This window comes from Cyclopterus lumpus, chromosome 1 (genome assembly GCF_009769545.1).
Source record: "Cyclopterus lumpus isolate fCycLum1 chromosome 1, fCycLum1.pri, whole genome shotgun sequence".
Lineage (NCBI taxonomy): Eukaryota > Metazoa > Chordata > Actinopteri > Perciformes > Cyclopteridae > Cyclopterus > Cyclopterus lumpus.
The window spans coordinates 25,387,239-25,458,631 of NC_046966.1; the positions used below are offsets into that span (position 1 = coordinate 25,387,239).

A 71,393-nucleotide genomic window follows, 5' to 3' on the forward strand; every position below is an offset into this window, starting at 1 on the left:
TTTCATGTGTAACTTTTCATGTGTAACTTTTCATTAGTAACTTTTCATTAGTAACTTTTCATTTGTAACTTTTCATTAGTAACTTTCCATTAGTAACTTTTCATTAGTAACTTTTCATTTGTAACTTTTCATTTGTAACTTTTCATTAGTAACTTTCCATTAGTAACTTTTCATTAGTAACTTTTCATTAGTAACTTTTCATTTGTAACTTTTCATTTGTAACTTTTCATGTGTAACTTTTCATGTGTAACTTTTCATTAGTAACTTTTCATTAGTAACTTTTCATGTGTAACTTTTCATTAGTAACTTTTCATGTGTAACTTTTCATTAGTAACTTTTCATTAGTAACTTTCCATTAGTAACTTCTCATTAGTAACTTTTCATTAGTAACTTTCCATTAGTAACTTTCCATTAGTAACTTTTCATTAGTAACTTTTCATTTGTAACTTTCCATTAGTAACTTTTCATTAGTAACTTTTCATTTGTAACTTTTCATTAGTAACTTTCCATTAGTAACTTTTCATTAGTAACTTTTCATGTGTAACTTTTCATGTGTAACTTTTCATTAGTAACTTTTCATTAGTAACTTTTCATTAGTAACTTTCCATTAGTAACTTTTCATTTGTAACTTTTCATGTGTAACTTTTCATGTGTAACTTTCCATTAGTAACTTTTCATGTGTAACTTTTCATTAGTAACTTTTCATTAGTAACTTTTCATTAGTAACTTTCCATTAGTAACTTTTCATTTGTAACTTTTCATGTGTAACTTTTCATGTGTAACTTTCCATTAGTAACTTTTCATTTGTAACTTTTCATTAGTAACTTTCCATTAGTAACTTTTCATTTGTAACTTTTCATGTGTAACTTTTCATCTGTAACTTTTCATTAGTAACTTTTCATTTGTAACTTTTCATGTGTAACTTTTCATGTGTAACTTTTCATCTGTAACTTTTCATTAGTAACTTTTCATTTGTAACTTTTCATGTGTAACTTTTCATCTGTAACTTTTCATTAGTAACTTTTCATTTGTAACTTTTCATGTGTAACTTTTCATGTGTAACTTTCCATTAGTAACTTTTCATTAGTAACTTTTCATTAGTAACTTTCCATTAGTAACTTTTCATTAGTAACTTTTCATTAGTAACTTTTCATTAGTAACTTTTCATTTGTAACTTTTCATTAGTAACTTCTCATTAGTAACTTTTCATTAGTAACTATTCATTAGTAACTTTCCATTAGTAACTTTCCATTAGTAACTTTTCATTAGTAACTATTCATTAGTAACTTTCCATTAGTAACTTTTCATTAGTAACTTTTCATTAGTAACTTTTCATGTGTAACTTTTCATTAGTAACTTTCCATTAGTAACTTTTCATTAGTAACTTTTCATTTGTAACTTTTCATTAGTAACTTTTCATTAGTAACTTTTCATTTGTAACTTTTCATTAGTAACTTTTCATTAGTAACTTTTCATTTGTAACTTTTCATTTGTAACTTTTCATTAGTAACTTTCCATTAGTAACTTTTCATTTGTAACTTTTCATTAGTAACTTTTCATTAGTAACTTTCCATTTGTAACTTTTCATTAGTAACTTTCCATTAGTAACTTTTCATGTGTAACTTTCCATTAGTAACTTTTCATTTGTAACTTTTCATTTGTAACTTTCCATTAGTAACTTTCCATTAGTAACTTTTCATTAGTAACTTTTCATTTGTAACTTTTCATTTGTAACTTTCCATTAGTAACTTTCCATTAGTAACTTTTCATTAGTAACTTTCCATTAGTAACTTTTCATTAGTAACTTTCCATTAGTAACTTTTCATTAGTAACTTTCCATTAGTAACTTTCCATTAGTAACTTTCCATTAGTAAAATGTCTCTACAGACGGAAACTCAATTAAAATAATATCTGTCATATGGAGTGTGGAGACGAGTCCTTTATAACTAATTGGATTCATTCTGGTACAAAAAGCTCACGTCAAAATAAAGATGAGCTCTTCTGTTCATGCGCTAAGAACAATTTAATGGCCTTAGTTTCCCATTAACTCCCCACAATTACTGACATTTAACGTGAGTAAATTAGACACATGGCTTTGTGTACTTATTCAGTGATGTCGTATTGATGGAGTTCTTGTTATTAACTATAAGATCTCTATCTGCCATTCCCAGTGTCTTTATTAATGCACATTAATTCATTATTTAAATTCTTTTAGAGGATATGAATGTCTTTGTCTGAACTTTTACTGCTATTCTCTCTAAACTGAGAGACAGCGTTGGACAAATCCATTTATATAAATATATTTATAATAAAATAAATTTCTAGTAAAGTCATAAAAAGTCCTAGTATAGCACGTTGAACATGTCATATATAAAAGTAAATGTATTTAATAGTTCCAGCCCGACTCAAAGGCTGCAACATAAAAGGAAGACCAGACGAGTGTAACGTTTCTATTGAAGACTTTTATTCATAGCACACCAATAAATATATGTGTGGAAATGTGTTGCGCAATCAAAGCTGAACAGCTGATCCGAAGAGTGGAAAGGAGGGATCGTAACAACAATGTACAAAAAGGCATAAATAGTCATACTGTATATATAGTATGTTGAACAAAATTATTGTGTACTATGATTTATTTTCAAAAATAATACCATATCGTAAAAAAGTAGAAATTCCAAGTATAGCAATCGTCATGAGAACGTCATAGTTCAGTAATAGTTAAAAATAGTAAAATAGTAATAGTTTAATTTAAAAAGGTCTGTGTAGGAAATGTCATTTAAAAAAGTAAATGTCATTAAAATGTGCAGGAGAGTATGTTATTAAAAAGGCATGGTGTGCATATATATATATATATATATATATATATATATATATATATATATTTATTCCATACTATAATTGGAGTATGGTGTGGAATAAAAATGTCACACTAAGCCATAAAAATATAGTATAGTGTTCCATAAAAGTTGATAGGAAGCATTGTGAGGCCAACAGGTCATTAAACATATCATATATGTTGCATCCCGTCACGTCATCACGCTGGAGGAGGAGACGATGACTCCACATTTCTGTGTTCACCTCCACCCTGAACAGAATGCCGTGCCCGGGGCGTTCGTTTTGTTTGACTAAACCTTCACCAACCGTTAAAGAGTGCAACCGTTAAGCGGCGTTCATCAAGTCGTTCACGGAGATTCACAGAGAGGAGATCAGCTGGTACAGACCGCCGGAGCCAAAGGGGGTCTGGGGACCATTACGACCGGACGGGAGCCTCTTTCTGAACTGTGGACCGGGTTTGATCCAAAGAGCCTCGGCGGAGCCAACGTGAGGCGGAGCACGTCGAGGCCGGTTAGTACAACCTGGTGTTTGGTTTAACGAGGTAGACCACACATGAAGCATAGACTTCTATACAACCAGAGGAGTCGCCCCCTGGTGGTCAGGAGAGAGAATGCAGCTTTAACACATGAAGCATAGACTTCTATACAACCAGAGGAGTCGCCCCCTGGTGGTCAGGAGAGAGAATGCAGCTTTAACACGTGAAGCATAGACTTCTATACAACCAGAGGAGTCACCCCCTGGTGGTCAGGAGAGAGAATGCAGCTTTAACACATGAAGCATAGACTTCTATACAACCAGAGGAGTCGCCCCCTGGTGGTCAGGAGAGAGAATGCAGCTTTAACACATGAAGCATAGACTTCTATACAACCAGAGGAGTCGCCCCCTGGTGGTCAGGAGAGAGAATGCAGCTTTAACACATGAAGCATAGACTTCTATACAACCAGAGGAGTCGCCCCCTGGTGGTCAGGAGAGAGAATGCAGCTTTAACACATGAAGCATAGACTTCTATACAACCAGAGGAGTCGCCCCCTGGTGGTCAGGAGAGAGAATGCAGCTTTAACACATGAAGCATAGACTTCTATACAACCAGAGGAGTCGCCCCCTGGTGGTCAGGAGAGAGAATGCAGCTTTAAACACGTGAAGCATAGACTTCTATACAACCAGAGGAGTCACCCCCTGGTGGTCAGGAGAGAGAATGCAGCTTTAACACATGAAGCATAGACTTCTATACAACCAGAGGAGTCGCCCCCTGGTGGTCAGGAGAGAGAATGCAGCTTTAACACCTGAAGCATAGACTTCTATACAACCAGAGGAGTCGCCCCCTGGTGGTCAGGAGAGAGAATGCAGCTTTAACACATGAAGCATAGACTTCTATACAACCAGAGGAGTCGCCCCCTGGTGGTCAGGAGAGAGAATGCAGCTTTAACACATGAAGCATAGACTTCTATACAACCAGAGGAGTCGCCCCCTGGTGGTCAGGAGAGAGAATGCAGCTTTAACACGTGAAGCATAGACTTCTATACAACCAGAGGAGTCACCCCCTGGTGGTCAGGAGAGAGAATGCAGCTTTAACACATGAAGCATAGACTTCTATACAACCAGAGGAGTCGCCCCCTGGTGGTCAGGAGAGAGAATGCAGCTTTAACACATGAAGCATAGACTTCTATACAACCAGAGGAGTCGCCCCCTGGTGGTCAGGAGAGAGAATGCAGCTTTAACACACGAAGCATAGACTTCTATACAACCAGAGGAGTCGCCCCCTGGTGGTCAGGATGAGAGAATGCAGCTTTAACACATGAAGCATAGACTTCTATACAACCAGAGGAGTCGCCCCCTGGTGGTCAGGAGAGAGAATGCAGCTTTAACACACGAAGCATAGACTTCTATACAACCAGAGGAGTCGCCCCCTGGTGGTCAGGCGAGAGAATGCAGTTTAACAGAACCGGAGGTTTTAATTTAATTGATTTTGTTTGTGGGTTTTTTACACTGCCTTCTTGCTGTTTTTATCATTTGTTTTATGTGCTGTCTGTAAAGAACGTTGAGATGTCTGGATATGAAATGTGAATAAATCTTAAACAACCAGCAATATAATAAAGGGGGTCAAACGGCATCGACAAGCTCATGTAGAATGCTAGACGGGTAATGACGCAATGATCTGATCTGCAAAATAAATCTCAATTTCACAAACAGCCTTCTTTCAGCTCAAACCTGTTATTTTGCTAATAATATATATATATACATTTCATGAAACAAAAACTACAATCAACGTGTCACTTTTCTATAACATCTTTATTTAAAAGGATTTACAACACAAACTGGCACCACTTAAATTTAAATGGCATATTATTCTCATTATCATCAGTTCCTCTGCACAACGTTGTATTTTTGAACATACAAACAAAACGTGTCTCTTCTAATAATCTGGCAGTTGGTTTGTGATCTTTATAAAATGGGTAATTCAGAACGGCATGAAGTCAAAGGTTGTGCATGAGAGTGAACTTTGGGGCTTTGGAAGAAGAAAACATTCATGAATCCCAACAACACTATTCAGTTACCTTCCAACAATTGGATAACACCCGAAGGAAGACGGAAAACAAAAGGTCGGAACGTGGCGACTCGTTAACTTTGAGTTCAGTGTCAATGCGGTCAACGGTTTGTTAGCTTATTAGAGTCCATGTGAGTTTAGACCATCGGAATAACAGGAGAACGGGCAGCGAGGAGTCGACGGACCGGCCAGCTGCTCGGTCTCATCTCCTAGTGAGCCAGCTGTACGCTAGCTCACCAGCCAGCTGTAAGAGCTAGCTCGCTAGCCAGCTGTAAGAGCTAGCCCGCTAGCCAGCTGTAAGAGCTAGCCCGCTAGCCAGCTGTACGCTAGCCCGCTAGCCAGCTGTAAGCTAGCCCGCTGTAAGAGCTAGCTCGCTAGCCAACTGTACACTAGCTCGCTAGCCAGCTGTAAGAGCTAGCCCGCTGTAAGAGCTAGCCCGCTAGCCAGCTGTACGCTAGCCCGCTAGCCAGCTGTACGCTAGCCAGCTGTAAGAGCTAGCTCGCTAGCCAACTGTACACTAGCTCGCCAGCCAGCTGTAAGAGCTAGCTCGCTAGCCAGCTGTACGCTAGCTCACCAGCCAGCTGTAAGAGCTAGCTCGCTAGCCAGCTGTACGCTAGCTCGCTAGCCAGCTGTACGCTAGCTCGCTAGCCAGCTGTACGCTAGCTCGCTAGCCAGCTGTACGCTAGCTCGCTAGCCAGCTGTACGCTAACTCCCTAGCCAGCTGTACGCTAACTCCCTAGCCAGCTGTACGCTAGCTCACTAGCCAGCTGTATGCTAGCTCAAGTTGGTAACGCCGCCGCGCTGCAACGCTACACCGGTAACAGAAAGTGAGCCGCAGAAAGCTTTGTAACATTCACAAACCTGCAAAACCTCACGTTGGTTTCGTTTATACGACAGTTAGCTCGCTACAACGGTCACAAAGGCAACGGGGGCACATTAAAAAAATGGCCGCCGCTGTGACGTCCTGCTCCAATGATCGTCCCTCTACGGTTTAGCCCCTTGTGGTTTATCTGGCTGAAGGGCGACTGGATCGACTACAAGCATCAAGTTATTGATACGGTTTGTATCCAACTTCCTGTGTCTGCCCCCTTCACAGACACATTCTGATTCATATCGTGCACTCGAGTGACGGCTGCACACATTTCTTTTATTATTATTATTATTATAATGAAATAAATATGTTCTCACTTGGCTTTTTGACATTTAAAGTGTGCAACGCCACTGAGCACGAGATTGTCAGCGTCTGGACTTTCAGTGGTCAGACCGGGTTGAAATATTTCCTGGCAAACGAAGGAGGCGTCTGAGAAAAAAATATTAAACAAAAAAAAAGCGAGCGCAGGTTGTGCTTCTCTCTTGGCTGCATGATTATTGGCTACAAAAGGAAGATGACCTTTCTATGGCAGGAGGATTAAAGGTCGGAGGCCGCTCTGCTCTGCATCCACGACGAGATGTTTCAAGAACGCATTTTTAGCTCAAAACTTCAAAACTACAAAATCTAACGAGCGTCGAACAAACGGGCGTCATAATCTTTTAGTTGACGGACACGAACGCCTCCCATGAGCATCGATTACCTTTCAGTTAACTCCACGAATGGATTCTAACGTCCGGTCTCAACGCCGGAGAGCTTTTTGGAACAGGGAACGTTTTCTACTGAACAGAACGTCTTCGTGAAACTCTACAACGGCCGACCGGGGGAAAAAAAAAAAGGTGCAATGAAGAAAGTCAGGTGAAGAATGAGGAAAAGAAAATGAGCAAAAACAAAAAAAAATGGAGAAAAAAAGTTCTATTATTTCTAAAGTTTAGGCGGGGCAAGTGAGCAATGCCTCCGCTGGCTGGGGAACAGTTTAATGCTATAAAAGAAGTTCTGATGAACACCCCCCACCCACACGCACCAAAAAACGCTTGTATTAAAATAGAAAAAAGGTTGTGTGATGTAATCTACGCATTTCAGATAACTGCAAAAAAAACTCCACAAATAAAAGTTATAAATTAACTCAAAAAAAGGGGGAAAATCAAATCACTTTCCGGGAGAAAATTGCTGAATTATAATTTTTTTATATCAAAGACATGGGCGTTAAGTCTTTGCACACGGCCACTGGAGTGCAGCCCCCCCCCCCCCCCCCCCCCCCCCCCCCCCCGTGAAAGAAGGCGTGTTCTTTAGGCGGTGCCCGCTGCTCCTGCAGGCAGCGCTGTGGAGATGGTTGCCGCGTTCAGACCTTTCCCTCGATGCCGCTGACCGCCTCGCCGCCGGCCTCCGCCTCCCGACTTGAGCTGCACACAGACAGGAACGTCAGTGAGACAGGAAGGTCACAGTGAGACAGGAAGGAACGTCAGTGAGACAGGCAGGGACCGAAGGACAAGGGGGTAAAACCCGGTCGGCCCACAACAGACACAGGGGAGGAAGTTCTCACTCGTGCTTTGATGTTGAAAGGTAGAGAGGGTGAGACCTGGTAGAGAGGGTGAGACCCGGTTAAAAGGTAGAGAGGGTGAGATCTGGTTAAAGGAGAGAGGGTGAGACCTGGTAGAGAGGGTGAGACCCGGTTAAAGGTAGAGAGGGTGAGACCTGGTAGAGAGGGTGAGACCTGGTAGAGAGGGTGAGACCCGGTTAAAGGTAGAGAGGGTGAGATCTGGTTAAAGGAGAGAGGGTGAGACCTGGTAGAGAGGGTGAGATCTGGTTAAAGGTAGAGAGGGTGAGACCTGGTAGAGAGGGTGAGACCCGGTTAAAGGTAGAGAGGGTGAGACCTGGTAGAGAGGGTGAGACCCGGTTAAAGGTAGAGAGGGTGAGACCTGGTAGAGAGGGTGAGACCCGGTTAAAAGGTAGAGAGGGTGAGATCTGGTTAAAGGAGAGAGGGTGAGACCTGGTAGAGAGGGTGAGACCCGGTTAAAGGTAGAGAGGGTGAGACCTGGTAGAGAGGGTGAGACCTGGTAGAGAGGGTGAGACCCGGTTAAAGGTAGAGAGGGTGAGATCTGGTTAAAGGAGAGAGGGTGAGACCTGGTAGAGAGGGTGAGATCTGGTTAAAGGTAGAGAGGGTGAGACCTGGTAGAGAGGGTGAGACCCGGTTAAAGGTAGAGAGGGTGAGACCTGGTAGAGAGGGTGAGACCCGGTTAAAGGTAGAGAGGGTGAGACCTGGTAGAGAGGGTGAGACCCGGTTAAAGGTAGAGAGGGTGAGACCTGGTAGAGTGGGTGAGACCCGGTTAAAGGTAGAGAGGGTGAGACCTGGTAGAGAGGGTGAGATCTGGTTAAAGGTAGAGAGGGTGAGACCTGATAGAGAGGGTGAGACCTGGTTAAAGGTAGAGAGGGTGAGACCTGATAGAGAGGGTGAGACCTGGTTAAAGGTAGAGAGGGTGAGACCTGGTAGAGAGGGTGAGACCTGGTTAAAGGTAGAGAGGGTGAGACCTGATAGAGAGGGTGAGACCTGGTTAAAGGTAGAGAGGGTGAGACCTGGTAGAGAGGGTGAGACCTGGTTAAAGGTAGAGAGGGTGAGACCTGGTAGAGAGGGTGAGACCTGGTTAAAGGTAGAGAGGGTGAGACCTGGTAGAGAGGGTGAGACCTGGTTAAAGGTAGAGAGGGTGAGACCAAGGGTGTGTGTTTCATTGTGTGTTTCCTTGTGTGTTTCCTTGTGTGTTTCATTGTGTTTCATTGTGCGTTTCATTGTGTGTTTCCTTGTGTGTTTCCTTGTGTGTTTCCTTGTGTGTTTCATTGTGTTTCCTTGTGTGTTTCATTGTGTGTTTCCTTGTGTGTTTCCTTGTGTGTTTCCTTGTGTGTTTCATTGTGTGTTTCCTTGTGCGTTTCATTGTGCGTTTCCTTGTGCGTTTCCTTGTGTGTTTCCTTGTGTGTTTCCTTGTGTGTTTCATTGTGCGTTTCCTTGTGTGTTTCCTTGTGTGTTTCCTTGTGTGTTTCATTGTGTGTTTCCTTGTGTGTTTCCTTGTGTGTTTCCTTGTGTGTTTCATTGTGCGTTTCCTTGTGCGTTTCCTTGTGTGTTTCCTTGTGTGTTTCATTGTGCGTTTCCTTGTGTGTTTCCTTGTGTGTTTCCTTGTGTGTTTCATTGTGTGTTTCCTTGTGCGTTTCATTGTGCGTTTCCTTGTGCGTTTCCTTGTGTGTTTCCTTGTGTGTTTCATTGTGCGTTTCCTTGTGCGTTTCCTTGTGTGTTTCCTTGTGTGTTTCCTTGTGCGTTTCATTGTGCGTTTCATTGTGTGTTTCCTTGTGTGTTTCCTTGTGTGTTTCATTGTGTTTCATTGTGCGTTTCATTGTGTGTTTCCTTGTGTGTTTCCTTGTGCGTTTCATTGTGCGTTTCATTGTGTGTTTCCTTGTGTGTTTCCTTGTGTGTTTCATTGTGTTTCATTGTGCGTTTCATTGTGTGTTTCATTGTGTGTTTCCTTGTGTGTTTCCTTGTGTGTTTCATTGTGTTTCCTTGTGTGTTTCATTGTGTGTTTCCTTGTGTGTTTCCTTGTGTGTTTCCTTGTGTGTTTCATTGTGCGTTTCCTTGTGCGTTTCCTTGTGTGTTTCCTTGTGTGTTTCATTGTGCGTTTCCTTGTGCGTTTCCTTGTGTGTTTCCTTGTGTGTTTCCTTGTGCGTTTCATTGTGCGTTTCATTGTGTGTTTCCTTGTGTGTTTCCTTGTGTGTTTCATTGTGTTTCATTGTGCGTTTCATTGTGTGTTTCCTTGTGTGTTTCCTTGTGCGTTTCATTGTGCGTTTCATTGTGTGTTTCCTTGTGTGTTTCCTTGTGCGTTTCATTGTGCGTTTCATTGTGTGTTTCCTTGTGTTTCCTTGTGTGTTTCATTGTGTTTCATTGTGCGTTTCATTGTGTGTTTCATTGTGTGTTTCCTTGTGTGTTTCATTGTGTTTCCTTGTGTGTTTCCTTGTGTGTTTCCTTGTGTGTTTCCTTGATTAATGGAAGGCCCCTGCAGCTCCGTCTTTACCTTGTTCTCCTTGTTGCCATCTTTACACAGAGCCTCCTCCTCCGCCGCCGTCTGACGCAGCGTGACGGCAGACAGGCAGAAGACAAAGAGTTAACAGGCTGGAGGCAAGGAAGCAGGAGAGGAAACGAGGAGAGGAAACGAGGAGAGGAAACGACAGACAAGGTGCAACGGGGAGACGGAAGCTGGATGTGATGGGCGGAGTCAGGAGAGAAATTAACGGGCACATTTAAAGATGGATTATTAAGCAGGAAGGAAAGGAAACGGGGGGTTGGGGGGGGTCTACTCACCGGGAGCTGCCCCGCGTTGGGACTCCCCGGCCGCGCCGTGGATCCGGCCTCCTCATTGGCCGCCGCGCCCTCCTTGAAGGTCTTCTTGCTGGCCAGCAGCTTGGCCTGCTGGGCCTTCGCCGCCTGCGTGTTCACCGCCTGGAGGAGCTGCGGAGGAAACCACGAGCGAGCTGCGTTAACCAACCGTTCTCCTCCATTTAAACGTACGCGGACGTGGATCCGATGAGCTGGGCGACCTTGGTGATGGTGCCCACGGCCTTGGTGCGTCCTTCCCTGAACACCAGCTTGTGGTCGCAGTGCAGGTACTCGGGGGTCTTGATGAAGCGGAAGTGGACCGCGGCCTTGTCGCCCGTCCGCAGGCAGTCTTTGTTCATGGTCAGGATGGTGGCCGTCTGCCTGATGCTGCCACAGTGGACTGGTGTGACGGGGGGGAGAGAGAGAGAGAGAGAGAGAGTCACTCTCGGGTGTCACGACGGGGCGACGCCAACCGGCGCGCGGCGGCGTGCACGCTCACCCATGGCCTGGTATCTCGGGGATATCGTGGTGGGGTGGTGCAGCACCAGGATCTCGGCCTCGAACTCCCAGGTGGCCTGTGGCATCAGCTTCGGGGAGACCATCACCATCCCCTTCCTGATGGACGAGCGCTTGATCTGGAGGCGGGGAGAGAGGCAACATTTAAAGAGACAGTACACGTCTTTTGCACGCATTATGAAAACACATTTTTAAAAAGAGAGGAGACTAATGGACGTGCATGCTGCACCCAAAGGTTACAGAACAAATACCCCTCTTATGGGGATTACTTTGTGCCCCCCCCCCCCCCAAACAAACCTTTTTGAGGGCAAAGGACGCCGTCTGGCCCCCGCGGACCTCTTTGACGGGCATCCTCTTGCGGTGGATGGATTTGACCGTGATGGGGATGAAGGTGCCCAGCGGGTCGGGGCCCAGCAGCAGCGTGTCGTTCAGACGGATCATCCCGCGTAACGTGGTCCCCGAGACCACCGTGCCCACCCCCTGTGGAGAGAGAGAGGGAGAGAGAGAGGTTCAATCGCACACGCTTCAGAGTGAACACTTCTCTACTAACTGAGAGACGTCACGCCGCGTCACAAAGTAGTTCTCTGTGCACGTCTCAAACACATTTGTGGATTCTGTACAGTTTGTTTTAAGTCCAACTTGTTTTATTTGTGTTTTTATCATTCTTTGTGGAAGAGATTCAGAACTAACTAAAGGATCATCTGCTCTGAAGAACCAGAGCACCGACCCCCCCAGACCCCCCCAGCTGTGTGTCTCGTACCGGCACCGAGTACGTGTCGTCGATCTGGAACTCGGCCGGCTCGTCGTTGTTGAAGTTGGTCCGGGACGAGAGGAGGTTGAGGAACATCTTCAGCAGCTCCATGTTCTCCCCCGTCACGTTGGAGATCTGGAAGATGGGACACATCCTGGAGGAAGAGGGGGAGGAGTCAAAGGAGGAGCAACAGAACCCGCATGGCGACCAAAACAAACATCACGGTATTCTTTTATCCTCAGAAATGCCGTTTACTTCATTTATTTATACGTATTTATGCAAATGTGGGTGAAAATTACAGGAAAAACTATCCTCATATTTTTTTATTGTGTGGACACATTTCTAAAACTCTGATCCTCACAAATCATTTGACTGCGTGATTTCAAAAAGACATTTTTTATCTCCTCAGCTCGACCCCGTCATCGTCACGACGTTCCTTTTTTTCATATTTCCCGACCTCACCTCTCGGAGCTGAAGTTGGAGGCCGTGACGATGACGTCGTCCGTGTTCTGGACCAGCACGGGGATCTTCCTGCAGCCCGGCGACTTCAGGAGCCTCTGCAGCAGCTTCAGCGTCTCTGCAGACACAAAGAAGAACCCGCGGGTCACTCACCGCACGACTCGTTCTACAAAGATTACAAATAAACGGCCGTCGCAGCAAAGAGCCCCACGAGGAGACGGACGACATATTTTAGTAAGGAGGTCTGAACTGCTCCCGTCTAGAAACAATTCGGCAAAACTTCACCGTTTATCAGCAATAAACTGTAAATAAAAACGCCTCGATCGTCAGATTCCCATCTACCCCACGGTCCCTGAACACATCACGTGACCCGCGTGTCTCTTCGCTACCTTGCAGGATGTTGGCCGGACACATGTCGATCTTAGTGACCACCACGAACACGGGCACGTTCAGGGCCAGAGCCAGACCCAGGTGCTCTTTGGTCATGCCCACGATGCCGGCGTTACTGCCCACCTGGGGGGGGGGGGGGGGGGGGAGAGGAGAGGAGAGGAGAGAGAGAGAGAGAGAGAGAGAGAGAGAGAGAGAGAGAGAGAGAGAGAGAGAGAGAGAGAGAGAGAGGGAGAGTTGAATAAATACATAAAGTAGTTTGTGAGTTCCCGAGGATCAGTGGAAGTTGTTTATTAGTTACATTTTGTTTGTTCGATCTCTGGCGCGTCAGAGAAGAATGAAGAAGATCAATAGAACACACACACACACACACACTCACACTCACACTCACACACTCACACACTCACACTCACTCACACTCACACTCACTCCCCCTCCCCCCCCCACCTCCCCCTCCTCCTCACCATGAGCATGCAGAAGTCGGGCAGGTGTCCCGTCATGCCGAACACGGTGGTCTTGAGGTACTTCTCGTGGCCGGCGAGGTCGATGAAGGTGATGACCTTGGAGGACTTCTCACAGATCTTGGTCCAGTCCAGGCCGCCGCCGTGGCTGTCGGGCTTGTTCACCACCTGAGGGCGAGCGAGAAGGGGGAGGAGAGGCGGGCGGCACGTGAGAGAAAAGAAACCCGGAGCACAAGAAACTAAACACTCACGACGCTGAAATAATAATGTTTATTTTAAAGTTAAATTCACATTAAAACTTGTATCAAATCTGAATGGAAAGTGATGCCCCGCCCACATCTACGCTTCGGTCTAACGCTGCACCGTCGGCCTCTATGACATCACATCTTTACAACAGTTATTCAGTAGAAATGACAGTGTTTTCATGACGTTAATTGGTAATTAATCCAAAACGAAGCGCCCGTCTCCGCTCGGCACTCGCCATCGGCCGCCCGCGGCTCATGCTGTAAAGTCCTGAGCGCTGGCAGAAGCTCACCTGTCCCTCCTGGTCAAAACCCAGGATATCATTGCCCACACTGCTGGTCCTGCCACTCTCCATTTCATGTTTGTGTCTAAAGAGCTTCTGGCGAGCAAAGCCTCTGCCATTGTCCAGCTCACCGTGGGTCAAGACCCCCAGCAGCGTGCTCTTCCCCGCGTCCACGTTGCCTACCACCGCCACTCTGGAGAGGAGAGGGAGGAGGATGTGAGGAGGGCTGCAGTTCATCACAGTGACGTAATGGCGTCCATGCATTTCACATCCTGAAAGCCTTAAAAAAGGAGCAAGCGTAGTGCCACCTAGTGGCGAGTCGACATATTGCAACCGACTGAATGACCCCTCTGCTCGCTCCACCAGTGTGTCGGAGAACTACCACTTCTCAAAAAAGTCCAATTCTACATCGAAATATTCAACAACATCAAAATAAATAAAAAAATTTAAAAAAATGGGTCGTCCAGTCGAGCTGCTGAATCCCAAACTAACTTCTACCTGACTTCCAGGAAATCCTGCTCGCCCACACGCCGCCGGATGAGGTAGTCGCGAATCCTCCCGCCGGCGTCCATCCTCTCGCGCAGCAGAATCAGGTCGGCCTCGATCTGCTCGCACAGCGACCGCACCGTGGCCACCGACGCCTCCATGTCCTTGGCGTCCAGACCGTAGTCACCCCCGTCTACAACGAGGGGATGGAGGAGGGGATGGAGGAGGAGAAGGAGGAGGGGATGGAGGAGGAGAAGGAGAAGGAGATGGAGAAGGGGATGGAGGAGGAGATGGAGGAGGAGAAGGAGGAGGGGATGGAGGAGGAGAAGGAGGAGGAGAAGGAGATGGAGAAGGAGATGGAGAAGGGGATGGAGGAGGGGATGGAGGAGGAGAAGGAGGAGGAGAAGGAGATGGAGAAGGAGATGGAGAAGGGGATGGAGGAGGGGATGGAGGAGGAGAAGGAGGAGGGGATGGAGGAGGAGAAGGAGGAGGGGATGGAGGAGGAGAAGGAGAAGGAGATGGAGAAGGGGATGGAGGAGGAGATGGAGGAGGAGAAGGAGGAGGGGATGGAGGAGGAGAAGGAGGAGGAGAAGGAGATGGAGAAGGAGATGGAGAAGGGGATGGAGGAGGGGATGGAGGAGGAGAAGGAGGAGGAGAAGGAGATGGAGAAGGAGATGGAGAAGGGGATGGAGGAGGGGATGGAGGAGGAGAAGGAGGAGGGGATGGAGGAGGAGAAGGAGGAGGGGATGGAGGAGGAGATGGAGGAGGGGATGGAGGAGGAGATGGAGGAGGAGAAGGAGGAGGGGATGGAGGAGGAGAAGGAGGAGGAGAAGGAGGAGGGGAAGGAGGAGGAGATGGAGATGGAGAAGGAGATGGAGAAGGGGATGGAGGAGGGGATGGAGGAGGAGAAGGAGGAGGGGATGGAGGAGGGGATGGAGGAGGAGATGGAGGAGGAGATGGAGGAGGGGATGGAGGAGGGGATGGAGAAGGGGATGGAGGAGGAGATGGAGGAGGAGATGGAGAAGGGGATGGAGGAGGGGATGGAGGAGGAGATGGAGGAGGGGATGGAGAAGGGGATGGAGGAGGGGATGGAGAAGGGGATGGAGGAGGGGAAGGAGGAGGAGATGGAGGAGGAGATGGAGGAGGGGATGGAGAAGGGGATGGAGGAGGGGATGGAGGAGGAGATGGAGAAGGGGATGGAGGAGGGCATGGAGGAGGGGATGGAGAAGGGGATGGAGGAGGGGATGGAGGAGGAGATGGAGAAGGGGATGGAGGAGGGGATGGAGGAGGGGATGGAGGAGGAGATGGAGGAGGAGATGGAGAAGGAGATGGAGGAGGGGATGGAGAAGGGGATGGAGAAGGGGATGGAGGAGGGGATGGAGAAGGGGATGGAGGAGGGGATGGAGAAGGGGATGGAGGAGGGGAAGGAGGAGGAGATGGAGGAGGGGATGGAGAAGGGGATGGAGGAGGGGATGGAGAAGGGGATGGAGGAGGAGATGGAGAAGGGGATGGAGGAGGGGATGGAGAAGGGGATGGAGGAGGGGATGGAGAAGGAGATGGAGGAGGGGATGGAGAAGGGGATGGAGGAGGGGATGGAGAAGGGGATGGAGGAGGGGAAGGAGGAGGAGATGGAGGAGGGGATGGAGAAGGGGATGGAGGAGGGGATGGAGAAGGGGATGGAGGAGGGGATGGAGAAGGGGATGGAGGAGGAGATGGAGAAGGGGATGGAGGAGGGGATGGAGGAGGAGATGGAGGAGGGGATGGAGGAGGAGATGGAGGAGGAGAAGGAGGAGGAGATGGAGGAGGAGAAGGAGGAAGACACGAGAGTCACTCGGGTGCAGGAGAGAGAACGAGCTTCAATGCAAAGCCTCAGCCTGGGAATGTTCGTAAAGGTCTAATATGAAAAGGGGCGGCGACCAGGACGACAAACACGCCGCCGGAGGAAAACGTAGGCGGAGAAAAGAGTAAATAAAACAGGCGGTTTGTAGGTGAGCTGAGGAAACCACAACGCCCGACAACGTATAACAGTGAGCCCGGGACGACAGAGAAGTGTGTGTGTGTGTGTGTGTGTGTGTGTGTATATATATATATATATCTCTCTGTTAGTAAAACTACAGAAAGCTTCCAACGGGCTGGTTATCTGAGGCAGACGGGCATCGAGCAGGTGAACTGTTGACCTTCCCTCTGCTGACGCGGGGGAACCAAAACCCTTTTGATGTGAGCACTAAAACGGGGTCACGCGTGTTGCTGCAGAGGGCAGAAAATAACTCATGGGGGGGGGGGGGAGGGGGGGGGGGGGGGGGAATTAAAAGCAAACCACTAACAGCAGCGAGGGCACACAGGTGTTTATTTTTTATTTAATATACACCCCCTCCCCCCCAAAGTCAGTCAACTTTTCAGCTCATCTTTTTTTTCCCCAATAAAAATAGAGATGGTTTATACCAGCATTATTTTTATACTTAATTATTTGTATTAAATATTTATTGACACCATTTTCATTCATGAAAATTAACACTGCGGCCCAACTTATAATAATAATAATAATTGTCTGTGACGCCAGAAGCAACGGCCACAGAATACGTTTCTGAAAGCTTCACTTTATCTTCTGAATCTACCGGCGGAAGCTTTTATACGACCGCTTCACATCTCCAGACAAACGGAACCTTCTGAACCTCGACGCTCTTTCGAAGTGAGACTCACGGGTTTAATTTGACAACCTCTCATTTGAATATGCCGTCACGTCCTTTGACAGGTGCAGGTGACGAATGAAGAAACGCTGGTGGGCCCTCACCTGAACCCATCCCCACCACGTAGATGGTCTCTCCGCAGCCCTCGTCCACCTGCTGCCTCAGATGCCGGAGCAACGAATCGTACTGTTGCCCCGTCGGACTCACGAGGACCAGCTGAGTGGGGAGAGACAACAAGTAAAGCACATTAAAAACAAAGACCGGCTTGTGTGTCATTGACTGGATCCCAAAGAGCTGACACCTTAAAACAGACACTAGGACGCACGTTATCACAGCCAACCGCATACTGTATGCATCCATAACTTCTTCAAAGAAAGCTCAGGAGTCTCCTAATGCATGGAGTTCATCTTTAAGTGTTTATTAAATGTTATATTGTTACCTGGACACGTGGTAAATAACTGTTTGTTCTCGGGGTTGAAGGTATTGTGATGGTTCTGTGTGCTGCACGTGTTCTTGTGATTTTTTTAAAAATCAAGAGAAGGCTTAATTTCACCTTGAGAACCATGACGTCATGGTCCTGTGCACGCACAGGAGCTGGGACCCGTCCAGCGGGACGCACGCGCGTACGTGTCACCTTCCTTCTCGTGGTGGCTTTGCACAGCCATAAATAAATTAAAATGTGCAGCTTTCATGTAATGTCGCTTTTTTTTTTAATGCATCCCTCCGCGTTACTATGTGCATTGTTGTTGTTGTTGTTGTTGTTGTTGTTGTTGTTGTGCAGCAGAGGCCCACCTTGCTGCTCAAGTCGAGATGATCCGCGGACTCTCCGTTCGTGTCCTCCCCGTCTTCGGAGCCCTCCACGCCGGACGCGTCGTCGGTGCAGCCCCGGTCCGGAGCGAACATGCAGGCGGGCACGATGGACTCCACCGCTGCTTCTGCCGCCGCTAACGACGCCATGTCTGGAGAGGGGAGCGAAAACAAACAACAACAACTAAATAAACAACACGTATTATTGCTCTGGCTACACTAGCTCGCTAATGCTAATCAAACATCAAAAGCAGTCCTCTGAGAACGAGGAACATATAAAAACACACTTTATCACCGTAGCCGTCAAGTCTATGTGCGACACATTAATGAAGAAGAAGTCCTTATTTAATCCTTTGTGGAATAAAGACGTACCATAAGTTGCTAACTAGCTGAGAAGCTAACTTAGTTTCCTATCTGGTTAGCTTCGGGGGCTCTTCTAGCCGCTGACGGTGTGACCACGCCCACCGCGGAACGGAGACAGGCGATTGGCTACGCTGCTACACGAAGTAACGCCCATTCCCGTGATGACGTAGTCCGTGAAATCCTGACCTACTTTCAGACACTGTAACCCCCTCCCACGTGCTACAATTAGGATTTCACACAAATAAAAATAAACAATTAATTAATAATTAATTAGTCATCTCTGCCAAGAGAGAGTCAACCTGTACTGACATGAATACACGTGCCAGTTAAATAGAAATAGATTTTCTAAGTGTCATTTAAATGCACATACAGCAAGTGTAACATATTATTATTATTATTATGTGGTAATTCTACAACAATAAAACAATTCATCTTTCCTTGTTCCAGTTTGTATATAGAGTATTTGTGTATTGTATATTAGGTATCTGCTATTCGAATATCAATACAGCAGTCTTTTTATTTTCTTCCATATTGGCTGACACATTCTCATAAAAACAGATTGTATCTATAATTTGTTTGATTTCATTTCCTTATGCATTTGTATTCATTTATCTATTTTTTTGTATTGTGTTTATTCTCACAAGCTATATGCTTTTACAGTGCATTCAGTTTCCAAATAGGGATATAATAAAGTGACTTCTATGTGAACCTAAAAAACAAATGCAAACTACACAAGAGTCACTTCTCTCTTAAAACGGCATAGAATATATTCAATATTAGAAACAGGCACAAAAATCGAACGTCTCATGATTAAATAAGCCAGTTTTTTTGGATCATTCTGAGGACACAATTGTAAATACTCTTAAAAACGTCGCTCACTGGCATGAAGCTGAACAACGATCGTCAAAGTCGCCGTTTCTCCTTTTTCTTCTTCTTCCTCTTTACAATTTAAAGTTTACAATCTGTACACATGCGCCATCCCTGACCTTTGACCTCCCCAGAGGAGGATCCCTCCCCCCCGGTCGCGTCACCAGCGTTATATAAACCTCTCACCTGCTCACGGAGCTCCGTCACCGGAGCCTCAGCCCACTGAAGACAGCACCATGGTAAGCTCTGCACTCACCTGGGTCAGGAGCTCAGGACCAGGAGATTTATACAACTTTAATATTCATATTCTGTGATCTCCCTTTAATGCTTAATGTGCTGCATGATATGTCTAAATACACACTTAGGGGGGTCTTGAGCTTCCTTTAAGGTGGAAGTCAAGTTTAAAGATCCCTTTTGTTCTTTAACTCCCGTTCACCAGATTTTGTGACGGCGCTTTTTTCTCAGTTTAGTTATTCTTTTCAATTCATAGAGGGTTTTTTTTTTACTAATAAGCTTGTCAATCATTAACATAGAGACGTGTGTGGAGGCGCTTAAAAATAAATCTAAATGCGTGGCCCGCGGGTTAACTCACAGGAGAAGGTCCTGAGCCTCTTTCATCCTTAATCATTAATAAAGATTATGCATTTATTGCGAGGTATAATATGTAATTTGTTCGGGGTGTTTTGCAAACTGCTCCTAGTTAGGATGACTGAAGGTCCCACAGGCATTATTAATGCTTCTCCATAACCGACCTGTAATGATCAACTGGTATTGAACTGATCAGTGATGAGAGCAGACTGGACGTATTGTGAGGTGTCTACAGGTGTGGTGCAGGTGTATAGTTCACGTGTGACTCATATCAGGTGATGTCCGGCTCATCAATAGGAGGGACAGTAGTGATTTATGGCGTTATTGATTAGGCGTACGCGTTGACGCCCTGCTAGGACATGAGGATACTCATTGTCTTCTACGGGAGTTCAAACTTTGACAATCAAAGACAGGTGTGTTTTATCGGGTTTGCTAAGCCACGCCCACACAAGCACCTGTCTCGTGTTTGCAGGTGTACTGCAGCAGAAGGTTGATGCTTCTTTTATGGTTTTATGGTTACGACGGCCGCATGTTGAGGAACAAACCGTTTCTCTAGTTTTACAGCCGGGGGGGCACTGGTCCACGCGGGTTGATCATCAACAGCTCAAATGAACACATGATCATCAGTTTGTCTCTGAAGTTAATTCATTATATGTCAAAGACCGGCTTGTTCTCAAATTAAATAAAATCTACTGACTAAATAATAAGAATAGTCTGTTTGTAATGCAGAAGGATGAACACGAGGAACAATAGTTCATAGTTCATCTCCTCCCCCCCCAGATTGTTGGTCTGGGGGGGGAGGACTAATCCTTTAGTTAATCAAAATAAAATAAAGTTGTAAGTTTGCTCGTCTCAGTAATAGTGAACATTGTGAAGGGAAGTATAACTCATAATTCTAGTAATGACGCATCCATCCGTCGTTTCCCTTTGCAGAAAGTCAAGAACATGACCTTCAAGGAGGGCCAGGAGTTCAAGGTCCGCATCAAGCCCGACGGCGACAGCGACTCGTGAGTTCCCCTCATAACGTCGCCGATGAGTCGGTTGCTTATATCAGACAGGAAGTGGACCTCGGTTAATGTGTCATCCACCTCTTCCCTTTTTGACCTCCGTGTTCCTCCGCAGCTTCGCCATCAACATCGGTCACGACCCCGAAAACATCGCCATGCACTTCAACCCTCGCTTCGACTGCAACGGCGAAACCAACACCATCGTGTTCAACTCGCTGTCCGGGGGACACTGGGGAGACGAGCACCGCGAGGGGAACTTCCCCTTTGTGCGCGGGGAGGAGTGCAAGGTGTGTTGGGTGAGGGGTGAGGGGTGAGGGGTGAGGAGTGAGAGGTGAGGGGTGAGAGGTGAGGAGTGAGAGGTGAGGGGTGAGGAGTGAGAGGTGAGGAGTGAGAGGTGAGGGGTGAGGGGTGAGGAGTGAGGGGTGAGGAGTGAGGGGTGAGGAGTGAGGGGTGAGGGGTGAGAGGTGAGGAGTGAGAGGTGAGGGGTGAGGAGTGAGGGGTGAGGAGTGAGGAGTGAGGAGTGAGGAGTGAGGGGTGAGGGGTGAGGAGTGAGGAGTGAGGGGTGAGGGGTGAGGAGTGAGGGGTGAGGGGTGAGAGGTGAGGGGTGAGGAGTGAGAGGTGAGGAGTGAGGGGTGAGGGGTGAGGAGTGAGAGGTGAGGAGTGAGGAGTGAGGAGTGAGGAGTGAGGGGTGAGGGGTGAGGAGTGAGGAGTGAGGGGTGAGGGGTGAGGAGTGAGGGGTGAGGGGTGAGAGGTGAGGAGTGAGAGGTGAGGGGTGAGGGGTGAGAGGTGAGGAGTGAGAGGTGAGGGGTGAGGAGTGAGAGGTGAGGAGTGAGAGGTGAGGGGTGAGGAGTGAGGGGTGAGGGGTGAGAGGTGAGGAGTGAGAGGTGAGGGGTGAGGAGTGAGAGGTGAGGAGTGAGGGGTGAGGGGTGAGGAGTGAGAGGTGAGGAGTGAGGGGTGAGGGGTGAGGAGTGAGGGGTGAGGGGTGAGGAGTGAGGAGTGAGGGGTGAGGGGTGAGGAGTGAGGAGTGAGAGGTGAGGAGTGAGGAGTGAGGGGTGAGGGGTGAGGGGTGAGGAGTGAGGGGTGAGGAGTGAGGAGTGAGGAGTGAGGAGTGAGAGGTGAGGAGTGAGGGGTGAGGGGTGAGGGGTGAGGGGTGAGGAGTGAGGGGTGAGGAGTGAGGGGTGAGGGGTGAGGAGTGAGGGGTGAGGGGTGAGAGGTGAGGAGTGAGAGGTGAGGAGTGAGGGGTGAGGGGTGAGGAGTGAGGGGTGAGGAGTGAGGGGTGAGGAGTGAGGGGTGAGGAGTGAGGGGTGAGGGGTGAGGAGTGAGGGGTGAGGGGTGAGAGGTGAGGGGTGAGGAGTGAGAGGTGAGGAGTGAGGAGTGAGGGGTGAGGGGTGAGGGGTGAGGGGTGAGGGGCGAGGGGTGAGGAGTGAGGAGTGAGGAGTGAGGGGTGAGGGGTGAGAGGTGAGGGGTGAGGGGTGAGGGGTGAGGGGTGAGAGGTGAGGGGTGAGGAGTGAGGGGTGAGGGGTGAGGGGTGAGGGGTGAGGGGCGAGGGGTGAGAGGTGAGGGGTGAGGAGTGAGGAGTGAGGGGTGAGGGGCGAGGGGTGAGGAGTGAGGAGTGAGGGGTGAGAGGTGAGGGGTGAGGAGTGAGGGGTTAGGGGGCCGATGGTTGGCCCCCAAGAACCCAGTTGACGTAAACATGGTTTTACATCGTACGTTTCTGCAGACCATAAATAATTTGAGTGTCCAATGAGAATCGCTCGCTTGGCGCATTTCCAGCTTCCAGGTTTACTTTCGCGGCGTGCTGAATAAGAGCAGCTGTGTTTGCTCACAGACTTCACAATGTGTTATTTTAAATCACTTGTCTCAGCTCAAGGAAAGTTGTACAGTATAAAATGTCCGTGGATCAAAAATTCATAACAAAGAGTCATAATTGACTATTTGATGTTTCAAGTTTTATAGACATCTCTTTTACAATGGTGGTCTAACAAAACAACGTAACATAACAACGTAACAAAACAACATAACATAACAACATAACAAAACAACGTAACATAACAACGTAACAAAACAACATAACATAACAACATAACAAAACAACATAACAAAACAACATAACAAAACAACATAACATAACAACATAACATAACAACGTAACAAAACAACGTAACAAAACAACGTAACAAAACAACGTAACATAACAACGTAACAAAACAACATAACATAACAACATAACAAAACAACGTAACATAACAACGTAACAAAACAATGTAACATAACAACGTAACAAAACAACGTAACAAAACAACGTAACAAAACAACGTAACAAAACAACATAACAAAACAACATAACATAACAACGTAACAAAACAACATAACATAACAACGTAACAAAACAACGTAACAAAACAACGTAACAAAACAACGTAACATAACAACGTAACAAAACAACATAACAAAACAACATAACATAACAACGTAACAAAACAACATAACACAACAACGTAACATAACAACGTAAAATAACAACGCAACAAAACAACGTAACATAACAACGTAACAAAACAACGTAATATAACACAACAACGTAACAAAATAACGTAACAAAACAACGTAACATAACACAACAACGTAACACAACAACGTAAAATAACAACGCAACAAAACAACGTAACATAACAACGTAAAATAACAACGCAACGCAACAACGTAACAAAACAACGTAACAAAACAACGTAACAAAACAACGTAACATAACAACATAACATAACAACGTAACAAAACAACGTAACAAAACAACGTAACAAAACAATGTAACATAACAACGCAACAAAACAACGTAACAAAACAACGTAACAAAACAATGTAACATAACAACGCAACAAAACAACGTAACAAAACAACGTAACAAAACAATGTAACAAAATAACGTAACATAACAACGTAACATAACAACGCAACAAAACAATGTAACAAAACAACGTAACATAACACAACAACATAACAAAACAACGTAACAAAACAATGTAACATAACGCAACAAAACAACGCAACAAAACAATGTAACATAACAACGCAACAAAACAACGTAACATAACAACGTAAAATAACAACGCAACAAAACAACGTAACAAAACAACGTAACAAAACAACGTAACATAACAACGTAACAAAACAACGTAAAAAAACAACGTAACAAATCAACGTAACAAATCAACGTAACGTTACAATATAACAATGTAGCATAACAACGTAACATTACAAGGTAACTTGTAAACCCCAGGTGTTGGTCACACGTAGGACACGAACAGCTCTCTCTTTGGTGAAAGTCCTAAACTTGTTTGACAAACGGTCATATCAGTAAAAGCTGTCCTATGTTTTTATTGAGGCAGGGTGTGTTTTATTGCTCATTGTTTCCCCTTTTCATTTGTCACTTCTGTTTAATTCAAAGGTAAAAGTTCCCACAATCATGTCTCCAATAAAAAAAGGTTGACAGATGTGGAACTGCCTTTAAATGTACTTTTAATCTCTTGAATCTATTAATATCAAATTATGCAGCACATCAATAGGTAATATCTAAAGCCAGAAGCTTCTGGTTTTATCATTAGTGAAACAACAAAGCCTTAAAGCCGCTTTTGGAAGACCATCGGCACTCTGGTTGTATTTATTGGAGTCATTTGGCTGGAGCTCAAACTCCATGATGCCTCTGGCCCTCCGGAGGTTGTTATCTCTGGGCTCGGTGTCTGTGCTGCGACGCCGTTAAGTCAACAGACGCTTTATGGGCTCGTAAAACGTCCGCCGATGAAGAGATATCATCTGTGCTCTGCCGGAGCTTTTACATCCTCTTATCTTTTTATTTTAAATGTATGAAATGAATCACAAGCTCTCTCTCCGTCCTCCAGTTTCACATCAACTTCAACAACGAGCAGTTTTACATCAAGCTCCCCGACGGCTCCATGATGAACTTCCCCAACCGCCTGGGAGACGTCAAGTACAAGTACTTTAACGTCAGCGGGGCCGCGAGGATCGTCGGCATCAAGATCAAGTAGAAGTCCTCGACCTTTGACCTGTCCACCTTGTGTGTGTGTGTGTGTGTGTTGCTTTAATAGTCTGTTGCACATTACTGAACCCAGGCCTGCTCGTTCATCTTTTCTCCCGCTGAGCAGCATGAAAACATACCACCAGAGATTTGAGCCGACGAGTGGTAATGAGATGAAATGACCTGCAGGGGGAGCCGCAGCACACCTCCCCTCCTGTGCATGCTCCACGTGTCGTCAGTCACTGGGTTGTTAATAAAAGCTGTGGAGGAAAGCGTGTCTGTCTCTCTGGCTCTCTAACACTCACCAGTAACTCCACATTCACGAAACAGACGTTATGTTAGAAATCGCTTCAAAATATCATTATTTTACTGAAAGAGTTTCTTTCCTGACTTTGACCTTCACACACGGTTCTGACATCATTCACACGTCGACTATCTGACCTCAGACTGAGCGGTCGGGTCAATATTCAGGGTCAGAGGTCAGTGGGCGGAGCTTTGAGACAGGTGTGTTCATAGAGTTTAAGACCACGTCGCAACTAAAAAATAAATGTTGTCAACACACATTTAAAGTGAGCAAGCAAAAACATTGTTGTTTCGTGCAGTTTATTTTGCTCTATTTTGCTTCCATAACTTGTTTTTTCAGACTAGAAAACATGCAAAATACACATTTAGGAGTTTAATTTACTACTTCCTCTGTTGGCTATATATATATATATATATATTAATCCTATTCTAACTATATATATATGTATATATATATGTATATATATATATTAATGAATATAATAAATTCATTATTACTAATATATATATATATTAATAAATAATTAATAATAATTAATTAAATGTCTTCTTTTAATGGAATTAAAAAATATTAAAACCAGACAAGAGCCCCTGAATCTGCATGACGACCGTTTCATCAATTCTATTATTGAATTATTCTGCAAAACATTCTGGACGTCTTTTCATTTTTAAATGCAAGTTTGTAATTAGTATGAGACGAGAAGATGGGAACAAATACAACATTTAAAAAAAGGGGAACAATTGGAACTGAGATGTACACTGATCCTGTATGTGGATATTACTTTATTATTATTATTATTATTATTATATCCTCTGTAATACAATACTGCAGCATGCAAAGAGGTCAAACGGACGGCGCTTGAGGAGCGACCTCATATACGACGGAGGTGGAGAACTTTCTGCAGGAGACAATTTACAGGAGGACTCAAAGGAGCCGAGGAATGTGACGCGGAGCAGCCACATTCCCCGAGAGTCGATGAAATGTGTGTGTGTGTGTGTGTGTGTGTGCGTGTGTGTGTGTGTGTGTGTGTGTGTGTGTGCGTGTGTGTGTCAGCTGGATGGCAAATAGAGAACGAAATAAAGCAGTTCTTAACATTTAATTTATATATATCTATATAGATATATATAACTATTTGAAAAGCTAATTAAAACCTTTTGAACTCACATTTGAAGCCCACAAATGCTCAGTAGTTTTATAGATTCGTTCACATACATGTCATGATGGAGATGGTCGGTACTGTCCATGTGGTGAGAAGCACAAAGGAAAGCCTCCAACCAGAAGACCTGCAGTCAGACCTTCATGTGAGAGAACCTCCGACGGCTCTGAATCCTTATCTTAAGCCCAATATGTCACAAATATATATTAAAAATAGAAAAAGTCTGATGGTTTCTTGACCCGCTAAAGCTCCTGCAGCGGCGTCGTGGCGGCCGACACGGGGTCGGCCCTGCTGGAGCCCACCGACTGACCCTTCTGGGCCAAGTAGTCCTTATAGTTCCGGGTCAGGAGCGTGTAGAGGAACGGGTTGATGCAGCTGTTCCCGTACGTCAGGCACGTCACAAAGAAGTTCACGTAGTTGTGCGCGGCCGGAGAGAAGGACTTCAGGGACTCCGGAGAGAAGAGCTTGGCCAGCTGCCAGCCCCAGAAGGGCAGGAAGCAAGCCCAGTAGGCCACCACGATGCAGAAGATCATGGACACCACCTTCTGCTTGAGTCCTCTCCTCCGGACGGACCGGCTGCTCCCTCCCAGGCTGGCCTGCACCGCCCAGTAGCGGCCGGCCAGCCCCGCGTACAGACCCACGATCACCAGACCGGGAACCAGGACGCTCGTGAGGAACAGCACGGTGATGTAGGCCTTGAAGGCCTCGGGGGTCCAGGTGGGGAAGCAGATCCTCTTCACCAAACCGGCCGCGCTGGGTTTGCCCTCGCTGAGTCGGATCATCACCATCATGGGGAGCGTCAGCACGAAGGACAACCCCCAGATGATCCCCGCCGCCAGCCGCCGCCTGCGGGACGAGGACCGGTGTGCGCTGAAGGGCCTCGCCACGGCGCGGTAGCGCTCCAGGCTCATGGCCACCAGGATGAAGACGCTGGCGTGCATGGTGAGGAGGTCGAGGCTCAGCAGGATGCGGCAGCCGGCCTCGCCGAACAGCCAGTCGTGGGCGAAGTAGGTGCAGACCACGAAGGGGATGGTGGAGAGGTAGAGCAGGTCGGCCAGGGCCAGGTTGACGATGTAGACGTACATGGAGCCGGTGCGGCGCAGCGCGGCCGAGCGGGTGACGGCGAGCGTGTAGGCGTTGCCCGCCACGCCCGTGGCGCACATGATCATCAGCGTGGCGCCGAGCAGGGACGTCACCCAAAGGCCGCCTCCTCCTCCGCTCTCCTGGGTCGCTCCGCCTCCGGCCCCCGGGCTCAGGGCGAGGCCCAGCTGTGGCGTGAGGGTGGCGTTGGGAGTGCAGTTCATCGCGAGGTCAAAAAAGGTCAAAGGTCAGAGGCCCGAAGACTAAACAGCGCGCCGGTTAGCTCCTGCATTCAGTTGGAAAACGGGTTTCATGCGGTGATCCAGTGATGAAGCAGTTATTATTAAAAATGTTGATCAAACCTGCAGATTTGTGGAGAGATGAATCCCAGAACCGGTCGTTAGCGAGCTCCGAGGCGAGCGGCGGCGCCGGCTTCCTGTCGGCCCGCCCACAAACAGGAGGCCGCGGTCCCGGCTCGTCTCCGGGTGAAATGGCGAGCTCGAGCCGGAGAGGCCGAGGCTTCCAGGGAGAGTCTGGTGACGACGTCACCTTCATGACACACACGACGTCCCAGAGACGCTCTAGAGGGCCTGGGGGGCTGCTCGGTCCAGAAGGTCCAGAAGGTCCATGTCGGCGCCTCACAGTGTGTTGTGTGTCTGTGCTTCAGGGTTCTCCTGGTCACTGTCCCTCCTCTCCACCTCTCCTCCTCCTCTCCTCTCCTCCTCCTCTCCTCTCCTCCTCCTCTCCTCCGTCCTAACTCTCTCACCAGGGTGAAAAACTTGCCGCGGCTCATAGATTTATGAGGTATTCCTGCCGGGCCTCTCTGGTCTCGGTGGGTTTGGACTCAGAAATCACTTCTTCTACTTTTTTGATCTTTCACAAGTGACTTGAAGTTAACGGTCAGCTGTGTTTATGTCTGCATTCCTTTATTATGACAATAAAAAAACTTTTCTTTTGTTACATAATGGGTCCCCACACACACACACTTTATTTTTTTTATTCATTGCAGCTACTTTTGTTTGTTTGTTGCTGGAATCCTGATCTCTTCTCATCTTTTATTCTTATCTAAAAACATCTGTTTATTTATTAATATTAAATTTAAGTAATTAAGTTTCTGCCAATTTTACTTAAATATATATTTTAGGTCACAGTGCAGGAATTCTGATGTCTTGCTATATTTACATGGAAAGAAAAACACCCATAATAGTATGAACATGTATTCTAGAGAAGCTCTGGATGGGTTCAGGGAGGAGAAACCAACTTCCGTCTGAGTCGAGTGATCATTTGCAATAAGAGAATATTTTTAAAAACGATATAAAACGAGATTCTTCCAGAGGAAATATTTTTATTAGTGATCAGTCAGCCAAGTATAGAAATGCCTTAAAAACAAAAGGAACAGAAAAGGAAAACAGTAAAATAACGCAGAAATGTAGCAATTATGTTTACGACGGTAAAAAGTAACTTTTTACTCTGTATTATGGTCTGTTTTAACAAAGACTGAGTGTATATACTGTATGCCACATGGAGGCGCTGTGAGACTGTGTAACGGCTTGCAGTGCTTCCTGCTGCTGGATAAGTGAACCTTCTTTATCATCACTCGCATGTCTCAAGATAATACTTATTAATCATCATTTGACTGAAGAAAAATAATATATATATATATTTTAGAGAGTAGTTACAAAGTTTACATAAAACAACCGATGAATAGTTTTTAATAGGATTTACTGCTTTTCTGTCCCGTTTCACTCTCTGAAACTTATCAGTGTTTCTCAATCATCTGACACAACTTAATACAAGAGGACCGAGTTATGTCTCACACTGATTATCTTATAAAATCGAGAAACTGCCAACTGCAATATTTTACCATGATAAAAAAAAATCAATCCACTGGCTAACAGGACTGTTTCTACACGACAGTAAAACAAATCAAAGCTGTCCCCGAAACAAAATCAAATAAAAATCGTATGATTATCACTGCACATTTATGCGTTTCTAGATATTTTAGTGTTATCGGCAATGTTTTTAAAAACCTCTTGTTTGCTATCCAACCAAATTGCCAAAAAGCAGCATTGGGACTTGGGACGAGCTCCGGTCTGAGTAGATTAGTGATGAAGGTCAGATTCTGGTGCAATGGCATGCTGGGTGGCAGAGCTGCTGAGGGTCCTGTGTCAGACTGGTGATTGGCTGAGAGGAGAGGAGGCGGTCCCGCAGGCCTCTGGTCCATCAATGCCGGTGCCTGAACAAGGCTTCCACTGAAATACCAATTAAAGTCCAACGTTAGAGAGGAAGGCTCTTTCACCCATAGAGACTTTTAACATTCATTCTTGTGATTATTAGAATGACATAAGTGTAATTGTTAATGGCCGTGCAGAAGAAATGTATTGTTCACTGTTCTCCAACGCAAGATGCAAAACTAAAAAGATCCACCATTGGATTCATATTCAACACGTCATCGTACCTGAACGACAGAGTTGTTTAGCAAAGAGTCACAACGACATGTATGACCTTTCTACTTCACGGTGTGAAGAGGAACTACTACGCTCGGTTTAAAAAAGAAAGGTTTGGCTTCAAATAAGTACTTTTGTTACATAGTACGTGACGTGGTAACAGACTAACGTATCGATGTTAGTTACCAACCAACGCCGTTACAAAACTAACAGTTACACAGGTGACATATTAACGTTGTTACATACTAACATAGTTACACACTAACAGTTACACATGTGACGTACTAATGTCGTTACATAGGTTACACAGTAACGTTGTTACATACTAACATACTAATAGTTACACGTAATGTACTAACGTTGTTACGTACGTTATCTACTAATAGTTACACATGTTATGTACTAACGTTGTTACGTACATTATACTAATAGTTACACATGTTATGTACTAACGTTGTTACGTACATTATACTAATAGTTACACATGTTATGTACTAACGTTGTTACGCACATTACATACTAATAGTTACACATGTTATGTACTAACGTTGTTACGTACATTACATACTAATAGTTACACATGTTATGTAGTAACGTTGTTATGTACATTATACTAATAGTTACACATGTTATGTAGTAACGTTGTTACGTACATTATACTAATAGTTACACATGTTATGTACTAACGTTGTTACGTACATTATACTAATAGTTACACATGTTATGTACTAACGTTGTTACGTACATTATACTAATAGTTACACATGTTATGTAGTAACGTTGTTACGTACATTACATACTAATAGTTACACATGTTATGTAGCAACGTTGTTACGTACATTATACTAATAGTTACACATGTTATGTAGTAACGTTGTTACGTACATTATACTAATAGTTACACATGTTATGTACTAACGTTGTTACGTACATTATACTAATAGTTACACATGTTATGTACTAACGTTGTTACGTACATTATACTAATAGTTACACATGTTATGTAGTAACGTTGTTATGTACATTATACTAATAGTTACACATGTTATGTAGTAACGTTGTTACGTACATTATACTAATAGTTACACATGTTATGTACTAACGTTGTTACGTACATTATACTAATAGTTACACATGTTATGTACTAACGTTGTTACGTACATTATACTAATAGTTACACATGTTATGTAGTAACGTTGTTACGTACATTATACTAATAGTTACACATGTTATGTACTAACGTTGTTACGTACATTATACTAATAGTTACACATGTTATGTACTAACGTTGTTACGTACATTATACTAATAGTTACACATGTTATGTAGTAACGTTGTTATGTACATTATACTAATAGTTACACATGTTATGTAGTAACGTTGTTACGTACATTATACTAATAGTTACACATGTTATGTACTAACGTTGTTACGTACATTATACTAATAGTTACACATGTTATGTACTAACGTTGTTACGTACATTATACTAATAGTTACACATGTTATGTAGTAACGTTGTTACGTACATTACATACTAATAGTTACACGTTATGTAGCAACGTTGTTACGTACATTACATACTAATAGTTACACATGTTATGTAGTAACGTTGTTACGTACATTACATACTAATAGTTACACATGTTATGTACTAACGTTGTTATGTACGTTACATACTAATAGTTACACATGTTATGTAGCAACGTTGTTACGTACATTATACTAATAGTTACACGTTATGTAGCAACGTTGTTACGTACATTACATACTAATAGTTACACATGTTATGTACTAACGTTGTTACGTACATTATACTAATAGTTACACATGTTATGTAGTAACGTTGTTACGTACATTACATACTAATAGTTACACATGTTATGTAGTAACGTTGTTACGTACGTTATGTACTAATAGTTACACATGTTATGTAGTAACGTTGTTACGTACGTTACATACTAATAGTTACACATGTTATGTACTAACGTTGTTATGTACGTTACATACTAATAGTTACACATGTTATGTACTAACGTTGCTACGTACATTATACTAATAGTTACACATGTTATGTACTAACGTTGTTACGTACATTATACTAACAGTTACACATGTTATGTACTAACGTTGTTACGTACATTATACTAATAGTTACACATGTTATGTACTAACGTTGTGACGTACGTTACATACTAATAGTTACACATGTTATGTACTAACGTTACGTATGTTACATACTAATAGTTACACATGTTATGTACTAACGTTGTTACGTACATTACATACTAATAGTTACACATGTTATGTAGTAACGTTGTTACGTACGTTACATACTAATAGTTACACATGTTATGTAGTAACGTTGTTACGTACATTATACTAATAGTTACACATGTTATGTAGTAACGTTGTTACGTACATTATACTAATAGTTACACATGTTATGTACTAACATTGTTACGTACGTTACATACTAATAGTTACACATGTTATGTAGTAACGTTGTTACGTACATTATACTAATAGTTACACATGTTATGTAGTAACGTTGTTACGTACATTATACTAATAGTTACACATGTTATGTACTAACGTTGTTACGTACATTACATACTAATAGTTACACATGTTATGTACTAACGTTGTTACGTACATTACATACTAATAGTTACACATGTTATGTACTAACGTTACGTATGTTACATACTAATAGTTACACATGTTATGTACTAACGTTGTTACGTACATTATACTAATAGTTACACATGTTATGTAGTAACGTTGTTACGTACATTACATACTAATAGTTACACATGTTATGTACTAACGTTGTTACGTACGTTATGTACTAATAGTTACACATGTTATGTACTAACGTTGTGACGTACGTTACATACTAATAGTTACACATGTTATGTACTAACGTTACGTATGTTACATACTAATAGTTACACATGTTATGTACTAACATTGTTACGTACGTTACATACTAATAGTTACACATGTTATGTAGTAACGTTGTTACGTACATTATACTAATAGTTACACATGTTATGTAGTAACGTTGTTACGTACATTATACTAATAGTTACACATGTTATGTACTAACGTTGTTACGTACATTACATACTAATAGTTACACATGTTATGTACTAACGTTACGTATGTTACATACTAATAGTTACACATGTTATGTACTAACGTTGTTACGTACATTATACTAATAGTTACACATGTTATGTAGTAACGTTGTTACGTACATTACATACTAATAGTTACACATGTTATGTACTAACGTTGTTACGTACGTTATGTACTAATAGTTACACATGTTATGTACTAACGTTGTTACGTACGTTATGTACTAATAGTTACACATGTTATGTACTAACGTTGTTACGTACGTTACATACTAATAGTTACACATGTTATGTACTAACGTTGCTACGTACATTATACTAATAGTTACACATGTTATGTACTAACGTTGTTACGTACATTATACTAATAGTTACACATGTTATGTACTAACGTTGTTACGTACGTTACATACTAATAGTTACACATGTTATGTACTAACGTTGTTACGTACGTTACATACTAATAGTTACACATGTTATGTAGTAACGTTGTTACGTACATTACATACTAATAGTTACACATGTTATGTACTAACGTCTTTACGTACATTATACTAATAGTTACACATGTTATGTACTAACGTTGCTACGTACATTACATACTAATAGTTACACATGTTATGTACTAACGTTGCTACGTACATTACATACTAATAGTTACACATGTTATGTACTAACGTCTTTACGTACATTACATACTAATAGTTACACATGTTATGTACTAACGTTGTTACGTACGTTACATACTAATAGTTACACATGTTATGTACTAACGTTGCTACGTACATTACATACTAATAGTTACACATGTTATGTACTAACGTTGTTACGTACATTATACTAATAGTTACACATGTTATGTAGTAACGTTGCTACGTACATTACATACTAATAGTTACACATGTTATGTACTAACGTCTTTACGTACATTACATACTAATAGTTACACATGTTATGTACTAACGTTGTTACGTACGTTACATACTAATAGTTACACATGTTATGTACTAACGTCTTTACGTACATTACATACTAATAGTTACACATGTTATGTACTAACGTTGTTACGTACATTACATACTAATAGTTACACATGTTATGTACTAACGTTGCTACGTACATTACATACTAATAGTTACACATGTTATGTACTAACGTCTTTACGTACATTACATACTAATAGTTACACATGTTATGTACTAACGTTGCTACGTACATTACATACTAATAGTTACACATGTTATGTACTAACGTCTTTACGTACATTACATACTAATAGTTACACATGTTATGTACTAACGTCTTTACGTACATTACATACTAATAGTTACACATGTTATGTACTAACGTCTTTACGTACATTACATACTAATAGTTACACATGTTATGTACTAACGTTGTTACGTACATTACATACTAATAGTTACACATGTTATGTACTAACGTTGTTAAGTACATTATACTAATAGTTACACACGTTATGTACTAACGTTGTTAGGTGCATTTCATACTAACATAGAAATGTACGTTACACACTAACATTGTCACGCACTAATGTAGTTACACACAATACGTACTCACGCATTGACAACAGTAGCTAACTAACGTTGCTGCGTATGTGAGATACTAACATAGTTATGTACGCAACCTAAAATAACTCAATGTTTCACTCCACCACCTCAGTATAGAGCACTATATTTACCCTTATTATTGTGTCGTGGTTTATTATGTATTCCATGGTGCCGCTGATCAGCAGCTGATTATAAACATTAACGACTATTCAAAAGTTGTGCGTTCTTACTCGTGTAGTCCTGAGGGGACATCACAGCATTCATGACATCATTGAAGTGTTTCAGCCAATCCTGCTGGTCGCTCTCCGTCTCGCAGGTAAACAGGAAGCTGCGCTCGGGCGTTTTGATGGTGATGCCGTGTTGCCAGTTGCCGTTGCAGTGGGTGCCGGCGGGCAGGCCGGGGGAGGCGCTGTAACCGTGGTCCTTGTTCCCCAGGAACGCCTCTCCTTTGGCAAAGGCGTCCTTCGGGGAGACAAACGCGGGTTGAATGATTACTTCTGAATTTAAGGCACAGTGACAACAAGTTTAGTGCTTCTCTCAGCACCCACACAGCTGTGTGTTAGCCAGAGCTAGCCTAGCCTAGCATAGCTACGTGACTCTTGGGATGGCAATGGCGATCAGTTGGCCGGTGGGTCCGTCCTCCAGACTGATATATTTCATCAACTACTGGATGGATTTCAATACAACTTTGTACACACACGGATGGTAACGATAGGACCAATTCTATCGACTCTGGTGATCCCCTGACTCAGCTTCTGGATTATTTGTTCACCGTGGAGGCATGCGAGAAAAAACTAAGTTTTCTCTGGGTGAGAAATTGATATTCAGGGATAAAGTATTCCTTTAACGTCAAGGTGACACCACTAATCACCTGGAATACACTACAATACTCACTCAGCAAAGTGTGAACAAACTGCACTTAAATACACAATGAACCATTGAGTACACAACATCAAACATGCATCATTTCCAAGGGATCAAATTACCCTTTGAGCTCCCTCCACATATTTACTCGTCCACACTAGACTTCTTCTTCCTTTCATCTCCCAGTGTTTCTTGTCCATTCCTCTCGGGGTAAGTCACCTTTAACCGTTGCACCTCCCCATTGAACCATTTCATCAGCTAATCTGACTGAGCTATCTGATGTGGATTTAGCCAAGTCTTGGGCAATCTGAGCCTCCCCCGCCTCAACGCAAGTGATAAAACCTCCACTTCTAATCCTTCAATAACTCTTTTCACTTTATCGACGTCGAGAACCGTCCGAGCACCGATTTCACATGAATCCAGTTGACTTTGACTTGTTTGTTGAGTCGTCCTCTGCAGCTCACAGGATAAACAAAGCCAGCGTTTCAATTAGTTCGTAAAAGACGTTGATGCCGGCAGGTCGCGTTCAAGAGGAGGAACTAAAGACGGCGTACCAGCGGGACCTTGAAGTACATGAGCCGCCTCTGGTCCAGAGTGAACCAGCGTTTCTTGAAGCCTTCCGTCTGCTGTGAAGACAAAGAGGTCGACGGAGACGTCAGACAAGAGACACAAAGCAGCTACCGTCTGTCTGGTTTCTCCATTTAAAAGGTGAATCAGAGTCTGTTCTCAAATGGACTTCATGTGTCAGACTTTGCTGATGCTTCATCTGAAGACTGTCCATTACGACCATAAATATAATAAAGTAGCCCATAACTTCTCAAAAAGGTGAAATCAATCTAGTAAATTATCTTATTATTTGTTTCTGCACTTGAAGTTAAAAAAGGCATTTTCGTACCCGTTTTGTAACAATAAGGTTTTTTACCTTTCATGTTGTACATTAAACACAAAGAGTTTTCTTCAAAAGGTAATAAATATGTTGTCTTGGTATTTTATGAGATTGTGTTTTTGTGGCAATATGAAAAAATCCTACCAGTACACTAATATATAATAAAAATAATAATAATAATAACAACTAATTCCACAGATGGTATAACACTAATAAAAAACTGGCTTTTGAAGCTTCGAGCTCTATCAACAAAGAGCAGCTGGTGTTTTATTCATGTTCTTCTTCTCTGATTCTGAATCCAACACTTTGTCCAGAACTCTGAATCAGTGGAAGACTTCAACCGTCCTTTGACAAATCTAGACAAGTGTTAGATTTGCAATTAATTTTCTGTCTGCGTTTGGTACTGAAGCTACACACACGTGTGTGTGTGTGTGTGTGTGTGAGAATTCAAGGGTTTGACACTTCAGGATTAAAGTTGATCCTCAACTTGAAGCCTTTTATTTCCTCACAGACAGACTGACAGCCGGCGGAGAGGTTCTTACAGCCCGTCAGGTAGACACACTCACAGCTGAGCTCGTTAACCTCTGAGCCCAGTTCAGGGACAGCAGTCAGAACACTCTGGTTCTAAAGAGTGAAGTCTACGCTTCATGTGTTAAAGCTGCATTCTCTCTCCTGACCACCAGGGGGCGACTCCTCTGGTTGTATAGAAGTCTACGCTTCATGTGTTAAAGCTGCATTCTCTCTACTGACCACCAGGGGGCGACTCCTCTGGTTGTATAGAAGTCTACGCTTCATGTGTTAAAGCTGCATTCTCTCTCCTGACCACCAGGGGGCGACTCCTCTGGTTGTATAGAAGTCTATGCTTCATGTGTTAAAGCTGCATTCTCTCTCCTGACCACCAGGGGTGACTCCTCTGGTTGTATAGAAGTCTATGCTTCATGTGTTAAAGCTGCATTCTCTCTCCTGACCACCAGGGGGCGACTCCTCTGGTTGTATAGAAGTCTATGCTTCATGTGTTAAAGCTGCATTCTCTCTCCTGACCACTAGGGGGCGACTCCTCTGGTTGTATAGAAGTCTATGCTTCATGTGTTAAAGCTGCATTCTCTCTCCTGACCACTAGGGGGCGACTCCTCTGGTTGTAGATACCTTATGCATTCATATTGGCTGAGGACTGATTGTAATCCTGAATATAAAAATGAGTTTTTAATATAGTTTATTGTTGCGTGTGTGTCACTTGCCCGAGGACCCGTCTTCTCCATGTAACCCTCCTTCAGAAAGTTCCGTGTAAGTTTGGGTACCAGCTGAAAACAAACAAGCAAAGCGAAGGATGTAGAAATAGTCAAAAGTGTGTGTGTGTGTGTGTATGTATGTATGTATGTATGTATGTATGTGTGTGTGTGTGTGTGTGTGATCACCTCAGCGTCGGTGGCCCCAGGAAAGGCCACCTTTAAATAGTGAAGCTGAACTGCACGAATCGTATTGAACCAGTCGACGATCTCCTGGAGACGGAGAGGAGGAACGGGGGAGGAGTCAACAGGGGGAGGAGTCAACAGGGGGAGGAGTCAACAGGGGGAGGAGTCTTCTGTGATTATTTACGTTCCTCTCCACCGAGGTGTGTGTGTGTGTGTGAAGGGTAATGCAGCTCACGATCAATAATCATTAACCTGCTACTGCCACGACTTCTCGGTATTGTAAAAATTGCGCAAAGGTGAGTTAAAAGCAAAATCTTCATAGAATTTATGACAAGTGTTTAGTTTAGTGTTTAATTGATTTAACTTCCTATATGTCCCTATATATATCCCATATTTATTTATTTGTCATCTGTGAATTTACTTCCATTCAAGAAAAATATGGGTTGTAAAAATAAATAAAAAGTATATATATATATATATGTATATACTGTATATATATATAATTATTTTGTATTTTTATAAAAAAAAGAAAAGGTGAAGATATATATGAAAACAGTAAATTACACCTCTTTCTAATTGAAACCACAATATATATATAAAACAATTTAAATAAAAATAAAATACTAAATAATTATTTTGTATTTTAATTTAAAAATAAATTTATATATATATGCATTTTAAATAAAAATACAAAAATAATTATATATATATATATATATATATATTTAGTGGTTTCAATTAGAAAGAGGTGTGATTTAGTGTTTTCATATACAGAATATTTATCTTTAATTAACTCTTTCATTTTCGTTTCTTTCAAGTCCGTCACGATGAATAATAATAATGTGCAGCTCTAGCGGTTTCTCAGATGTGAGACGACCACAGATAACTCCTCACGTCCCACAATGCATCAGTGTAAACGGCGATGCCGACCTTGCCGTTGTCGTGGAACACGAAGATGTTGCGCGTGCTGTAGTCTTTGAGGAAGGTGATCTGGAGGCTGTTGGGGTTCCCGATCTTCTCCGGCTGGAAGGTGGCGTTGATGGTGTCCACCTTGATGACCGCTTTGGGCTCCTTAGCCTGAGGAGAGAGGGAGCAGAGGAGGGGAGGAGGAGAGGAGGAGGAGGAGGAGGAGGAGGAGGAGGGGAGGAGGAGGATGAGGAGGGGAGGAGGAGGAGGAGGGGAGGAGGAGGAGGGGAGGAGGAGGAGGATGAGGAGAAGGAGGAGGGGAGGAGGAGGAGGAGGAGGAGGGGAGGAGGATGAGGAGGGGAGGAGGAGGAGGGGAGGAGGAGAAGGAGAGGAGAGGATGAGGAGAAGGAGAGGATGAGGAGAAGGAGGAGGAGGAGGAGAGGATGAGGAGGAGAAGGAGGAGGAGAGGAGGAGAGGAGGAGGATGAGGAGGGGAGGAGGAGGAGGGGAGGAGGATGAGGAGGGGAGGAGGAGGAGGAGGAGAGGATGAGGAGGAGAAGGAGGAGGAGAGGAGGAGAGGAGGAGGATGAGGAGGGGAGGAGGAGGAGGGGAGGAGGATGAGGAGGGGAGGAGGAGGAGGATGAGGAGAGGATGAGGAGAAGGAGAGGATGAGGAGAAGGAGGAGGATGAGGGGAGGAGGAGGATGAGGAGAGGATGAGGAGAAGGAGGAGGATGAGGAGAGGATGAGGAGGAGAGGAGGAGAGGAGGAGGAGGGGGAGGAGGAGGGGAGGAGGAGGATGAGGAGGGGAGGAGGAGGATGAGGAGGATGAGGAGGAGGAGGAGGAGGAGGAGAGGAGGGAGGGGGGAGGAGGGGGAGGAGCAGGAAGTACCTTCAGCCAGTACTCATGTTCACTGAGCAGAGCCTGAACGCATCATCATGTAAGTGCGGTGCTGCTAACATGACTAGCTCTCCTCCTGTTGGTCTAAACACTGATTGGTTGTTTACAAAGTCACATGATTATATATATATATATATATATATATATATATATATATATATATATATATATATATATATATATATATATATATATATATATATATATATATATATATATATATATATATATATATATATATATATATGCAGAGAGAGCAGGCTACAGATGCACCTTTGTTGGCTTTCGGTACGATTATAAAGTGTGTTATTAACCGTGTAAAAAATACTGCACCTACTAGTTTGGTGGGTGGGGGGGTCTGTGTGGGGTGGGCTTGGTGGGTGGTCTGTGTGGGGGGAGGTCTGTGTGGGGTGGGCTTGGTGGGTGGTCTGTGTGGGGGGAGGTCTGTGTGGGGGCGTTGGCTCCAGAGCATTTAATGTCTTTGAGCGCTCCCCAATTAAAGGATTTGTGGGTGTCGAACTCATGCGTTTGTGCCGCTTACGTCATATTTGGTGAAATACTTCAGGGTCCCCTCCCGCTCCGAGAGGACGAATCGCCTGCTGAGGAACTGCCCGTTGTCCCGCCCCCTTTTCATCAACATGCCATCTCTAGTTCCTGCAGAAAGAAAACCCGGCAAAGGTCATTCGTTATCAGCGTGTGTGTGTGTGTGTGTGTGTACTGGTGTGTGTGTGTGTGTGTGTGTGTGTGTGTGCACGCTCACCTTCCTCATACGTGAAGTTCTTGCCAGGCTCGGAGAACTCCTTCCTCTCGTACTTTGCTCTAATCCACTGCTCCTTCAAGGTCCTGAAGAAGAAGAAGAAGAAGAAGAAGAAGAAGAAGAAGAATTTTGTATCAATTGAGTTGTCTTGGCCTCAAAATAATGATTAAAAACCATTAGACTTGGCATTATTTTTTAAATTAAATTACAAAACATTACATGAGGTTTCATATTTAAACAATATGTCAACTTTGCTAATGTCCGTGAAAGTTTCGTTAGCAACAGAAAATCCCCCCCTGCAACTAAAGAAAATGGTTTGTCCCAAAACCAGGTGACTGACAGATTACTTTAGTACTTTCATTTTGACATTTCCTTTATCATTTAAATTCTTACCTGTAATATGGCCAATTTTATTGTATATTTGTAAACATGTTTGCTGCAACGGGGAACAATAAATTAAAATCTAATCTAATCTAAATCTTTATGTGAAATGTACCCCAAAAAAACATAGAAATAAATATAGAAATGCTACATAAAATTATTATTAAATGTACATAGATTGAGAGACTTGTTGATTTGTGTTTACCATTTTACATTCGTACAGTTGGTGAGTTAAAAACAATCAATAATAATTTTAAAAAAGAATTCAGAAATGTATGCTTAAAAATATATTATGATAGTGAATAAGATAAAAATGCCACTTTTCATTATTATTCACTATTAGCTTTTCAACTAGCAAAGAAAAGAACAGTGCAGCTATCAAAGATCCTCAGAAGCGGAAACGATGCCCCACTTTGTCCAAAATGTACGGACAAAAATAAACCCAAATTACATTAATTCTTTAATTTATAATAAACAAACAAAAAGTACGTTTCTATCATGATGTGTGTGTGTGTGTGTGTGTGTGTGTGTGTGCGCGTGTGTGTGTGTGTGTTCCCAATGTGATTCTTATAGCAGACGGACTTTAATCTTCAATACAAATCCAAAAGGTGAAGTAGATTGAGCTCTTTTTGTAGAGCGAACACGACGGGAGAGGTTTCCTCTCCTCAGCCACATTCCTAATGATCAAAGAAGGTGCTTTGTGTGTGTGTGTGTGTGTGTGTGTGTGTGTGTGTGTGAAGGGCGTGGAGATTTGAGCTGCCCTCAAATTCAACACTGTATTTTCCTCAATCAAGCAGAGTGTGTCAGCCGATGGGTTACACCGGGCTGTGGGGCAACTTCAGCCTCACGAGACCTTTTTGTATTCTTTTACTCTTGCCCCCCCCCCCCCCCACCCACCAAAAACAAAAAGTCCGCTTCACGTTCATACAATTCCAAACATTCCTGTCTGGGAGCTGCAACGGTAACTACACACACGACGAGACAGAGACAATCAACAAAGAAACAACATGGCAGACAACAATAACTGTATTGAAGGACACCTGAACATCAGCAGATAGACAGAAGAGACTGAGGAGGAGGGACACACGACCTGTCAATCACCTTGAAGCCCCGCCCTAAAGCGTCCTCTCCTTATGGTCTGTTTGACTCTAAATGACCATAATGTACTAAATGAACATCACGCTGTATAGAAGAAGACTTGAAACTAGAGATTGAGACCAAAAACTAATGTTTACAATGTTTACTGAGGGAATACATCAAGAGAAGTAGAGTCATTTATATAGACTTCTATACAACCAGAGGAGTCGCCCCCTGGTGGTCAGGAGAGAGAATGCAGCTTTAACACATGAAGCATAGACTTCTATACAACCAGAGGAGTCGTCCCCTGGTGGTCAGGAGAGAGAATGCAGCTTCAACACATGAAGCATAGACTTCTATACAACCAGAGGGGTCGCCCCCTGGTGGTCAGGAGAGAGAATGCAGCTTTAACACATGAAGCATAGACTTCTATACAACCAGAGGGGTCGCCCCCTGGTGGTCAGGAGAGAGAATGCAGCTTTAACACATGAAGCATAGACTTCTATACAACCAGAGGAGTCGCACCCTGGTGGTCAGGAGAGAGAATGCAGCTTTAACACATGAAGCATAGACTTCTATACAACCAGAGGGGTCGCCCCCTGGTGGTCAGGAGAGAGAATGCAGCTTTAACACATGAAGCATAGACTTCTATACAACCAGAGGAGTCGCCCCCTGGTGGTCAGGAGAGAGAATGCAGCTTTAACACATGAAGCATAGACTTCTATACAACCAGAGGAGTCGCCCCCTGGTGGTCAGGAGAGAGAATGCAGCTTTAACACATAAAGCATAGACTTCTATACAACCAGAGGAGTCGCCCCCTGGTGGTCAGGAGAGAGAATGCAGCTTTAACACATAAAGCATAGACTTCTATACAACCAGAGGAGTCGCCCCCTGGTGGTCAGTAGAGAGAATGCAGTTTTAACACATGAAGCATAGACTTCTATACAACCAGAGGGGTCGCCCCCTGGTGGTCAGGAGAGAGAATGCAGCTTTAACACATGAAGCATAGACTTCTATACAACCAGAGGAGTCGCCCCCTGGTGGTCAGGAGAGAGAATGCAGCTTTAACACATGAAGCATAGACTTCTATACAACCAGAGGAGTCGCCCCCTGGTGGTCAGGAGAGAGAATGCAGCTTTAACACATAAAGCATAGACTTCTATACAACCAGAGGAGTCGCCCCCTGGTGGTCAGGAGAGAGAATGCAGCTTTAACACACGAACCCTCGACTTCCCTCTCCAGAACCAGAGTTTTCTGGCGAACCAGCTTTAAAAGCGACCGATTCTCTCTTTTTTTTATTAAACAAGTCACGTGCGGCGGATCAAATTCATGCCGATGTGAGGAGTGGTTCCCGTGGAAGTGGCTGAAAAATATGTAATACTAAACGACCTATTATGCAGTCTATTGTTTGTGAATGAATTAACATCTACTCTTAATAGCAGCTATTAGTGAGGATGTGGCACACATAAAATCATGTCTCAAAGAACCACAAAGTCAGAAGCAAAGTCACATGTTTTCAAAGCAGTCTGAAGCGCTTCAGATTCTGCAGTAACAAACCAGAAAAGCAGAAAGAACTTCCTGTTCCCCTCTCTATATTCACTGTGTCATATTTCTGAGCATTGTAATTGATCAAAATGGAGCGCTCGCTTCCCTCTTCGGCAGCGACGCCACGAGGTGAATGTTCTCTGCGTTCTCTGCGACCTTTTAATCAAAGCGAGACATTTAAAAAGGTCTCGCCTTTGCGATCTTAAAACTTTTACACGACGTTTGATAGATTCGGTTATTAAAGCACAACAAAGGCAGTGGGTCGGATGATTAATAGGGAGGATTCTGGGCCCTCGGTCCCACCACCTCTTGATCCCAATTATCAGATTGTGCTATCGCGATGCCGCGTCTTGACTGGCAGGTTGAACCACAGACACGCCCCCTCTAGAACTGGACCGGGCTTGGTTTCTGAGCCTACTTCATGCATCGCTAACCTGCTGCTCAGAGTGTGAGGGCGGAGCTTCAAGGCCTGCAACGAGGGATGCAACGGACCGTTACTGATCCCTGATCAGTTCCACCCCCTCACAGTCCAACGCTAACCATCACAGAGTAAAAGTAAACTTCTTTCCTTTAGTATCCAGAACATTGGAAGGCCGACGTCTCTACGGCCGATATCTCAAACACTCGGCAACTCACGCCAGAACCATCTAGATTCATAAATAGCAAGTAGGAGAAATATGTATTTTTGATCGTGGGGTTCACTGTCCCATTAAAAGATTCACCTACTTCAAAGTCATTTAGAGGTTTCTGGTGGTAAACGTCAATGGAATCCAATAAGTCACACCGGAAAAATAAATGAAAGTGTTTTTTACCTTTAAATGTAAGGATAACATTTTAAATCTTAAAGTTTTAACATTTTAAATCTAAAAAATTTACAAGTTTAAATTTTACAATTTTGAAATTTTACTTTGAAATTTTACAATTTTGAAATTTTACAATTTTACATGTGCAAATCTTTGGGAATTTGCATCAGGAGGAATGTACACAGCAGTGTTTACATTGGAGTAACACACACAAATACTGTACATCTGACGGCACGTTGCTATGGCTACTCACTGGCAGTCTTTGTGGGTGGGTTTGTAGTAGTAGACCGGAACAGCAGCCTCATATTTGCTCCTCATCAGCTCGTTGCCATGCTGAGTCATGAACTGAAAGGAAAACACACATGGAGGAGGAACCACACACAAACTCAGAGAGGCCATCGTTAGCAGCGTTACAGTAAGCCAGCAAATGGAGTCGGGAGGAGAGACGCATCAGATCAAGCTGAGCAAAGCACCAACCTCATTTATTATCTGGTTTCCCTGAAACCGCTGCACGGATTCAGGGAAACCAGATAATAAATGAGGTTCTGGGCCAGAACGTGTAGTCCGGATGATTCATGTCCTCATAAAAGGCTTTTTCCTCCTAACTGCAAGTGGTACTTTTTGTAGTATTTATATTCGATCCATTTAGATTAGATCTTTTATGGAGTATAAAAATAATCTCTCTCTCTCTCAAATAAGTATGTACTTGGCGTTAGTGAAATAAGTTACGTAACACATCTACGGTGAAATGAGTTGACCTTCAAGTGGTTTTCACTTGGTACCTGAACAGCGGCCTCCTGGGTGAAAGTCCTGTGTTTATTTGTTCGGGGATGTTACAGTAATAGTTATTATTTTGTTTAAGGGTGAAACAAACATGGCCACCAGTGAAGCTTAGAGGCGCTGGAAGGCCGGTTTGGTGACATGTGGACATAGCCAGGCTAGCCGTTTCCCCTTGATTCCAGTCTTTATGCTAAGCTAGGCTAACACTCCCCTCAAAGAGAATACTATATAATATGTGTTATTATGTACATGCGATACGTTGAACTGTTTAATTTCAACATGGTGGCCAAGCGACGGCCCGGGACCAGCTCCCTGTGGTCATGGGGAACCGGCGTCTCACCTGCACCTCCTGGTCTTCCCAGTGGGACAGGCTCAGGGACTTGACCTTGCTGATGTCGGGGAGGTTGCGGTGGATCCCGGAGCAGGCCAAGCAGATGAAGACGCCCAGGGAGCAGGAGCCCCACATGGGGTCTGCACAGAGGAAGAGATGGAAACATGGTTATATTCATCTTATTGATACACATCTAGAGGGATTAACTGGCAGCAATGGAATGTATTATTCACATCTGTGTTTCCACAGAGGGAGCGGACCTCGGACTGGGAAGACTAAAACTAACTTCTCCACTGGCTGAGACAAAGCAGCCAGGAGGACAAGAGACATGAGGACAGGAGACATGAGGACAAGAGACATGAGGACAGGAGACATGAGGACAGGAGACATGAGGACAAGAGACATGAGGACATGAGACATGAGGACAAGAGACATGAGGACAGGATACATGAGGACAGGAGACATGAGGACAGGAGACATGAGGACATGAGACATGAGGACAGGAGACATGAGGACAGGAGACATGAGAACAGGAGACATGAGACATGAGGACAGGAGACATGAGGACAGGAGACATGAGGACAGGAGACATGAGAACAGGAGACATGAGGACATGAGACATGAGGACAGGAGACATGAGGACAGGAGACATGAGGACAGGAGACATGAGGACAGGAGACATGAGAACAGGAGACATGAGGACATGAGACATGAGGACAGGAGACATGAGGACAAGAGACATGAGGACAGGAGACATGAGGACATGAGACATGAGGACAGGAGACATGAGGACATGAGGACATGAGACATGAGGACATGAGACATGAGGACAGGAGACATGAGGACAAGAGACATGAGGACAGGAGACATGAGGACATGAGACATGAGGACAGGAGACATGAGGACATGAGACATGAGGACAGGAGACATGAGAACAGGAGACATGAGGACATGAGACATGAGGACAGGAGACATGAGGACATGAGACATGAGGACAGGAGACATGAGGACATGAGACATGAGGACATGAGACATGAGGACAGGAGACATGAGGACAAGAGACATGAGGACAGGAGACATGAGGACATGAGACATGAGGACAGGAGACATGAGGACATGAGACATGAGGACAGGAGACATGAGGACAAGAGACATGAGGACATGAGACATGAGGACAAGAGACATGAGGACAGGAGACATGAGGACAGGAGACATGAGGACATGAGACATGAGGACAAGAGACATGAGGACATGAGACATGAGGACATGAGACATGAGGACAGGATACATGAGGACAGGATACATGAGGACAGGAGACATGAGGACAGGAGACATGAGGACATGAGACATGAGGACATGAGGACATGAGACATGAGGACAGGAGACATGAGGACAGGAGACATGAGGACAGGAGACATGAGAACAGGAGACATGAGGACATGAGACATGAGGACATGAGACATGAGGACAGGAGACATGAGGACATGAGACATGAGGACAAGAGACATAAGAACAGGAGACATGAGAACAGGAGACATGAGGACATGAGACATGAGGACAAGAGACATGAGAACAGGAGACATGAGGACATGAGACATGAGGACAAGAGACATGAGGACAAGAGACATGAGGACATGAGACATGAGGACAGGAGACATGAGAACAGGAGACATGAGGACAGGAGACATGAGGACATGAGACATGAGGACAAGAGACATGAGGACAGGAGACATGAGGACAGGAGACATGAGAACAGGAGACATGAGAACAGGAGACATGACGACATAAGACATGAGGACAGGAGACATGAGGACATGAGACATGAGGACAGGAGACATGAGGACAGGAGACATGAGGACATGAGACATGAGGACAAGAGACATGAGGACATGAGACATGAGGACATGAGACATGAGGACAAGAGACATGAGGACAGGAGACATGAGGACAAGAGACATGAGGACATGAGACATGAGGACATGAGACATGAGGACAAGAGACATGAGGACATGAGACATGAGGACAGGAGACATGAGGACAAGAGACATGAGGACATGAGACATGAGGACAGGAGACATGACGACATGAGGACAGGAGACATGAGGACATGAGACATGAGGACAAGAGACATGACGACATGAGACATGAGGACAGGAGACATGACGACATGAGGACAGGAGACATGAGGACATGAGACATGAGGACAGGAGACATGAGGACAGGAGACATGAGGACATGAGACATGAGGACAAGAGACATGAGGACATGAGACATGAGAACAGGAGACATGAGAACAGGAGACATGAGGACATGAGGACAAGAGACATGAGGACAAGAGACATGAGGACATGAGACATGAGGACAGGAGACATGAGAACAGGAGACATGAGAACAGGAGACATGAGGACATGAGACATGAGGACAAGAGACATGAGGACATGAGACATGAGGACAAGAGACATGAGGACAGGAGACATGAGGACAGGAGACATGAGAACAGGAGACATGAGGACATGAGACATGAGGACAAGAGACATGAGGACATGAGACATGAGGACAAGAGACATGAGGACATGAGGACAAGAGACATGAGGACAAGAGACATGAGGACAGGAGACATGAGGACAAGAGACATGAGGACATGAGGACATAAGACATGAGTACAGAAGACATGAGGACATGAGACATGAGGACAAGAGACATAAGAACAGGAGACATGAGGACAGAAGACATGAGTACAGAAGACATAAGGACAAGAGACATAAGAACAGGAGACATGAGGACAAGAGACATAAGGACAGGAGACATGAGGACAGGACACACAGGACAAAAGCTTCTTGTTTAGCAATTGTTCTGGCAATGGAGTGATCAACCCTTAGATGAGAACACACAACCTTTAGAGAACTAAAGATGGACGATACACAATCAGAGGGTCTGAATGTGACACACGAACAAAGAGACAATTAAATATGACGAGACCCTTAAAACCATCACAGCAGCACTACTTTCACAATGTTTTACCCCAATCAGCTCACTCATTCTACAGTAAACACATATTCTTCTTATCAAAACAGAAGAAGACCAGCGTTAACACATGAAGACTTCTATACAACCAGAGGAGTCGCCCCCTGGTGGTCAGGAGAGAGAATGCAGCTTTAACACATGAAGCATAGACTTCTATACAACCAGAGGAGTCGCCCCCTGGTGGTCAGGAGAGAGAATGCAGCTTTAACACATGAAGCATAGACTTCTATACAACCAGAGGAGTCGCCACCCCTGGTGGTCAGGAGAGAGAATGCAGCTTTAACACAAGAAGCATGGACTTCTATACAACCAGAGGAGTCGCCCCCTGGTGGTCAGGAGAGAGAATGCAGCTTTAACACATGAAGCATAGACTTCTATACAACCAGAGGAGTCGCCCCCTGGTGGTCAGGAGAATACAGCTTTAACACATGAAGCATAGACTTCTATACAACCAGAGGAGTCGCCCCCTGGTGGGCAGGAGAGAGAATGCAGCTTTAACACATGAAGCATAGACTTCTATACAACCAGAGGAGTCGCCACCCCTGGTGGTCAGTAGAGAGAATGCAGCTTTAACACATGAAGCATAGACTTCTATACAACCAGAGGAGTCGCCCCCTGGTGGTCAGGAGAGAGAATGCAGCTTTAACACATGAAGCATAGACTTCTATACAACCAGAGGAGTCGCCCCCTGGTGGCCAGGAGAGATAATGCAGCTGTAACCTCAGGGTAGAGCAGTGTAGCAAGCTCACGTGCACTAAAAGTTACGAGGCTGGCCGTCTACGTCAACAAAAGCAGCCACACACACACACACACACACACACACACACACACACACACACACACACACACACACACACACTATCAGCATGTATTAATAATTATAATAACCATTCATGTAGTACCTTTAAAAACAGAGTTTTGACACCCAAACACAACGAACTGAGGTTATTAAACTGATTAAAAACACAACAATGGATGAAACAATAAAACCAATCGATACGACGAAAATAAACAAAGATAAGAATAAAATAAAAGCAGTAAAGCCACGACATCATCGGTCAGTAAAAATGGGTTTTAAGAAGCGATATAATAAGAGATTATTCTGGCAGCCTTGTGAGTATTTTAGAGGTTATTGCAGTGCTTCTATGGGGTAGAGTATATCTGATTATTATGGGCTCCACAGCCTGCCTCTGCAAGCCCACACTTGTTGAGCTCTGGAAGCGGCTCCCTCCGGAAGAAGGGCCCCGAACAGGCTCCTTCTGCCGGGCCGCGGCTCGCTGCCCTCGGACTGCGGAACTCTTAAATATGAACCATGGAGCGGCACGACGAGCGCGTTACCAGCGACGCTGCGCACCTGCGGCCGCACGTCGCTCAGCAATACACGAGACACATATATATATATATAAATAATACTTTATGTTATGAAGTTATGTTAGAGCCCATTAAAAGATGTGCTCTTCTTCTTCTTCTTACCAGGTGCGCCGCAGTCTGCACACGCGTCATTTCCAGGGTTTTGGAGGATCTCGCGCAGTGCTCGCGTGGCTCTCTCATTTGCCGACATGTTTCAGTTTTCAGATTCCTCCGCTAGCAGAGAGAAAGAGAAAGAACGGGGGAGAAAGAGAGAGAGAGAGAGAGAGAGAGAGAGAGAGAGAGAGAGCACCTAAAGAGCCTAAAGAGCCAGGTAAGCCGTGTCTCCTCCTCAACCCCCCCTTCTCGACTCCTTCCTACGGGAGGTGGGGGCAAGTCCGCACAGGTATGCTTCCGCCGCACGCGAGCACGAGTTGTCCCTCCGTGTGAAGAACGAAGGTTATGAAGCGTTATGAAACGTCCATGCCCCCCTCCCCCTGCTGCTGCTCCTGCCGGCGAAGAGGCCCTGCCGTCGGCCTTCAGGTGGCACCGAGAGGTCGCGGTCGAGCCCCGGACCGTGAGTGACAGGCAGCACGAGGAAGTGAGGAGCTCCAACTCGCTCTTCCGCATCATTGGCGCGTGCAGCAATAAAAACAAATAAAAAGTAGATCTGACAGCAGTCAGAAACTTTCCTCAGTTAGTACAATACGATTATTGTTGGGTTCATTTCTCATTGAAGGATTTATTCATTAATTTAGGGTTTAATAGTAGAAGGAAGGAAATATTACAATGTGTGTATATATATATATGAATAACATGTCAATTTGTGTAATTAGTAACATAATCCATTGTAATACTAAATTAATTATTCATTATATATTATATATGTATATATACATATATATGTATATACACATATACATATATATGTATATGTATATATCTGTGTGTATATATATATGTATATGTGTATATATACACATATATATATATGTATATATACATATATATGTATATGTGTATATATATACATATATGTCACAAGTCCTTCATGTGGCCTTTGTTTTTTAAGCAAAACATTTCATTTTTATTTTTAAGTAATTCAACAGTATTCTGATATTTTTTTGTAATAAATGAAGAATTAATTTAGTAATGCAATGGCTTATGTTATTACACAAATTGACACGTTATTCATATTCAGCAAGTCCGGTAAAAGTGGAGGCTGTTGTATGAATGGTGCAAAAAGTAAAATACTTTCATCTGTAATATTCAGTCAAATTAAATGTTTAAAAGACTAAACACAGAAGAGTTGACACCCCACTGCATCCCTCACCTCGTTGTAGCTCCATGTCTCGGCCAGTAGGGGGCACCAGATCCCCACGGTTCTACCTTTGTGCTGCAGGTGTGTCTGTCGGGCCTTTGTGGTCTAAACGTATCCGTCTTCGAACTCAAATCCCGTCCTGCTCCTCTGGGCTCCACGGAGACTCCCCGGCCTCGGCTAATGCCCCGTCACCGAGCTCATCCGTCACCGAGCTCATCCGTCACGGCGATCCAGCAGACGGCGTCTTGTTTGTGCGACCCCCTCCCACCACGGCCCCTAAACCCTCCTCTGTCACACCTCATCGACCGGGGTCCGGGTACTCAGCCTGGATGTGTCGCAACGTGATTTATTTGAAATGAACACAGGACACGAGCGAACTCCTCTCTCTCTCTTTTCTCATGTCCTGACACTCATTTGTTTACTTTAGTCCAATAATGCCGGAGGTGACGACCAAAACTCACTCTTTTTTGCACAAACCACAGAAAGCTATGATACAATATAATTGTATTTTTCCACCTTTTGTTTGTGGCAATAATTTGGAGGTAAAGAAAAAAGAAAAAGCCCAGCGACTCTGTCTCTGTGATGATTAATATGCACACAGTTGGTGGCATTTTGAAGCCCGCCGGGTCTGACGGGGACTAAATGGCAACGAGTCCAGGCCATTAGTGGTGTCCTCCTGCCCCGTCTGGGGCCTTCTGAGTCCTGTGATCAACAGCCACACATTGGGTTCAAGGAGTCGGCCGGCAAAGTTTAAACCCATCCATCCAAACGGGGAGCCGATACGTTTGAAGACTTCTAGCATTTGAATGAATTAGTTCTGACGTCAAGCAGTTGACATTTCCAGAAATGTGGGTTTGATCTCCATAATATAGGGACACGTGCTCCCCAAAATGAATACATTGTTAGTATTTTTTGCCCACTTTCTTATGTGACATAATGTTGGTGGTGTAGACCGTGAAGAAGAAGTGGGCGTGGTCACAGTGACGACACCCGTTGGTTTGTGGGCTGCGGTTTTGTGGGTGGAGCCAAGTACAACACAAAACACTGAATACGACATTGTTTGGGGACCCAAAATGTATCAATGTAACCATCGTGAACTTAAATAAACCCACCGTGGAAGAGTGGACCGGACGTTGCCGAGGAGCAGATCTGTCAATCACAGTAATTCATTCATTATTTACAAAAAAAATATTATGTCAGCAAAAATGCCAACCGTATTTTCAGTTACCAGCCTAGAAACCCCTTTTAAAAGTGAGTGCTGAGCCCTGTCCAGCCTCCAAAGGAGGGTACAAACACACAATGCATGGTCAGGAAGACCGAGTGACTCCGAGTAATAAGGAGCAGAATCGGGATCAACAGACGAGGGAAAAGACTTGAATGAAAGCACATCAAACAGGCTTTGAAAACCAGGCCTTCATTAAAACTCATGCCGACTCCCTGGATATTTAAGTACAGCATTCTGAGCTCAAATGACTGCGTGTAGTTAGCATGTAGGCTAACTACACTGTATGTCTTACCCAGAAGTCAGAGCCAATGAGTTGTGCAACTCACGTAACTACTTGGTTAAGGTTAGAACAAAAGATCAACGTAACGTAACAATGCAACGTAGCAACGCATCCATCTAACGCAACAATGTAACACAACAATGTAACACAACAATGTAACACAACAATGTTACGCAACAATGTACCGTAACGAGGTAACGAAACAAGTTAACGTAACAAGGTAACGAAACAAGGTAACGAAACAAGTTAACGTAACAAGGTAACGAAACAAGTTAACGTAACAAGTTCAAGGTAACGTAACAAGGTAACGTAACAAGTTAACATAACGAGGTAACGTAACGAGGTAACGTAACGAGATAACATAACGAGGTAACGAAACAAGGTAACGAAACAAGGTAACGAAACAAGGTAACGAAACAAGGTAACGAAACAAGGTAACGTAACGAGGTAACGAAACAAGGTAACGAAACAAGGTAACGACCATGGATCATTAACTCGTGAGGAAGCTGACTTTTTCCCTGGTACACGTAGCTTAGCTTCAGTCGTTTAGCATGATGTCATGAATATAGACATCATGTGCATATTCAAGACTTTTTTTCCATCAGGCTTTTTATTTGAATACAAAACGGAAGAGTTTAAACGTTAGCATTAGCTTACACCTGTTAGGGACAGCTGATGAAATCATTTCATTCGACAGACTCTCGCCTTTCATTCCTTCAACTGTTTGCTTATTGGGGGCAAACCGTCAATTATCAAGCAAATCATGTAATTAGTTTTTTCTCGAAAAAAGGGGATTAATGTGAACCGTGTGAACAAAATAACTGTAACCTCAATTTAATTAAGGTTACAGGAGATTGACACGCAAAGACACAAAAAAGAGACGCATTGAGACGCGCCTTGAGTAAAAGAGCAGGAGGAAAAAGAGGAGAGCGAGGACCAGAGGGAGAACAGGGAACAGGGAGACAACAGACCCGGAGAGCACAGAAAGAAAGCGTATTACTCGTTGCAGACTCTGTCACGGAGCTAATGGGGTTTTGCCACTTCCTCTCATCCCGCTGCCTTTTGAACCGTGGCCTTTGCATACAGAAAGATCATTAACTCTCAGCTCGGCCTCCTCCTGCAGCTCCCGTCTGGAGACCGTTTGCCTTTTTTCTACCTCCATTTAAGCCGAACAACACGCATCGGGGCCGTAATGCAGAAGGCTAATTGAGATGTAGTAGATTCCCGCTGTTCACGCAGAGCGGTTCAGCTGTTGGATAAGCGAATGCTGCTGGGTGGTGTCTTTAGTCATGAGAGGGAAGAGTGACACACGAAGCGCTTTCAATGCAAAGCGCAAGCACAGAAGTCTTCATCAGACCTGGTTTCTGACTGAAAGTCCAGCCGCTCCCTCGTTTACTGCCTTTTATTTCCCCCAGTGACAAGCGTCTGGAGCGGGGCCACATGATGTGGAGACATCGCCATGAACAGGAAGTGCAACCAGCTCGCATCATTACAACGGGTAAGAAGTGCAAACACATGGCTGCCCCATGTGTGGGGGGGGGGGGGGGGGGGGGGAGTCCTGTTGAGGTTACCTCTGGTCCTCATGGTAACGTCGCTAATGCTGCACTGAGCTCCGGGTCAAGGACTGACCCTCCAAGCGGGGATTGGGGACACAAAGGTGGGATACCTGCTGGGTAATCGGGTGGATGGATTCTCGCTTGAGCGGTGGAGCGATGAATGAGAAGCGGGAGGTCGCTGTCACCCCCCCCCCCCCCCCCCCTCCCCCCCCTCCCCCCCCATGGTACACTCGGCATCAACAGGACTGATCCAGGTCGTGTTGGTGTGTGATTGAACAGCGATATGAGTTTGAGGGGGAGGAGAGACGGGGCAAACAACTCGCCTGTCTTCTTATCTGAGTTTGGGAATGGATTCAAGCTTTCACGCTCTGAAAATAAAACTACCTCGAGGAGGAGCAGGAGGCGCAGCAGACGAGTCGCCCTCCAATCTTGTTCATCTTGTTTTTGAGGAGAAACTTTGCCGCTGATAAAAGATAAAACAATTTTTGGACTGAAGATACCAGAAGCTCTGAGCTCTACATTCCAGTAAACTTTTATGTTGTTGAGTTTTTTCACGTGGAACCAACCAATTACTGAGTTGTAGTTCCTATAGAGACGTGAGGCCTTTAGCAGGAGTCTATGCTTCATGTGTTAAAGCTACATTCTCTCTCCTGACCACCAGGGGGCGACACCTCTGGTTGTATAGAAGTCTATGCTTCATGTGTTAAAGCTGCATTCTCTCTCCTGACCACCAGGGGGCGACTCCTCTGGTTGTATAGAAGTCTATGCTTCATGTGTTAAAGCTGCATTCTCTCTCCTGACCACCAGGGGGCGACTCCTCTGGTTGTATAGAAGTCTATGCTTCATGTGTTAAAGCTACATTCTCTCTCCTGACCACCAGGGGGCGACACCTCTGGTTGTATAGAAGTCTATGCTTCATGTGTTAAAGCTGCATTCTCTCTCCTGACCACCAGGGGGCGACTCCTCTGGTTGTATAGAAGTCTATGCTTCATGTGTTAAAGCTGCATTCTCTCTCCTGACCACCAGGGGGCGACTCCTCTGGTTGTATAGAAGTCTATGCTTCATGTGTTAAAGCTACATTCTCTCTCCTGACCACCAGGGGGCGACTCCTCTGGTTGTATAGAAGTCTATGCTTCATGTGTTAAAGCTGCATTCTCTCTCCTGACCACCAGGGGGCGACTCCTCTGGTTGTATAGAAGTCTATGCTTCACGTGTTAAAGCTGCATTCTCTCTCCTGACCACCAGGGGGCGACTCCTCTGGTTGTATAGAAGTCTATGCTTCATGTGTTAAAGCTGCATTCTCTCTCCTGACCACCAGGGGGCGACTCCTCTGGTTGTATAGAAGTCTATGCTTCATGTGTTAAAGCTGCATTCTCTCTCCTGACCACCAGGGGGCGACTCCTCTGGTTGTATAGAAGTCTATGCTTCATGTGTTAAAGCTACATTCTCTCTCCTGACCACCAGGGGGCGACTCCTCTGGTTGTATAGAAGTCTATGCTTCATGTGTTAAAGCTGCATTCTCTCTCCTGACCACCAGGGGGCGACTCCTCTGGTTGTATATAAGTCTATGCTTCATGTGTTAAAGCTACATTCTCTCTCCTGACCACCAGGGGGCGACTCCTCTGGTTGTATAGAAGTCTATGCTTCATGTGTTAAAGCTGCATTCTCTCTACTGACCACCAGGGGGCGAATAGAAAGAATAGAAAGATGCAACAATCACAAACTCTCCACCTGATGAACGACGGTGAGATCATGTGCACAGATCCATATTCTTCTCCTCAGATAAGAGCACGGAAAATAAATCTGTGTATTACCCCCCCCCCCCCATGTGCATGCAGAGGGGCTCGGCACACGGATTACATGCTTAATCCGTGTGTTCTGGTTGACGTGATGCACGGCTTCTGTTTGCGGAGGCGTCGGTGAACACGCTCGCGTACCGGCAAGGTACATGTATGTATATATATATATATATATATATATATATATATATATATATATATATATATATATATATATATATATATATATATATATATATATATATATATAAAACGTTCTCTTCCATTTCACTGACATTAAATTAGCCATTCACTAGGCTCCGCCCCCTCAATTACTGTCATCCGCCAGGCTTTTCATTACGCTGCTTTGAGTGACAACGGTGGGAGATTGACTTCATAAAATTGGTGGTTATTTTTCAAACAGCAGGAATTAGATTTAATTTCTGTTGTTTTATTCCCTCAGACAACATATTAATCTGCTCACTTTGATACTTTAAATTTATGGAGTTTTACTCTCAACAGACCTCGGTAATAATAATAATTCTCCCAAGTGAGAGGGTGTCAAAGTGATTCTAAAAATGTGTTTGTGTTCAGATTTGAGTTATGACTCACATGTGGGGCAGAATTGTATTATTTATTTTTATTTCATGCAATATAGCGCGAAGAGTTTTAAAATGCCAGAATTAACTCAATGAGCTGGTTCTCACGTGGAGAGCAGCGCTCAATGGAGACTTCATGGAACCGCAGAATATTCCTTCCACGATCTGCAAAGCCGGAGTCCTCCACCCAGTCTCCTCCACCCAGTCTCCTCCACCCGTCTCCTCTCCAGTCTCCTCCACCCAGTCTCCTCCACCCAGTCTCCTCCACCCGTCTCCTCCACCCCGTCTCCTCCACCCCGTCTCCTCCACCCAGTCTCCTCCACTCGTCTCCTCCACCCAGTCTCCTCCACCCATCTCTTCCACCGGTCTCCTCCACCCATCTCCTCCACCAGTCTCCTCCACCCATCTCCTCCACCAGTCTCCTCCACCAGTCTCCTCCACCCGTTTCCTCCACCAGTCTCCTCCACCTGTCTCTTCCACCCAGTCTCCTCCACCCGTCTCCTCCACCCAGTCTCATCCACCCGTCTCCTCTACCGGTCTCCTCCACCAGTCTCCTCCACCAGTCTCCTCCACCCGTCTCCTCCACCCAGTCTCATCCACCCGTCTCCTCTACCGGTCTCCTCCACCAGTCTCCTCCACCAGTCTCCTCCACCCGTCTCCTCCACCCAGTCTCATCCACCCGTCTCCTCTACCGGTCTCCTCCACCAGTCTCCTCCACCAGTCTCCTCCACCCAGTCTCCTCCACCCGTCTCCTCTACCGGTCTCCTCCACCCGTCTCCTCCACCAGTCTCCTCCACCCGTCTCCTCCACCCAGTCTCCACCCGTCTCCTCTACCGGTCTCCTCCACCAGTCTCCTCCACCTGTCTCCTCCACCAGTCTCCTCTACCGGTCTCCTCCACCAGTCTCCTCCACCTGTCTCCTCCACCCAGTCTCCTCCACCCGTCTCCTCCACCCAGTCTCCTCTACCGGTCTCCTCCACCAGTCTCCTCCACCAGTCTCCTCCACCCGTCTCCTCTACCGGTCTCCTCCACCAGTCTCCTCCACCTGTCTCCTCCACCAGTCTCCTCCACCCGTCTCCTCTACCGGTCTCCTCCACCCGTCTCCTCCACCCAGTCTCCTCCACCTGTCTCCTCCACCTGTCTCCTCCACCGGTCTCCTCCACCAGTCTCCTCCACCCGTCTCCTCTACCGGTCTCCTCCACCAGTCTCCTCCACCTGTCTCCTCCACCAGTCTCCTCCACCCGTCTCCTCTACCGGTCTCCTCCACCCGTCTCCTCCACCCAGTCTCCTCCACCTGTCTCCTCCACCTGTCTCCTCCACCAGTCTCCTCTACCGGTCTCCTCCACCAGTCTCCTCCACCTGTCTCCTCCACCCAGTCTCCTCCACCCGTCTCCTCCACCCAGTCTCCTCTACCGGTCTCCTCCACCAGTCTCCTCCACCAGTCTCCTCCACCCGTCTCCTCCACCCAGTCTCCTCTACCGGTCTCCTCCACCAGTCTCCTCCACCAGTCTCCTCCACCCGTCTCCTCCACCCGTCTCCTCCACCGGTCTCCTCCACCAGTCTCCTCCACCTGTCTCCTCCACCTGTCTCCTCCACCAGTCTCCTCCACCCGTCTCCTCTACCGGTCTCCTCCACCCGTCTCCTCCACCCAGTCTCCTCCACCTGTCTCCTCCACCTGTCTCCTCTACCGGTCTCCTCTACCGGTCTCCTCCACCCGTCTCCTCCACCCGTCTCCTCTACCGGTCTCCTCCACCAGTCTCCTCCACCTGTCTCCTCCACCCGTCTCCTCCACCCAGTCTCCTCCACCTGTCTCCTCCACCTGTCTCCTCCACCAGTCTCCTCTACCGGTCTCCTCCACCAGTCTCCTCCACCTGTCTCCTCCACCCAGTCTCCTCCACCCGTCTCCTCCACCCAGTCTCCTCTACCGGTCTCCTCCACCAGTCTCCTCCACCTGTCTCCTCCACCAGTCTCCTCTACCGGTCTCCTCCACCAGTCTCCTCCACCTGTCTCCTCCACCCAGTCTCCTCCACCCGTTTCCTCCACCAGTCTCCTCCACCCAGTCTCCTCCACCCGTCTCCTCCACCCAGTCTCCTCCACCCGTCTCCTCTACCGGTCTCCTCCACCAGTCTCCTCCACCTGTCTCCTCCACCAGTCTCCTCCACCAGTCTCCTCCACCCGTCTCCTCTACCGGTCTCCTCCACCAGTCTCCTCCACCTGTCTCCTCCACCCGTCTCCTCTACCGGTCTCCTCCACCCGTCTCCTCCACCCAGTCTCCTCCACCTGTCTCCTCCACCTGTCTCCTCTACCGGTCTCCTCTACCGGTCTCCTCCACCAGTCTCCTCCACCCGTCTCCTCTACCGGTCTCCTCCACCCGTCTCCTCCACCCAGTCTCCTCCACCCATCTCCTCCACCCAGTCTCCTCCACCCGTCTCCTCTACCGGTCTCCTCCACCAGTCTCCTCCACCTGTCTCCTCCACCAGTCTCCTCCACCGTCTCCTCCACCCAGTCTCCTCCACCCATCTCCTCCACCCAGTCTCCTCCACCCGTCTCCTCTACCGGTCTCCTCCACCAGTCTCCTCCACCTGTCTCCTCCACCCGTCTCCTCTACCGGTCTCCTCCACCAGTCTCCTCCACCCGTCTCCTCTACCGGTCTCCTCCACCCGTCTCCTCCACCCAGTCTCCTCCACCCGTCTCCTCTACCGGTCTCCTCCACCCAGTCTCCTCTACCGGTCTCCTCTACCGGTCTCCTCCACCAGTCTCCTCCACCTGTCTCCTCCACCAGTCTCCTCCACCTGTCTACTCCACCCGTCTCCTCCACCCAGTCTCCTCCACCCATCTCCTCCACCCAGTCTCCTCCACCCGTCTCCTCTACCGGTCTCCTCCACCAGTCTCCTCCACCTGTCTCCTCCACCAGTCTCCTCCACCAGTCTCCTCCACCTGTCTCCTCCACCTGTCTCCTCCACAGACGTTCCTCAACACACAACCAGTACGGGAACATAAAGCGTTCATTAGCGCTCTTTCAGGTTCTCTAGAGTCCCCTCCCCAACCCCCCAACCCCCCCAGGCCCCTCCTCCCTTTCTTCTCTCAGCACCTCTCGCTCCCTCTTTCTTCCTCATGATGTCGATAACAAGATTACAATGAGGCTTCTTTACATCAGCTAAATAATTGCTTTTCCCCTGCCAGGTACGTTTATCATCGACGAGCCCCCCCCCCCCCCCCCCCCACACACACTCATTACAGAAACAATAACTTTTCACTATTGATGACGGAGAGCAGATTCATCAGCCTTCATTCTATTTTCTACTGGAGTATTACCATGCTTCCCTTTATAGAACTCAATGAATTAAGCTTTTTAACTGTACTGGGATCAGTGTGTGTGTGTGTGTGTGAGAGTGTGAGTGTGTGTGTGTGTGTGAGAGAGTGTGTGTGTGCGTGTGTGTGTGCTTATGGAAATAATCTTACTTTATCCAATGCGTCCATCTTTCCCCTCTCGTGTGCATTCAGGGCTGTGGGCGTGCACGCCGTGTGTGGGCGTGCACGCCGTGTGTGGGCGTGCACGCCGTGTGTGGGCGTCGGGCTGGAGAGCATGCACGTGCTTTTTGTGCAATTTCCACACATTGTTTTGAATGTGATGTTGATGGCGAGAGACAACCACGACCAATCTGTTAAATAAAGCAGAAAAAAAACCAGACGAGCCGCCGTGCACGTCCAACATGGCGTCACTTCTCCCGTTAGACATCAGGGGGAAATTACCTTCATTAGCATTTTTTAGTTATGGCCCAAAATCTGTTTTTGTGAAGTGATTTTTGTTTATTTAAAGTCAAACAGACCATAAAGCAGGGTACGCGTTTAGGGCGGGGCTACACGGTGATTGACAGGTCGACAAAGTCGTACATGGCGTCTCTACGTCACTCAATTAGTCACTTCCTGTTTGTTTGGTTGCAAAAATCCAAGATGGCGACCGCCAAAACGCCGAACTCTGAGCTTCAAAACGTCAGCGTGCAAACCGACGGGTGACGTCACCGTGACGACGTCGGGAAACAAAAGACTTGTAACCGTAAGGTTTAAAAGACGAAGCCTACTACACACACGTGTTGGTGTGTTGGTGTGTTGGTGTGTCGGCGTGTGCTGTGTCGGTGTGTCGGCGTGTCGGCGTGTGCTGTGTCGGCGTGTCAGCGTGTGCTGTGTTGGTGTGTCGGTGTGTCGGCGTGTGCTGTGTCGGTGTGTCGGTGTGTCGGCGTGTGCTGTGTCGGTGTGTCGGCGTGTGCTGTGTCGGCGTGTGCTGTGTTGGTGTGTCGGTGTGTCGGTGTGTCGGCGTGTGCTGTGTCGGTGTGTCGGCGTGTGCTGTGTCGGTGTGTCGGTGTGTCGGCGTGTGCTGTGTCGGTGTGTCGGCGTGTGCTGTGTCGGTGTGTCGGTGTGTCGGTGTGTGCTGTGTCGGTGTGTCGGTGTGTCGGCGTGTGCTGTGTCGGTGTGTCGGCGTGTCGGTGTGTGCTGTGTCGGTGTGTGCTGTGTCGGTGTGTCGGCGTGTGCTGTGTCGGTGTGTCGGTGTGTCGGCGTGTGCTGTGTCGGTGTGTCGGCGTGTGCTGTGTCGGTGTGTCGGTGTGTGCTGTGTCGGTGTGTCGGTGTGTCGGCGTGTGCTGTGTCGGTGTGTCGGCGTGTCGGTGTGTGCTGTGTCGGTGTGTCGGTGTGTGCTGTGTCGGTGTGTCGGCGTGTGCTGTGTCGGTGTGTCGGTGTGTCGGTGTGTCGGCGTGTGCTGTGTCGGTGTGTCGGCGTGTCGGCGTGTGCTGTGTCGGTGTGTGCTGTGTCGGTGTGTCGGCGTGTGCTGTGTGCTGTGTCGGTGTGTTGGCGTGTGCTGTGTCGGTGTGTGCTGTGTCGGTGTGTCGGTGTGTCGGCGTGTGCTGTGTCGGTGTGTGCTGTGTCGGTGTGTCGGTGTGTGCTGTGTCGGTGTGTCGGCGTGTGCTGTGTCGGTGTGTCGGTGTGTGCTGTGTCGGTGTGTCGGCGTGTCGGCGTGTGCTGTGTCGGCGTGTGCTGTGTCGGTGTGTCGGTGTGTCGGCGTGTCGGCGTGTGCTGTGTCGGTGTGTGCTGTGTCGGTGTGTCGGCGTGTGCTGTGTCGGTGTGTCGGCGTGTCGGTGTGTCGGTGTGTCGGCGTGTGCTGTGTCGGCGTGTGCTGTGTCGGTGTGTCGGCGTGTGCTGTGTCGGTGTGTCGGCGTGTCGGTGTGTCGGCGTGTGCTGTGTCGGTGTGTCGGCGTGTCGGTGTGTCTTATGGAGTGTTTCATGGTACGAATGCAGACGAGAGGACGAGAAAGAAGGACGCTTTTAACTTCACTTTAAATAAGAGGTGTGAAGAAGAAGAAGAAGAAGAAGAAGAAGAAGAAGAAGTTGTTGTTTACGATTATTGATTTTACGGATTTTTTACATTTTAGAAAAGGGTTGGTTCACCCAAATTACTAACAACATGTTTTCTCAACATCGTGTGTTTTGGTTTCACTTTTGAATGGACGGTTTTCATATCGGGTCGATTTCTGCGCCTGTGAAAATGTCCTTTGAATATTAAAATGCAGCTGGATTTCATGTGAATGCCGTAATGTGCCATCCGCCTCCTGGTTGTCCTCTGAGAGTCGACCTTCTCCTGGAGACCAGCTGGTCCCATCACCTGCTGCCTCGGCTGCATCTCATCAGCGACACACCATCCTTCACTTGTATGTGGCTGAGCCGTAGACGTCACCGCATCTGGACTACGGAGGAGGGGCCAGTCGCTTAATTGCATCCTCGTTTCCTTCACTGGTGTCTTAGTCCCTCCCACCAGGGATGCAGAGAGAGACAAAGGAAACCATGCGAGGAGAGAGGAAACGAGGAAATAGGTTTTAAGAGAAATGAGAAGTCCTTGGAGTCGCTCCCTGGTGGTCAGGAGAGGGAATGCAGCTTTAACACATGAAGCATAGACTTTTATACAACCAGAGGAGTCGCCCCCTGGTGGTCAGTAGAGAGAATGCAGCTTTAACACATGAAGCATAGACTTCTATACAACCAGAGGAGTCGCCCCCTGGTGGTCAGTAGAGAGAATGCAGCTTTAACACATGAAGCATAGACTTCTATACAACCAGAGGAGTCGCCCCCTGGTGGTCAGGAGAGGGAATGCAACTTTAACACATGAAGCATAGACTTCTATACAACCAGAGGAGTCGCCCCCTGGTGGTCAGGAGAGGGAATGCAACTTTAACACATGAAGCATAGACTTCTATACAACCAGAGGAGTCGCTCCCTGGTGGTCAGGAGAAAGAATGCAACTTTAACACATGAAGCATAGACTTCTATACAACCAGAGGAGTCGCCCCCTGGTGGTCAGGAGAGAGAATGCAGCTTTAACACATAAAGCATAGACTTCTATACAACCAGAGGAGTCGCCCCCTGGTGGTCAGGAGAGAGAATGCAGCTTTAACACATGAAGCATAGACTTCTATACAACCAGAGGAGTCGCCCCCTGGTGGTCAGGAGAGAGAATGCAGCTTTAACACATGAAGCATAGACTTCTATACAACCAGAGGAGTCGCCCCCTGGTGGTCAGGAGAGAGAATGCAGCTTTAACACATGAAGCATAGACTTCTATACAACTAGAGGAGTCGCCCCCTGGTGGTCAGGAGAGAGAATGCAGCTTTAACACATGAAGCATAGACTTCTATACAACCAGAGGAGTCGCCCCCTGGTGGTCAGGAGAGAGAATGCAGCTGACGACTATTTAGCCTCTGAAGGAAAGGACAATATTTTCGGGGGCTCGAGTGTCGCGAGCAGATAACGAATAACGCCGATCTGGGCCTGGACTTCTTCTTCAGTTCTTTCTTTCCGGTTGGCCTTCCCCCATCCACACTCCCTCATGTCCGTTTCCACTTGGTATCGATGGTTGAACCCAAACGTCAGCCCTGAAAGCCTCCTCGAGGAATGTAGGTCATGTGACGCGTACAGTCGCAGCCTGGAAAATTTCCTGGGATTTCTCACTTCAATCTCACGTTCATGTGTGAAATTAATGTTGATGTGTGTTGAGCTTCGGCCTCCTGACTGAGGTGATGTTATGGACACTCTGCATACTGAGGGAGACGTATGGATATCATTTCACACAATTTTCATGTCTAATGCCTATTTATATATGTAAGCTTAAATACATTTAATATTTTTTTTTATCAAGGTCTAAAATTAAGCTGATTTTAGCTTTTTCCTTGGACTTTTTCGTATATTTGAACCTGACATCTTAAAGGAAGTCTTAAAGTCTCCCCTGCTTGTTGGACCCTGACCTCCAGAACTGAGTGGAGGTCACAGAGTTCCTGTTTCCAGCTCTTCGTCTCTGGGGGAAGAATTCACAAAAAGACTGCGCAGCTTTTGCAGCTGATAAAAACCTGCACAAATAAGTCAAAAATAAACGCTGTAATTCTCTGCCGAGCAAACGGCGTCTCCGTGCTCACGTTATTTCTGCATATAGATATGGTAATACGTGATGAATGAGGCCTCTTTCAACGCCGACGAGCCTCAAAGATCAGCGCAAATAGACCCGAGCCGTTGCCGTGAAATCACAAGCGTCTGAAGAGAGTCGGAGTCAAACCCAAGTCCCGATATTTATCTCATTAGTACGTTAAGTGGCATGAGAAACCTTTATGGGCGTCTGACATCGTGAGCTCAGCTCCATCACCGGTGAACCTTGAGACGTGGCGGATGGCGCTATCGGCAGAGCGTTGAGGAGGAGCGAACACATGCTAGCACCTCGCCAGTCACATTATTCACGTCTTTCAACCGGGAGCGAGGAGTCTTTGGAGGGTTTCATCCACTCCTCCTCGTCCTCAGCAGGGCGATGACATGTGAAAGGTCGGTTGAGGGGGGAAACTGACACGATCCGATTGGCTGCCGACGGTAACAGTTTGACAGGTTGACCCTCGTGTTCCCCGGTCCGATCCGAAGACTCGAGGATCGCGATCGGACAGGTTTTTAAATTCTGACGCTGTGAAGAAAGAAGTCGCGTTGGCGCTGCTGTCCGTCTACCTCTTCAGAGGGCGACATTTGTGAGAAAGTTCAACAAATATGAAACTGTAGGACGCAAAAAGAAGAACAAAAACACAACTACAAGCGAGCGCCGTGTCACACGAAGGACGTCTGACAATGACTTCTACTGGACTGAGGAACTGAAGTGACCTGTGGCCCGTGAGTCATTGAGTAGGCGGTGGGGTGAGGAGGTGTGTGTGTGTGTGTGTGTGTGTGAAGGGGGGTAAAGTTATGGTTCACTGATCTGATTGGCTCAGAGACGGAGGCTGTCCACTCTCATCCGACAATACCGTGTGCACTGGTATGAGTACAAATTGCCTCTGATTGAGCCCGAGCCTCTCCTCTATTTCCAATGCGTCCTCCATGTTAATGCCCTCCTCAGTATTCACCGGGGGCCCTTCGGGCGGAGTCCCGGCCGTGTGCCGAATCCGTTTGATCCTATTTAGATGGATTTATTCAAACGGTCGCTCGACTTTACGCCGTGGAGCAGGAACACGAGGAGAGGGAAGGAGGTGAAACGATTGCTGCTCGTTGAACAACCCATTTGGCTCCGAGGCGGAAGAGTCGGAAAAAAAGAAGTGGACGCAGTCGTCGGGACGTCGCCCCGTTGGTTTGTGGGCCGCGGGGACCCCGTATTCTTTTGCAACCAGTTAACAGGAATCCCCTGTATTATGGTCTGTTTGACTCTAAATGACCATAATTCACTAAATGAACATCACGCTGTATTGAAGAAGACTTGAAACTAGAGATTGAGACCAAAAACTAATGTTTACAATGTTTACTGAGGGAATACATCAAGAGAAGTAGAGTCATTTATATAGACTTCTATACAACCAGAGGAGTCGCCCCCTGGTGGTCAGGAGAGAGAATGCAGCTTTAACACATGAAGCATAGACTTCTATACAACCAGAGGAGTCGACCCCTGGTGGTCAGGAGAGAGAATGCCGCTTTAACACATGAAGCATAGACTTCTATACAACCAGAGGAGTCGCCCCCTGGTGGTCAGTAGAGAGAATGCAGCTTTAACACATGAAGCATAGACTTCTATACAACCAGAGGGGTCTCAATGGATACTCATCTTATATTTGTGTACATTAATGTTACACAGCTTTATCTCTCTCCAGTCAAAATAAATCCATATGTCATCATATATACATCTCTACTGTCTTTGGGTCCTGCAGATCCATCTTTCAAGGCCTCCAAAGCTCTTTCCTCTCGAAAAAGCAGATGTTTGCCGTTAATTAACAGGCCGATGCAGCAGATGCATGAGGTTGAGACCTCGATGCCGTTCACATCTGCCCCGCTCACCCCGTGCCAGATTCTAACAATTATTTTAAAGGTAGAGGGCTGTGTGTTCTGGTCCTGAGGGGATGGAGCATGGTGGAGCTGCCGTCCGTACCGGAGAGGTCAGAGCAAAGAGCTGTGGCTAATTAGCGGCTCCACAAGAGATGAACCCATTCGCTGCCCTCTCTGGATTAAATCTGGGACATGTCACTCTCTCTGCTCCCCATGCACACCAGGAGTGTGGATGGGGGAAGAAAAGAAGTGCAAAAAGACAACCCCTCACATGCCCCCCGTCCCCTGTTTTGGTCTCAGGGCGTCAAAGACCGTACGAGACGCACCAGGCTCTCAGCTAACTCCACCTCAACCCAGCCAAGCACAAAGAGAGAAGGCTTCGTGGACGGGGCAAACACACACAGGACGTCACAGGTTTGTGTCCCGTGTGAAAATAAGATTCAAGCCAGTTAGACGCTATGATGTTGAGTGACATGATCTTGCGTCTGTAGCCCACATAACAAGTAACACGTAACAAATAACACGTAACAGGTAAAACGTAACAAGTAACAAATAACACGTAACAAATAACACGTAACAAATAACACGTAACAAATAACACGTAACATATAACAAATAACATGTAACAAATAACATGTAACAAGTAACAAATAACACATAACAAATAACATGTAACAAGTAACAAATAACAGGTAACAAATAACACATAACAGGTAACAAATAACACGTAACAGGTAACACGTAACAAATAACACGTAACAGGTAACACGTAACAAATAACAGGTAACACGTAACAAGTAACAAATAACACGTAACAAATAACAAATAACAGGTAACCGGTAACAAGTAACACGTAACAAATAACAGGTAACAGATAACAAATAACACGTAACATATAACAAGTAACAAATAACACATAACATATAAAAAGTAACAAATAACACGTAACAAATAACACGTAACAAATAACAGGTAACAAATAACAGGTAACATATAACAAGTAACAAATAACAGGTAACAAATAACAGGTAACATATAACATGTAACAAATAACACGTAACAGGTAACAAGTAACACGTAACAGGTAACAAGTAACAAATAACACGTAACATGTAACAAATAACAAATAACACATAACAGGTAACAAATAACATGTAACATGTAACATGTAACAAATAACAAATAACAAATAACACATAACAGGTAACAAATAACTGGTAACAAATAACAAATAACACGTAACAGGTAACAAATAACTGGTAACATGTAACAAGTAACAAATAACACATAACAGGTAACAGGTAACAAATAACAGGTAACAAATAACAGGTAACAAATAACATGTAACAAGTAACAAATAGCAAATAACACGAGTTAATGAAGCTCCACCATAAGTTCAGTCAGAAGACCAGACTCTTGCAAGCCCGTCATTATTTCTCACACATCTGCCAATCACTCCTCACGCATGGTCTCACTCATGATCTACTTGCTGTCCTTTCTCGGGGCTGTCAATCATGGCGTCAGCTGTTTAGATCAGCTGGTCCCCTCTATCCAATAAGCACAAGGAAACAATGGCATGGTTAGCCTCTCATCTTACTGCCGTCTCATTTAAATATGTCTCTCTACCTTCAGTTCATTCACGTTGCTGTTACGCACCCCTCCACCTCCACCCAGTCTTCATCAAGTCCATTATCTTCATCAACTCATCGTTCTATCAGCCTCATCAAATCAAATCAGATCTTCCTGTAGAGTCCAAGCGCCAAAGACTTTATCATCACATATCATCTGTTAACAATAAACAGTTATTATTTATTCATCTGACTGGTCTCTCCTCATTGAAATGAAAGTAGTCTTTGAGGGATGTTTAAATCTCTGCTTCGGGTCAAGGACAGGTCAGGCACGGCTTCCTTGTCCCACAGTAATTAGCTTGACACTCAGACTTGAATGGCGCATCAGCAGAAGCCATTAGTGGCTATTGAATACGGACAACCTTACCTTTGTGGCCAAGGTCAACGGTCATCTTGGATTTAACTGTCACCGATTCAGGACTTCATTTTATCATGACTGATAAAACCCCCGTAAATAATCAGATTTATTGTTCTTTGACAATGTAATAATTGAATGTGTGAGAAGCCTAATGGCCTGAACCGTCGTAATGTCTCAAGTTACCGGCAACCTAATAATTTAAAGGTCTCATTACATGTTACGCAAAATGCCCTTTTTCACAGCTTTCAATAAAGAAAGAGAAATGGCGAAGTGTGCCCACGGAGTTCCTGCTGGATGTACCGCCGTCTGACATTGTTCCCTCGCTATGGAGAGCAAAGCACGCTACTGGACCTGGTGTTCAAGAACCAACAGAAAGGTCTTCATGTACCATCGTCTGGGGACGTGAAGGGTAGTTCTGGTGTTCTAGAACCAACAGAAAGGTCTTCATGTACCATCGTCTGGGGACGTGAAGGGTGGTTCTGGTGTTCAAGAACCAACAGAAAGGTCTTCATGTACCATCGTCTGGGGAGGTGAAGGGTGGTTCTGGTGTTCAAGAACCAACAGAAAGGTCTTCATGTACCATCGTCTGGGGAGGTGAAGGGTGGTTCTGGTGTTCAAGAACCAACAGAAAGGTCTTCTGGGGACGTGAAGGTTGGTTCTGGTGTTCTAGAACCAACAGAAAGGTCTTCATGTACCATCGTCTGGGGACGTGAAGGGTGGTTCTGGTGTTCAAGAACCAACAGAAAGGTCTTCATGTACCATCGTCGGGGGACGTGAAGGTTGGTTCTGGTGTTCAAGAACCAACAGAAAGGCCTTCATGTACCATCGTCTGGGGACGTGAAGGGTGGTTCTGGTGTTCTAGAACCAACAGAAAGGTCTTCATGTACCATCGTCTGGGGACGTGAAGGGTGGTTCTGGTGTTCAAGAACCAACAGAAAGGTCTTCATGTACCATCGTCTGGGGAGGTGAAGGGTGGTTCTGGTGTTCAAGAACCAACAGAAAGGTCTTCATGTACCATCGTCTGGGGACGTGAAGGGTGGTTCTGGTGTTCTAGAACCAACAGAAAGGTCTTCATGTACCATCGTCTGGGGACGTGAAGGGTAGTTCTGGTGTTCAAGAACCAACAGAAAGGTCTTCATGTACCATCGTCTGGGGACGTGAAGGGTGGTTCTGGTGTTCAAGAACCAACAGAAAGGTCTTCATGTACCATCGTCTGGGGACGTGAAGGGTGGTTCTGGTGTTCAAGAACCAACAGAAAGGTCTTCATGTACCATCGTCTGGGGAGGTGAAGGGTGGTTCTGGTGTTCAAGAACCAACAGAAAGGTCTTCATGTACCATCGTCTGGGGACGTGAAGGGTGGTTCCGGTGTTCTAGAACCAACAGAAAGGTCTTCATGTACCATCGTCTGGGGAGGTGAAGGTTGGTTCTGGTGTTCAAGAACCAACAGAAAGGTCTTCATGTACCATCGTCTGGGGACGTGAAGGGTAGTTCTGGTGTTCAAGAACCAACAGAAAGGTCTTCATGTACCATCGTCGGGGGACGTGAAGGTTGGTTCTGGTGTTCAAGAACCAACAGAAAGGTCTTCATGTACCATCGTCTGGGGAGGTGAAGGGTGGTTCTGGTGTTCAAGAACCAACAGAAAGGTCTTCATGTACCATCGTCTGGGGACGTGAAGGGTGGTTCTGGTGTTCTAGAAACAACAGAAAGGTCTTCATGTACCATCGTCTGGGGAGGTGAAGGTTGGTTCTGGTGTTCAAGAACCAACAGAAAGGTCTTCATGTACCATCGTCTGGGGACGTGAAGGGTGGTTCTGGTGTTCTAGAACCAACAGAAAGGTCTTCATGTACCATCGTCTGGGGAGGTGAAGGGTGGTTCTGGTGTTCAAGAACCAACAGAAAGGTCTTCTGGGGACGTGAAGGTTGGTTCTGGTGTTCTAGAACCAACAGAAAGGTCTTCATGTACCATCGTCTGGGGAGGTGAAGGGTGGTTCTGGTGTTCAAGAACCAACAGAAAGGTCTTCTGGGGACGTGAAGGGTGGTTCTGGTGTTCTAGAACCAACAGAAAGGTCTTCATGTACCATCGTCTGGGGACGTGAAGGTTGGTTCTGCCGTTATGAAGCCTCGCTGAGCACGATGTGTGACCTTAAACTAATCTGCCGTGATAACCTCATTTTTTCATCAGAGACGTTACTTTGTGCTCTTTCTAACCGGCTAACCTCAGGGATTAAATAAAGTCAACATGAGAGGGAAATGTGTTATGTTTCCTCGAGCTGCGTACTTTCCTTTCATCATTACACAAACGTGATCATCTTATATATATATATATATATATATATATATATATATATATATATATATATATATATATATATATATATATATATATATATATATATATATATATATATATATATATATATATATATATATATATATATATATATATATAAAGACAAGAGGTATTTTTTATGTCTCCGCAAAGCAATTATAAAGTGTCCCGTTGGAATGTTTTGACACGTGAGGAAGAACACGGCGTCCTTGTAGAATATTGAATATAGAAGTGAGCGCCGGCTCCTGACCTCCGTCCACCTCCTTTCATCAAGATGTAAATATCTCCATGAATAAAATTGAACTTTCAGATCTCTGCATCCGAGCTTCAAATAAAACGCTCTCGCTCTGCATTCTCTCCTGACCACCAGGGGGCGACTCCTCTGGTTGTATAGAAGTCTATGCTTCATGTGTTAAAGCTGCATTCTCTCTCCTGACCACCAGGGGGCGACTCCTCTGGTTGTATAGAAGTCTATGCTTCATGTGTTAAAGCTGCATTCTCTTTCCTGACCACCAGGGGGCGACTCCTCTGGTTGTATAGAAGTCTACGCTTCATGTGTTAAAGCTGCATTCTCTCTACTGACCACCAGGGGGCGACTCCTCTGGTTGTATAGAAGTCTATGCTTCATGTGTTAAAGCTGCATTCTCTTTCCTGACCACAAGGGGGCGACTCCTCTGGTTGTATAGAAGTCTACGCTTCATGTGTTAAAGCTGCATTCTCTCTCCTGACCACCAGGGGGCGACTCCTCTGGTTGTATAGAAGTCTATGTTCATGTGTTAAAGCTGCATTCTCTCTACTGACCACCAGGGGGCGACTCCTCTGGTTGTATAGAAGTCTATGCTTCATGTGTTAGAGCTGCATTCTCTCTACTGACCACCAGGGGGCGACTCCTCTGGTTGTATAGAAGTCTATGCTTCATGTGTTAGAGCTGCATTCTCTCTCCTGACCACCAGGGGGCAACTCCTCTGGTTGTATAGAAGTCTATATAAATGACTCTACTTCTCTCTTGATGTATTCCCTCAGTAAACATTGTGGTGACTACAATCACATCTTATTTATAGTTAATCTTCCTCCTGTTCCCGCTTTGAGTTTACAACCTAATTCAACTAATTATATTGTTATTTCTAAACAATATACAGAACCGGCACATTTTGAAGTTTTCACATCACGTTTTAATCCACCGTTGCTTGTGGGTTTGATTCTATACCCTAAATTCTGCTTCATATTTTCAAGGAGGCAACATTTGACCAGCTCGACTCACCCGAAGCCAGCGAGGAGTCACGTCCACGTCGGTGTCAGACCACTCGTCACCGGACGTGTTGGCATTTTACATTTTTAAGGTGCCGACAGCCTCGAACATTACTCCTCATTCCTGTTCAGGAGGCGCTGCAGGTGTTCTCTCAGGGCTGCAGGTGTTCTCTCTCAGGTGTTCTCTCTCAGGTGTTCTCTCTCAGGTGTTCTCTCTCAGGTGTTCTCTCAGGGCTGTCGATGCTGACCGACACTGAAGATAAGAAGACGAGATAACTACGTTTTTAGAGAAAAATGTGCAAACTGTCATCAACTCAATGAGATGGATTTCCGTTATTTGAAACTCTCTATCCATTAAAATCGACGTCTTTCCTCCGTTGCAGATTATTGCCTCATCTTGATTTGGCTCACGTCGGCTCATTGATCCGTTATTATTAATAGTTTGACCGTCGGTCTCTGGACAGCCGATCAGATGACATTATATGATATTAGATTCTGTT

At 45.6% G+C, this 71,393-nt stretch overlaps 4 protein-coding genes across 7 annotated transcripts; 1 reads left to right on the plus strand and 3 right to left on the minus strand.

Annotated features, from left to right (window-relative positions):
* Positions 1–5,105: 5,105 nt before the first annotated feature.
* On the minus strand, positions 5,106–18,167 carry LOC117743651 (GTP-binding protein 1-like). 4 transcript variants are annotated; one of them, XM_034551378.1, is made up of 15 exons: positions 18,055–18,167; positions 17,668–17,834; positions 16,980–17,091; positions 14,201–14,381; positions 13,712–13,895; positions 13,180–13,344; positions 12,718–12,841; positions 12,332–12,446; positions 11,879–12,023; positions 11,416–11,598; positions 11,102–11,237; positions 10,824–11,002; positions 10,588–10,734; positions 10,301–10,351; positions 5,106–7,651 (listed from the first exon to the last, which is right to left on the minus strand). In XM_034551378.1, the coding sequence occupies exons 2-15, from the start codon at positions 17,830–17,832 to the stop codon at positions 7,538–7,540; spliced, it is 2,001 nt and encodes a 666-aa protein (XP_034407269.1). In that variant the 5' UTR covers positions 17,833–17,834; positions 18,055–18,167; the 3' UTR covers positions 5,106–7,537. The 4 variants fall into 4 exon arrangements, with proteins under 4 accessions (XP_034407269.1, XP_034407357.1, XP_034407444.1 ...); XM_034551466.1 differs by having other exon boundaries at positions 17,970–18,142; XM_034551553.1 differs by lacking the exon at positions 10,301–10,351.
* Positions 18,168–19,078: 911 nt separating this feature from the next.
* lgals2b (lectin, galactoside-binding, soluble, 2b) lies at positions 19,079–24,824 on the plus strand. The gene is made up of 4 exons (XM_034551766.1): positions 19,079–19,151; positions 20,434–20,507; positions 20,623–20,794; positions 24,404–24,824. The coding sequence occupies exons 1-4, from the start codon at positions 19,149–19,151 to the stop codon at positions 24,548–24,550; spliced, it is 396 nt and encodes a 131-aa protein (XP_034407657.1). The 5' UTR covers positions 19,079–19,148; the 3' UTR covers positions 24,551–24,824.
* A 1,418-nt stretch (positions 24,825–26,242) lies between these two features.
* On the minus strand, positions 26,243–27,304 carry LOC117735541 (urotensin-2 receptor). Its single transcript, XM_034540216.1, has one exon. The coding sequence runs from the start codon at positions 27,302–27,304 to the stop codon at positions 26,243–26,245; it is 1,062 nt and encodes a 353-aa protein (XP_034396107.1).
* A 1,107-nt stretch (positions 27,305–28,411) lies between these two features.
* zgc:92360 (uncharacterized protein LOC436988 homolog) lies at positions 28,412–49,881 on the minus strand. Its single transcript, XM_034540382.1, has 11 exons — positions 49,379–49,881; positions 44,891–45,021; positions 44,024–44,115; positions 39,968–40,050; positions 39,749–39,861; positions 38,334–38,480; positions 37,407–37,490; positions 37,230–37,292; positions 35,660–35,731; positions 34,472–34,703; positions 28,412–29,332 (listed from the first exon to the last, which is right to left on the minus strand). Exons 1-11 carry the CDS (start codon positions 49,464–49,466, stop codon positions 29,304–29,306), a joined length of 1,134 nt encoding a protein of 377 aa, XP_034396273.1. The 5' UTR covers positions 49,467–49,881; the 3' UTR covers positions 28,412–29,303.
* Between the last annotated feature and the right edge of the window lie 21,512 nt (positions 49,882–71,393).

Excerpts from the sequence above, each read along its gene's own strand:
- LOC117743651 (XM_034551378.1), bottom strand. The coding sequence starts at position 17,832 with ATGGCGTCGTTAGCGGCGGCAGAAGCAGCGGTGGAGTCCATCGTGCCC. Across the intron at positions 12,447-12,717 it reads TCCGGCCAACATCCTGCAAG|AGACGCTGAAGCTGCTGCAG; the intron begins GTAGCGAAGAGA and ends TTGTGTCTGCAG. Across the intron at positions 11,238-11,415 it reads CGTCCTTTGCCCTCAAAAAG|ATCAAGCGCTCGTCCATCAG; the intron begins GTTTGTTTGGGG and ends CCCCGCCTCCAG.
- zgc:92360 (XM_034540382.1), bottom strand. The coding sequence starts at position 49,466 with ATGTCGGCAAATGAGAGAGCCACGCGAGCACTGCGCGAGATCCTCCAA. Across the intron at positions 45,022-49,378 it reads TGCAGACTGCGGCGCACCTG|ACCCCATGTGGGGCTCCTGC; the intron begins GTAAGAAGAAGA and ends TCCTCTGTGCAG. Across the intron at positions 34,704-35,659 it reads TGTACTTCAAGGTCCCGCTG|GACGCCTTTGCCAAAGGAGA; the intron begins GTACGCCGTCTT and ends GTCTCCCCGAAG.
- LOC117735541 (XM_034540216.1), bottom strand. The coding sequence starts at position 27,304 with ATGAACTGCACTCCCAACGCCACCCTCACGCCACAGCTGGGCCTCGCC.
- lgals2b (XM_034551766.1), top strand. Across the intron at positions 20,508-20,622 it reads CCCGACGGCGACAGCGACTC|CTTCGCCATCAACATCGGTC; the intron begins GTGAGTTCCCCT and ends GTTCCTCCGCAG. Across the intron at positions 20,795-24,403 it reads TGCGCGGGGAGGAGTGCAAG|TTTCACATCAACTTCAACAA; the intron begins GTGTGTTGGGTG and ends TCCGTCCTCCAG.